Raw genomic sequence first — 72,089 nt, 5'->3', positions numbered from 1 at the left:
ACATATGGTTTCTCTCCAGTGTGAATGCTTCTATGTATACTGAGGACTGAGGATTGAGTAAAGGCCTTACCACACTCCTGACATATATAAGGCTTCTCTCTACTATGAGTTTTCATGTGTCTATTAAGAGATGAGGTGTGAATAAAGGCCTTCCCACATGTCTGACATTTATGAGGTTTCTCTCCACTATGAGTTTTCATATGTCTATTAAGAGATGAGGTGTGAATAAAGGCCTTTCCACATGTGTGACATTTATGAGGTTTCTCTCCTGTATGAATTCTCCTATGCATAAAAAGATGTGATGACTTATCGAAGGCCTTCCCACATGCTTCACATGCAAAAGGTTTCACTCCTGAATTTATATTCATATGGTCATGATGGAGTAACCTTTGACTCACACTTTGTTCTCGGGGATGACTTTTCTGGGGATTCTCTCCACTGTGGTTTTCTAAGGGAACACCACAGTGCTGAGAACACATGGAGGCCCCCCCACATTCCTTACACATAGATGGGTTCTGCTCATGGTGACTGTGGTTGAGGGTATGTTGCTGTGAGGGACTCACTTTAAACAGTGCTCCTCTCCCTAGCAGCTGCCGCACTGGGGGATTTTGTGCCTGTGAACTGAGAATAACACACTCCAAGGAACTTTTTCCAGGAGAGGGCTTCTTCAGATTGAGGTAGCTCTCGCCATTCTGATCACCCTCAGAAGACATACCGCCTGCCTCAGCGTCCGCATGAGGCTGAGGGCAGGATTGCTCACTCAAGACATTGTCATACAGGGCAGGATCAGAGACATTCCACGCGGAGTGGCCGCTTTCCTGCAGAACAACAGAGGATTCTAATTATTGACTTATTCACTGAGTCTTCCTGTCAAAAATCTGAGCGCTCCAGGTGTGGATGTACACATATGCACAACACAAATGCAATTACCGGCATATGAATTGTCTTACTATAGAATAACTTCATGTTACTGTAAGTTGGACGCACAAAATTGATGAATGCAGAGTCAGTAAATTTTGTGACTTTCCCCCTTTAAATTAAAGAAGGAATACAACTGGAAGTAATTCCTTCTATAGAAAACTGACACATCCATTTCAAGAGAAAATGAAATACATCCACATGTGGGTTTGGTTAAAGTTCAGTGTGGAACCTGTGATGCAGGGGTAAAGATTACACTGCATCGCCACACAGCTGAGACAGACCACATCGACATTGCAAAGCTCTCACCACAAGTGATGGCTTTCAGGATCAATGAAGTTTTTTGTTCTTTCTGTTTTGTAGTTTCTATTTATCGTGGGTTGGGTGGGCTGAGGGGCACACCATGCAGTGTCTAGGATCAGTTCTCTGGGTATATGGTGTCTATAAGGTGTGCTGGGTAAGGACCATACATCCCTGTGCAAAGCAAGTATATTTCTCACTGCAACATCTCTAGGGTGTAGAAATTAGCTTTCTAAACAACTACCACTGTCAAGCGTATCAAAACTCAAAGTATTTTTCTACATGGTTGATCTCAGCACCTAGTGAAGCTAAAAGTCCTCTACTCCAAACATCAGGCTTTGGCATTCCTCCTTACCATTCCCAGACTTCCACCTTAACAATCACATACTTGGTCCACTCCTGCTGGCATAATAATATTTATGCTGAATTAGCGAATCTTACCAACTGACTCTTACTTGCTGACCCCATTCCCAAATCAAAGTGCTGTAATGCCAAATCCTGAAGTCGTGGTTTCAGTTCTGAAACTGAACAAAACATGCAATTCAAGCACTGTCCAAAAATATAGCAAAATGATGCCATATACTTAAGAGTACATCTCTGTGGTTTTCAAAGTCCAAAGAGTCCCACACTAAAGAAAAGATTCGGATAGTGGAAAACTGTGAGGATCTTGGCAATTGTACATTAGGTTTTGTTTTTGCTTTTGAGCAGACCTGGTAATGTTCAGGGAACCAGATTATTGAACAAATTATTGAACAGGTCACCTTGGGGCATTGCAGGGCACTCCCTGCTGTACTATCATTCAGATCCGAACTAGCTCTGTTATGGTCTTACTTATTTGAAAGCCAGGGAAGCAAATTACAGGATCATTCTGTGACTGACAGTCCAGGGGAATGAAGAGCAGCGTGAGTGCGGCACAGACCCAAGGATCCAGGAGAGCAAGACCCCGGTCTCAGCAGCGTGTTTGATACATGCTCAGGGCACCCATACACTGCACAGGGCCTGAGCCAGGAAGGGTCCTCAGACACTCACCGGAACACATGCCTCTCATCCCCAACCTCAGGGTTCCTCCTTCCAGCCAGGAGATCACCGCAGGCTTCATCCCAGAGTGCCCTGCCACGACAGAGACAGAGGCATGGGTAAGTGACAGGAACAAGGTGACAGGTAAATCCACATGTTTTCCTGATATAACTTGGCAAATATATGAAAGACATGAACAGAATGTCCATTCCAAAATGACACATATTTGTAGTTATTCGAGAGGTAAGACCCAAGTTTCAATTGAAGAGTGAAATAGGTGGGCCCAGAATATACCACAAATACTCTAGACCTGGCCTTGTGTATGGCCCACAGGTGGTTGATCAGCACAGTATGTTGTTGGTTTTTGTCTTGTTTGGGGTCTCACCTGAAAATTCTCAGGGGTGCATCCTGATTCTCTATTCAGAAATTACTGCTGCTCTTGCTCGGGGATGACATAGGATGCTGGGGATTTAACCCACATGCGCCACTTGTAAGAAAATCACTTTCCTCCCTGTACTGTATCTCTAGGCCAAGCACCACATGGAGTTTCCTGAGTTCCTCATGAACTCATCATGGATTTCAGTAAAACTACGTGCATTAAAAATGTGGAAATGGCCGAGGGTGGCAAGAGACCCTTATTTTTTAAAGTTAAAACATGTATCCAGAAAGAGACCACAGCAGGAGTTTCTCACAGTCAATCTAGTTGCAATAACCAACATCCCCTAGGGTCAGTCATGCCAGCCAGGAGTGATCCCTGAGTGCAGAGTCCATAAGGAAACCCTGAGAGCTGCTGAAGTCTCACAAGAATCATTAGAAGTAAATCCAAGGACTGATATAGGGCAGCGTCTAATGAGTTGAGAGACGAGATATCAAATCCCCTGTAGTGGGAGATAGATAGTACAGCACATAGGACAGAAGCACTGCACACACATGTGGGTTTGATCCCAGGCAGCCCATATGGTCTTGGAGCAAGGCCAGGTGTGGGTCCTGAATACACAGGCAGGAATAATCACCAATCTCTAAGGAGAAAATAAAATGCAAAAACCGTCTGAATTTAGTAACTGGTGCAAAAGTACTGGGGGTGAGGCACCAACATTTTAAGTTGCCAAGAGGTTTCAGTCCATGGTACCCCATGGCCCCTGAGACTCTTAGGAGTCATCCTTTAGCACAGAGCCAGGAGAACTGTGGACTGTGCCCCCAAACAAAGGCAACAGCAAAACCAATTAAACACACAAAAGTTCGTGTAGTACACAAAGTAAATTGATTCACCAATGGATGGAATTATTTAAGGGGACCTGGGTGATAACTGGGCAGAGAGGGATCTTCCCATGGACACAGTTGAAACGGGTTGATCTGAATCACCCCATAGAGTACTGCTACCCCACAAGAGTGATTCCTGAGCGCAAAGCTGAGAGTAAGCCCTGTGTATCCACAGGTGAACCCTAAAAAAAAAAACAGGGAGGGAACAGCTACTGCACGGCTATCCAACATCCCAGCCCGCCACAGAGATACTGTTGGACACACAGCTGCCTCCCAAGCCCAGGGAGCCCACGCGGGTTTGTTCAGACACGGTTGACTCCACACTGCTCTCACCGACAGCCTGAAGATGCTGGTAGGTCTCCAGCATTACATCCCTGTAGAGCTTCTGCTGAGAGGCCGCCAGGCATGACCATTCCTCCGGAGAGAAGTTCACAGCCACGTCATGGAAGGTCACTGCGTCCTGAGTCAGCACACGGAGAGGGTGAGTGTCAGAGTCTATCTTAGCCTCATTCCCACTACTGTGAGGCCAAGTCCCAGGGTCCTTATTGTCGCTGGGCCTCTCCCCTACAAATGAACCAGCCTCCATGCACACGCATGACTGACGGGCCCCAGAAATCGCATAAGGCAACTGGATCTGCTAAAGTGGTAGGACGTTATACAGAAGGTTCTTGGATGTATCTGCCTTTCCTGGTAACCCCAGGACCAAACTCGAGCAGCACTGTTCCAGTGAACACTGTAGAGAGGATCACCTGAACACAGAATTGTACGATCCAAAAGACTATCCCTGGGTGTAGCAAAAACCACTGCACGCTCACCGCTGCACCCCCACAGCTCATGATCACTAGGATTTAGAACTCGACAGTCCATATAGAAAACTACTCAGAGAAGTGCATGGCATGTGTGCCTGTAGGAACTCACTGCTCAGGGCCGCCCCAAATCCCGCACAAAGAAGGTAGAAGTTTCTTGACCCCAACATCTCTACTGGCCTCAGATATCCTTGGCTCTTTCTACTTGTGATCGGCACATGCCCAGACATCCACACATAGCATTATGTGAACATAAGACTTTATGACTGAGAAGGTGAGGCTCTCCAGAGCAGGAGGGACAAAACAGGGGAAAAGCAAGTCCTGGGGCCCAAGTCACTGTAGTTCCCAGTGCGCAAATGTGGCCAGCACACCCCAGGGTGTTCTGATGCCCATCAGTTGTGAATCCATAGCACAGAGTCAAGAGAATGGCTGAGTACAAAAACAAAGCAATAAAAAAAAAGAAACAGCAGGTTGGCATAAAAGGACAGCTGTACCGGGGACAGCGTGTAGGACTGGTGATCCCCACCATCCCATATGGTCCTACAAGCACTGCCAGAGGGTAGCACAAGGAATGATTGCTCTGCCACCCGAAATAAAACAGAAAACCCAGGACAAAATCTTTGGTCCCCCAACATCCCATTGGTAGCCTAGACCTGTCAGGAATAATCATTGAGCACTGAGTTTTGAGTACTCCTCATGCACCGCTGGGTCAGTCCCAAAGCCAAATATGGGGTGGTCCGATTGGAAGTCTCATCTTGGAATCCGTTCAAAAGAAACTCAAAACAGATCGCCCAGGAAGCCCGGGCACTCCTGTACTTCCTCATGCCATTCTGTCCCTCTACTCCTACCTTTGGACGGTTTATCAGAAGCTGCGTCACCATCTTCTCCCGCCACTGCTGTTCTGAGGATCAGCAGGAGGCTCCTTGCAAAGACCTGGAGAAGTCAGAACAGTGAGCACCAGAGAGCAGCACCTCCTCCCACCCTTGAGCTCAGACCAGACACAACCTCACAATCCCACCTCAGGGAGACAATGGCAGAAGCTCCTGTCTCCGCTGGGGATGCAAATTTTGTTGGCATCTGTGCTGCACTCCAGGATAGGAGCTGAGGCACAGGCTACAGTGGAGGAAACGGCAGCCTTCTCTGATCTCCGGATTCCTCCCTGGATTGAACAGGAAAATCCCTACAGGCCCAGCCAGCGGCTGACTCTGAGTCCCGGTGCTCCTAGAGCTGGCAGCAGTGCTGTCCCCTGGGAACTATAGCCTGGATGAGGCTCTGTCATAGGTAAAGCCACAGGGACTTAGAGTGGACAAAACTCTCTTGCAGAAGGGACAAGTACATGCACCTGGGCACTCTGTCCCGGGAACCGAGATCACTTCTGGGTACAGCTGGGTCAGAGTCACAGCCTTGCTCTCTCGTGCTGGACCTGAACCCTTATGGGTCCTGATTTACTCTAACCCTGAAAAAGCACATCTGCGTTAGCCTCAGCCAACACTTGCTCCTGCCGTGCAAGAATATATTAGAAAACCACACAAACAGTCGGTTGTATAGCAAAATAATTCAAATAACCAGGGCATTTACTAAGGACCATAATATGAACTGTCAGGAGTTAAGACCTGAGCACTGTAGATTATGACCAAAAACACGACAAAAAAGGGCAAATTCGACACATAGGTAACAAACAGAATTCATGTGCAAAATAAGAGGGAAGAACATTTAAATAGTCAAATAGCAGGTCCTTAGAACTTTGTTTTTCTGGCATGGTTTTCCATAAATTATTATTCTCTTTTTCTGCGATCACATGTTTTCTGTGTGCATGTGTATGTGTCTGTGCGAGTGTGTGTGCATGTTTTTCTTCTTTGAATCAGAACCAGCATTGCTCAGGGAGTATTCCTATCTCTGCATTCAGGTTTCACTCCCAGCAGGTGTGGGGACCAGTGGGATTCAAGACACAGAATTTGGGTTGGCTGTGTGCAAGGCAATCACCCTACTTGCGGTACTTTTGCTCCACTGCTTCCTATGAAAATTTCTTCCAAAAATACCAGGAGTGAGTCATGAACACAGCTCTCCCTCCCCCACACACAAAAATCTTCTTTCAAAAAATAAACATTAAAATCTGCCAGGTACATCTACATTGCTTTTGCTTTTATCTTTTTCCTCTAGTTGTATAAGTTATCAATACTTGCAATTGTTTGGATAAACAGTAAGAGACAAAGATGCCAACACTTAATTATCTGGGCTCTGAGAGCAAATAAGGCTTTTAACACTTGATGCTAAAACTTAAAACACTTAATGCTCTGAGAACAAACAAGGCTTTTAGTGAAAATCCCAAACTAAGTCCTCAGGCCAGTTCAGCTTTTCCTTTCCCATGGGGGTCCTGTCTCTAACGTTGTAACTGTTTGCATCAAGACCTTGTATATCTGCTTTCTAGAATGTTCCATTTTGAAGCCGGGGGTAGTTTTGCCATTTGCCCCAGGTCCATTCAAGTACCACGGCAGAATGTCCCTTTTGGGGTGTTAAGAACTACAGCAACTGTAAACTGAGTCAAGTAATGATGACCAAGCAATTGTGCCCAGGAGTAGATAACTTCAGAGTCAATCAACTCCCAAATATTAGGAGCATAGCATTGATGGTCTTACTCTGTTTAACCAAACACACTGTTGAATAATAAAAACATAAAAAATCTAAAGGGGAAATAGAAAAGCAGGTACAAATACACAGCACTTCAACTACAAAGCAGTACAAATACGAAGTTGAGAATTAACAGAAAGTCATGGCATATAGGTAATCAAGACTGACTTCGGGAACTGAGACAACGCGAGGGAAAATACAAAGGAAATGTTAAAGATAAACTTTAACTATATTAGGTATGTTAGCAAGGACAGGATAAGCTTCTCTGGGAGGAGCAAGAGGGGCAATTCGCAGATGAAGCCTAAAACACTGTAAGTTAATATCCAGCAGATCACCAAGAGCCTGGCCCCTGTTTCCTTCTTCGATCCTTTCTCACCCTTCACTGCCCAGGGTGGGGAGATCAATCATGGCCACCAAATGCATGCAGCACATGACCAGACATTATTCGTCGATTGCCTCGAGCAGCCCCCAGTAACGTCTCCTTCATCCTAGCCCTGAGTATTTTTTTAAAAAGTGCCATATTCAAGGCTCTTTCAGAGTTAGGAGAATGAGACCCTTCATTGTTACTGGTATTTGGCATATTGGGTACGCTACGGGGAGTTTGCCAGACTCTGCCGTGTGGGCAGATTACATTCGGTAGCCTGCCAGTTTGTCCAAAGTAGGAATGAGATGATAAGATGTCACAAATGCGGCCGCACGCCTCCGGAGGCTGGTTTTTATAGTCTTGGCCATTGATGGGATTACACGGCACCAGGGCGCCAGTTCGTTGGTATGACCCCCGCCTACTGGAATTTGGAGGATCTGGGTGGAGGATGCTCAGCCCCTATCCAAGTAGGCTTGGAGATCTCAGCCCTGGGACTGCGTGCCTTTGTTCCTTTGCCGTTAACTTCATTTGTGCCCAGACATTATTTGAACATAACTCTCAGTACTCAGTGTAACAGCCAGATTTTGCCCTGATCAGGGAGAGATGAAGAGTCGGGGTGCAATTTTCAACTTGATTTTAGGGTACAGAAATTCTACATTAGAAAAAAACAACAACGTGGAGTCAGAGATAGCAAGCTGGGAGGGGCGCTTCCCATGCTGACCCAGATACTCGGTATCACACATGACCCCTAAAGATTAAAAAAATTGCACAGTGCTGCTCCTGAAGTAAACCCCGAGCTTCCACAGATGTGCCCAAAATACAACCAAAAATAGCCCAAAAGTAAATTTTCCCTTGCAAACCGCAACCACCCCTAGATCCACACACACAGGATGGCCCTGGACATCAGGGCTACTAATGAATATTGACCGAGGGCTACAGTGTCATTTGCCATTGGGAAGCTTCCCCCTGCCGCTCAAAAACGAACAGTCCTTTTATAGTTTCGGAGGCACCAGCGGCGATATGGATGAGAAACTTCTGACTCTGCGCTCAGGCACCCATCCTGGTCGAGCTCGGAGATCGATTTTGTGTGGGCCAGGTGCAAAGCAAACGCCGTAACCGCTGTGCTATCTCTCCGGTCCTCTAAGTGAATCTGCAGGTTTTGCAGCAGGGAGGTCTGGGCCAAAGCGTCCAGGACAGGGCCCAGCTCAGGACCGTGCTGGGAGATTCAGGACGGCCCAGCCCCGACGGTCTGCAGTCCCCGCGCTCAGCCCTGCGCCCACCCGCCACCTCCCCACGGCGGAGCTGCAGGGGATCCCCAGAACCACGCACTCACACCGCGACCCCTGCGCCCTGGCACAGCCCCCACTGCACTCACCAAAGCTCTGTGTCCCCCACCAAACCCCGCCGCGCCGCAGGAACCACCTGGATCTTGGAAACGATTGAAAAAGGAGCGAGAAAGCGTCCTCCTAGGTGGCCTTGCCCCACCCCTCGGTGTGGACACAGGGAGGCACGGGGTAGCTAGTGTCCAGCCACAAACCGGCCTTCACAGACCCCTTCAACGCGGGACAGCCACTTCGCCCCCAACCTGCATAACAAGTGGAGGCTGATGCAGTTCTTGCAGGCAAACACCTAAATGCCCAGCGGTGACGTCACTTCCGCTTCTGCAAGCAGCCTTAAAGGGCCAGATACCAGCAGCGCAGAAAACAACTAGGAAAATACAGGTACATGTGTAAGGCTGGCTGGCTGGCTGGCTGGCTGGAATGATAGCACATCGGATCGGGCGTTTGCCTTGCACACAGCTGTCCCAGGTTCAATCATCTGTATTCTATATGGTCTCCCAAGCAGGGCCAGGCATGCTGAAGAGCCAAGAGAAACCCCTGAACACCTCTGGGTGTGACCAAATAGAAAAAAATAAAGTGTACTGTAGTGGAATGGGCTCACATAAAGGAGAGGAGAAGTGGTAGCTTCAGTGTAAAGTCACAAAGTGGGGGTCTGGAGATAGAAGTCACCTAATCCTGTATTGCACCCTTACTCTGAAGCCAGCCCTGGAGATGCAGAGAGGAACTGATCTAGAACAACCCAGAGAGCCAGAGAGACACTGGAACAGGAGAAAAGGCTTCTACCCCTTAACAACACGAGAGCAGTGGACGCATGCCTACATGGAAAACCCCAGGAGGCAGTTTCAGAAACAATATTTCAAACCAACAGTGGCCTGAGGGGTAGTACAGTGGGTTGGGCACTTGCCTTGAACTCAGTCAACCTGAGTTCAGTCCCTGACATCCCCAATAGTGGCCTGGGAACCACCAGGAGTAACCCTTAAGAACTGTCAGGATTGCTCAAAAATGAAAATACATAATTAAGTACACAAAACATAGCATATATATATATATATACACATATATAGAGAGAGATATTCCAACCCCTAGAATGGAGGCACGCATGGGACTAACAGGCAGAAAACCACACTGGTCACTTTGCAGACTGGCTTGGCCTTTGGCACAGTTCTACATGGTGTTTACCATTTGGGTGACTATTCGATTGTTAGGATTTAACTGCTCCTAAAGAAAAATCTCAAAACATTTACCCTCAGTCTTTGTGTAAATCCAATAGAAAGTTGAATACAATGAGTGCTGATACGCTACAGCGAGTAAAGTACTTCCTTGCATGTGGCTGACCTGGACACAAACTATGGACAGCACAGCAGGATGCAGCTCCCAGAACATAACGCAGAAGGGCCTGAAGAATGGAGGTTTGGCTGAATATCCAATGTCAAAAGGGTTCACTGCAGCATCATGGTTGATTTCTGCCATGATGCCCTGCAAACCAGGGTTTCTGAGCCAAGTCAGAGTCACAGCAAAGAATGAAACCATGGTGAGTCTTGACAGTACCCAGCAAAATGCATTTTTGTACCTATTTAATTCTTATTTAATTCCTTCCACCTTGCTTCATCATTAAGAAACATTATTTACCAGTTAACTTACTGGCAAGTCCAAATGCCAGGACACTGCCATAACTATGGTCCAGGTGATAATCAGCAAGTATCTTTCACTTATGGTGCTAGTATCACAGGAAGCTTTCACACATACCAGGATTATTTCCTTCCTTACTGTATGAATCCCCCACCCAGTTGTTGAAACTAAAATTGTTTTACCTAAGATTCATTTTCTGACCCCGGCCATTGTAATTATGGAAGTGATTGATCCAGCATACCTTTAATATTTACTAAAGCTTGAGGGAACATGATGGTCTTCCTCTATTCCATCCCTACAGGATTTTCTCCAGTACTCTCTTTAAAGGCCACAGTTGTGAATAAAGGGCTTCCCACGTTCTTACATATATACAGTTTCTCTCCAGTGTGAATTCTCCTATGCATAAAAAGGCCTGAGGATCCAGGAAAGTCCTTCCCACACTCCTGACAGATATAAGGTTTCACTGCAAAATGACTTTTCACACGCACAGTAAGGGCTGAAGACAAACTGAAGACCTTTCCACATTCCTTACACTTATGAGGGTTCTCTCCACTGTGAATGTTTCTGTTCAGAAAGCTATGCTAATTGCATAAAAATCTTCCTGCAGTCCTGACATATATAAGGCCTCAATCCAGGATAAATTTTTCTACACAAAGCAAAGCTCGAGTATGAGTAAAGATCTTCTCACATACTTACATATGTTTTATTTTTTCGAGTATGAATTTCCCTGTTTAATAAGGAGTTAGGGCGAATTGAAGGCTTTGCCAAAGTATTTACAAACATAAGATTTGTCTCCAGTATGAAAATTTCTGTGCCTCAAAAGGCTTGCGAAATAAGCAAAGGCCTTGCCACACTCCTTACATATATATGGATTCACTGCAGTTTGTGTTTTCTGGTGGACAAAAAAGTTTGAATAGAAAGTGAAGACCCTCCATCAGTAGTGACACAAATAATGTTTCATTTCTTTATATGAACTTTTCTATGCTAAGAAAGACCTGAGTAGGAATGAAAGGCCTTTACACTTACATCACATATACAAGGGTTTCGTCCAAAATGGAAATTGTGAAAACTAAGACTTCAGGAATAAGCAAAGGCCTTTCCTACATTGCTCACATGTATAAGTTATCTCTCCAGTGTGAGTTTTTCTGTGCATAAGCCCTGGTCTAAGCCTTGTGGAATAAGCAAAGATTTCCCACTTCGTACAGGTATATGGTTTCTTTCCAGTGTGACTTTTTCTGTGCATACTAAGATGTAAGATTCATATAAAGGCCACGACACATTCCTTAGATGCATATGTACTCTCCACTATGAAATTTCCTGTGAATAAGGTATGAGGATCCACAGAAGGCCTCCCCACAGTCCTTACACTTAATCAGTTTCTCTCCTGTTTATATGTTCACATAGTCCCAGCAGGGTGAGGCTGGACTAAAAAGTTTATCCTCAGTGCTTACTTTTCTGGGGATTCTGTCCATTATGGGCTTCTAAGGGAACGTGATGGTGCTGAGGACACAGGAAAGGTGTTCTTCCAATCGCCCTCAGAAGACATCTCAGCTGTCTCGGCATCCCCATGGGAATGAGGGAAAAATTGCTCAGTTGAGCCTTTATCACAGTGTGCAGGAAAAGATATTCCACCAGGGCTGGCTGCTTCCATGTAGAAGAGCAAAGAAGGATTCCAATTGTTATTCTATGCCATGAGAGTTTTCATGTAAAAATAAATCAAACTCTGCAGGTAGGTAACTGGTGGGGGAAGGGACAATGAGACTCACGGGGAAGTAATAAATCCAGATTGGGGTGAAACCAGTGACTCCGAAGTCATCCCTGGTCTTAAGAGAGAAACTGGGCTAGGAGAAACCCAGAGAGATGGAGAAAAGGAACAGGAGCAAAGGCTGGTAAGAACATCAGAGAGCACGGTCTGGACAATGTTCTACCCATTGGCAACACGCTAACAGTGGACTCTCAGCTACAAGAAAACCTCAGAAGGGAGTTTTACAAACATTATTTTAAACTGAGCATCGGATTAGTACAGTGGGTTGCATGCAGTCAATCTTGGTACAATGTCCTGAATTCCAAATGGTCCCCTGAGCACCATCTGACTCATAGATGGATGGAATTTTGTTCTTTCCAATCATAACTGTTTTCTTTTTTTCTTTTAATATTAGTAAAGTGACATATGTGGGATCAAGGAATGTGACCAACCTCGTGAGTCAACAAGTAAACGAAATGACCTGCTGGGATGTGGGGAGCTTAGGAGTTGACTCATATTTCCACTTATAAAAATTTTTACAAAGGGGCCCCTTCCATCCTTTCAAACGATGTTCTGTGCAGAGTTAAGCTCATCGAAACTGTTTCCAATTGAGACCAGAGCAACTGTAGATTGGTGTCGGGTGTTGCTTGCACATGGCCAAACTAGGTTCAACCACCAGGATCCTGTGGAGTCTCCCGGAGCACCGACAGAATTAATATCTGAGTGCAGAGCCATGAGAACCCCCTGAGCATCGCCAGATATTAAGGATAATATAGGTTTGCCCTTCCTCCATGGCCACTGGGAGCTTTTATTTGTTGATTGCCCCCAACCTGTCAATTACCTTTGTCTCCTGATCAGACTTTGACTTGTAAATATTGTCTTTCTCTTTTTCTTAATGTCCTTTGCATGGTTAGCTATTTCAGAGCAATTGCTATTTGTATGGTTACAGGAAGACAGTTACAAGACAAGCCTGTGGCTTGGGAGTTGATTGTCTCCAGATAATATTTTGACTTGTAAATATTGTCTTTCTCTTTTTCTTAATGTCCTTTGCATGGTTAGCTATTTCAGAGCAATTGCTTTTTGTATAGGTACAGGAAGATAGTTATAAGACAAGCCTGTGGCTTGGGAGTTGATTGTCTCCAGATAATATTACCTCCTGGACACCTGCTCTCTTGACTTAAGCCTCAGTTGCCCTTACTTCCTCAATCCCCAAAGGTGGGGTCCTGATAAGGGACTGGAAGGACCCAGGGCAAGTGGTGAGCTAGCTACCCTGGCATCGAAATGGGCCTGCACAAAGTACCATAATGCCAAATCCATAGTACCAAATCCATCCACGGTCAGAATTGCAACCGACTTGGGTAAATGTTAGAAACCAACCTTTAGAATTTTTTTGACGAGAAGACTATCAGGCACAGCACAGTAATTGGAATCCTTCTCTGCTTTTCTTCGGGGAGCAACAGCCCAGTTGGAATTCTTCTGGTCATGCACACTGTAACAACATCTCTAGTGAGCAGTTATGCTTTCAGCCCCATGAGGATGCCAAGACAGGTGGGATGTCTTCTGTGGGTTACCAGTAGGAAGTGAGCACCCACGCTGCAAAGAAGCGCTCCCCTGGGACAAGCTTCTCAGAGACTGTTCTGCTCAGTCCATGGACACAAACTGCGCCAGGGGAGAAGCCCTGGACTGTGGGAAAGGAGCACTGTTTATAGTGAGTCCAGATATGTACCAGTTATGTACTCCACAAGATATGAAGACTGGAACAGAACCCAGGTTATCCAAGTGAAAGAAAGCTCTCACACTCTTTGGCTCTCCATACAGCCCACGATCATGCTTGAGTGCTTCCTGAGTGCAGAGCCAGAGAACATCTGCACGTTGCTGGATTTGTGGCCCCCAAACCATGAACAAACCAAATAAAACCAAAACAGCCTCAGTCCCTTATTGAAGGATTAGCTCACCCCAACGTGGGTGTTTCTGAGCTGTATCTTGCTGTATCCATGCTGCGTCTTCCTTGTAGAAGAGGGTTAGGTACCCTCAGAACGTAGGGTGATGAGGTGTGGGTTGCCCATAGCAGGAAATATTTCTCAATGGTTTCATCACAGACATAACAAAGTGGCTTCAGATGTTTTTTAGCTCGGAGTGTCACAGTCAGTGTCCTCCCATTGTTCATCGATTTGCTCAAGGGGGCCCAGTAACATTGTGAGTCTTGTTACTGTGTCTGGCATATCGAATACATCACGGGTAGCTTGCCAGGCTCTGCCGTGTGGGCAAGATAGTCTTGTTAGCTTGCCAAGAGGGTGGAGGAATTGAACCCAGGTGGCCATGTCGGCCGCATGCAAGGCAAACACCCTACCCGCTGTGCTATGGCTTCAGCCTTGCAGTTTTGCCTTGCTCTGTCCACGTCAGGGTCAATCCTCTGCACCCCTCTTGGTCTAGAGGCAAATACGGAGCAGCCCACTCAACCCCCGAGGTGGCTCAGCCATGTATCCCACAAGAAATGAAGGCAGGAATCGAATGCTGGTCACCCATGTGAGAGACTCGCACCCTCAAGGCTCTCCGACCACTGCCCCTTTGATGCTCCGTGCTTGATCTTTAATTACCCCTTACTTAACACAGAAGCAAAAATAAGGGTGGAAAATTCTTAGAGAAATGGGCCTGGAGAGGGACGGAATTGCTCAAAGCTCCATCTCATGGCGTTTCAGCATAACTTCCGCGGTCCACATTTTCCCACGTTTAAGATTTTCAGCCCTTCTCTTTGCTTAAATGTTAAGTATGGGGTCATTAAGGATCGAGAACGCACCTAGGGCCGCTGCAACGGGAGCAGAGCAGATAGGGCTTTTGCCTTGCATCCATAGGACCCTGGTATAGTCATAGATTCCTCCTATGGTTCTTTAGTCATGTCCATAGTGATTACTGAGTGCAGAGGCAGGAGAAGGCCCTGAGTATATCCGGGTGTGTCCACAACCATAAAGGAACAAACAAGGAAGAAAAGTAAAACACAAGAGCTTCAGATCCTTGATGGTGAATTCCATCACCCCAACTTGAGGTTGTCAGAACTATATATTCTTCTATTCCCCACAACGGTGTAGAAGACAGAGTACCCTCATAATGTGGGGTGATGGGATGTAGGTTGCCCATAACAGGAAACATTCAAAGGGCTCGGTCACAGGCATCGCAAGGTGCATTCAGAACCTTTCTTGTAAAGAGAGAAAAGAACAATTAATGTGAGAAAATAACCTTGCCTTGCTCATTAAAGGCTCAGTTCAATCCTTTGCACCCCTACAGGTTTAGAGACAAAGCTAGGGCTACCCACTCGACCCCCAAGGCGATTTAGCTATCCACGCCACAAAGATCTGAAGGCTGGAATCAAGCCCAGATTACTCAAGTGAAAGACAAGCAACCACAGGCTTTCCTTCCTCCTGCTGCACCTGTGAAAGAGGCTTGCTTGATCCTTTATTACCCCATACTGAACACTGAAGCAAAGCCAAGGGTGGAAAATTCTTAGAGAAACGAGCACGTTTTGTTACTTTATGTTCCCCAGACAAAAGCGATCTTTCTATGTCTGTCCCTTTCTTTCAGAGTAACACCCAAGAATAGCCGAAACAAGTGCCAGGAGGTTTACTCCATCGCATGGAGGCCAGCCGCACACGCTATGGAAAAAGGCAGCTCAGATAGAGAAGGGAGCACCAAATAAAGGGTGCTGGGAGGATCCTTCCAGGATGGGAGATACATGCTGAAAGTTAACCATAGACCGAACATGGTTGACAGTCAATGCCTCATTTGCAAACCACAGCCCCCAAAAAGAGAGAGAGAACAAAAAAGAATGCACTGCCACAGAGGCAGGGTGGAATGGGGGGATGGGAATGGGAGGGACTATCTGGGATCAGTGGTGTTGGAGAATGGGCACTGGTGGAGGGACGGGTACTCGATAACTGTATAGCTGAAACCCAAGCACAAAAATTTGTAAGTCTACAACTGTACCTCATGGTGATTCACTAATATAAAAATAACTAACAAAGAAACGATCCCAGAGAGGGACAGAAACGCCCACAGCGCCATCTCATTGTTTATCGCCAGAACTGCTGCAGCCCACCTTTGCCACGCTTTAGATTTCCAGCCCATTTCTTTGCTTCAATGTTAGGTCATTAAGGATCAAGCAAGCCGCTTGGGTCGCTGCAGCGGGAGCAGAGCGGTTAGTGCTCTTGGCTTGCAGTCACAGGCCCCAGTACTTTCTCTGGCTGTCCATACAGCCCCACCGTCATGCCGGAGTGTTTACTGAATGCAACATCAGGAGAACCTCTGCCGTTGCTGGATTTGTGTCCCCCAAACCATGAACAAACCTTCACTTCACTTAATCACTTAACTTCCCGTTAGTCGTCGATTTGCTCGAGCGGGCGCCAGTAACGTCTCCATTTGTCCCTGTCGCGTGCTAGTGTAGCCCAATGAACAAACCTAATACAACCAAAACAGCCCCAGTCCCTTATTGGGGGATTCCCTCACCCCATCGTGGGGGTTTCTGAGCTGTATCTTGCTGTATCCTTGCTGCCTCTTCCTTGTAGTAGAGGTTTGGGCTCCCTCAGAATGTGGGGTGCTGGGGTGTGGGTTGCCCATAACAGGAAATATTTCTCAATGGCTTGGTCACAGACATAGCAAAGTGGCTTCAGAAGGTTTCTAGCTCAGTGAAGAGAACAATAATGAAAATAAATGACTTTGCCTTGCACTTTCGACGTCAGTTCAATCCTCTGCACCCCTCCTGGTCCAGAAACAAAGCAGGAACAACCCACTCGACCCCAAGAAGATTCTTTCTTCGACTCTCCTTACAGCCCCACCAGCAAGTCAGAGTGATAGTCCTGAGTGCAGAGCCAGGAGTAACCCTGACCATTGCTTGTGTTGGGCCTCCAAACCATGAACAATCCAAATAAAATCAAAACAGCCTTAGTCCTGTGATGGCAGATTCCCCCACCCTAACTTGGTGGGTTTTGAGCTGTATCTTGCTGTATCCCTGACCACTTTTCTTTTTCATCCTCAGAAAGTGGGGTGATGGCACATGGGGTTGACTATAATTGGAGACCTTTCCAAAGAGCTGGGCCACAGACAGAGCAAAGAGGGCTCATAACTTTTCTTGTTCAAAGTGAACAGAACAACGACAAAATAAACTCACCCTGCTTGTAACCGACCAGGTTCAATCCCAGGTACTCAATGTGTCCCAGAACCCTGTGGATACACACCAAAACAGCCCCCCCCCAAAAAACCCTCGGAGCCAGAGCTACAGTGTAGCTGGTAGGATGTTTGTGTTGCATACAGCCAACTTTTGTCCAATCTACTGCATCCCATATGGTCCCCCAAGTACCACCAGGAGTAATTTCTTAGTGTACAGCCTGGAGTAAAGCATGAGCATTGCTGGGTATTACCCAAAAAGCAAAAAAAAAAATCCTTGGAAGAAGTGATGTATTTAGATTTTCCTGGGAAGGAGATTGCCCAGTCTTAGGCTCAATATTTCTGTGTTAATTAAAATTCTTCTTAACACACCCTAGCTCCTCTGATGACTGTTACCTTCACCCCAGACATCTGGAGTTGCTGGAGTTGAATCGAGCCTCTGTCACCCTCCTCCACGGAGAACAGAAGACATGGGACTTCTCATGTGTATAAGAACCTCAAAACTCAGGATGGAAGAAGGCACCCTCAGCAATGTGGGGTGCTGTGATACGTGGACATGGGGTATGGACACCTTTAGAACTGAGTTGGTTGGACACATCATACTGCGGGAAGGAAAGTCTCTCCTGTGTCACCCTGTTCGCTCTCGGGTAGCTGGCTCTGGAGCACTGTCCACTGGGAGTGCCTCCACACATAGAGTGAGTGGGGTGAGCCCCAGGCAGCAGGAACACCCAGACATAGATCCCCAGTTTATTCTCTGACGCAAGGCCCAGTCGGACGCAGGCAGGGCCGGAAGATGCTGGAATCTCTCATCCCCTCCAGCCCTTTGCGGGTGTAAGACAGTTGAATCCACCAGTGGCGGGCTCCTCTTGGCACAAGGACCCCTTGAGAATGAAGCAGCACCATTGGGGTGCTCCCCCATTGAGGTCTGGGTTCATACCTCAACCCCCACCCCACCCCACCCCACCTGGTGTACACCTCCTGATTTGACTATATAATTTTGGGGAGCGTGTCGGAAGCAGTGGTGGGGGGTTCCACATCCTCTGGAGTCCGACTTTGGTTCCCACATTCGGGGACCCCCCAACTTGCCCTGCTCCCGCAAATGTCTGGGAAAGCCAATGAGCGGTCTCCCTCGAACAGAAGGGAATCCAATCTAGTCTTTTAACAAGGTCGAAGTCCCGTTGATAAGGAGGTTGCCTAGGCAGGTTGGGAGTGGTGATGATCTTCTTTGAAATTCCTTTCCTGGACTTTTGTTTCTGCAGGAGCTTTTCTGGGTTCTGTTGCTGGCCATAGATGAGGGCATGATCAGGCCTTAGTTCCTGTTTTCTGCAAGTTTGGCCTTCACAACTTCAGAGCTATTCCCAGGAAATTTACTGACTTTGCCTTGGTAGGGGGCACCTTCCCTATCTGCCTGCATGCTTACATCAATTCCCTCCAAACCATTAGGAGGTGCTGGACGTTAGGACTTTAGGAGCCCTCAACCCTGGCCCCAGAGAAGTGACTCCTGAGTGCAAAGGCAGGAATAAATAAGCCCTGAGCACTGCTGACTGTGTCTCCCTCCCCAAAGATGCATATCCTAAGGCTCCCAGTGCTGCCCAGGTAGCTGATTACTCCCTGTGGTACCAGGGGACTATGTGATACTGGAGGTGAGCCCAGATAAGCCACTTACAGTCACAGAAAGCCTTGATGACAGGGATCACTGAAATCGCGCACATCTGTCATTCATAAACCTGATCCCCCTGACATAGCGCTTTCTGTTCAATACACAAAACAAGTACTATTTTGTATGGGTGGGGGTAAGGCACAACCAGAAATGCCCAGGGGTAACTTCTGGCTCCACAGGCAGGATCACTCCAGGTGGGCCTGGGAGGGAAAGGGATCATATCCCGTCATCCCCTGCAGGAAAAATGGCCAGCAGTCCCTAAAATCTGAATTTCAATTTACATTGAATGCATCATTCAATCTCTTCCAGGCCTTGGGTGGGATAGACAAGACCTCCATTATCTCTGGGTTCCTCACAGCTTGCCCTTTGACCATTTTTTTTCATTTTTGTGTCCCACCTGGGTGATGCTCAGGGGTTTCTCCTGAATATGCACTCAGGAATTACTCTGGGAGTGTGGTACTTGGGCGATCCCACGGTAAACACTCTGCTTTAAACTCCTAGTTCATTCTTTATGTTACAGTTCTTAAGTTCAAATTAAACTGGTGACTTCAGTAATATGAGGGAAAGGGAATTGCTGATGATTTCAATTCAGGGAAACACAAAGATCTTCCCATTCTGTACACTCTTAAGAGTTCTTGCCACTGTGTATTTTCATACGCCTAATAATGCCTGAGTTCCTTATGAACCTGAATTAACCTCCTGAGTTACCTTATATAGCAAACCATAATAATAATACTAATGGTTACTATTTCCTATGCCAGTGTCCCAGCACTTGGACTTGATGTGTATGTTAACCTATAAATAATAGATCCTATTTTTCTTTTTTTTTCCCGTCACACACGGAGATGCACAGGGGTTACTCCTGGCTTTGCACTCAGGAATCACTCCTGGCTGTGCTCGGGGGACCATATGGGATGCTGGGAATCGAACCTAGGTTAGCCACATGCAAGGCAAACGCCCTACCCACTGTGATATTGCTCTAGCCCCTGTACATAATGGGTCTTGCTGATGGAATCCAGGTGAAAACTGATTAAATAGGAACTAAGTGAACGGGTACAATAACCACCCCTCAATCACACTTATCAGTGTCACTCTTTTTGTTTTCTTTTTTTTTTTTTTTTGGTCAAACCAAGAGATGCACAGGGGTTACTCCTAGCTCTGGACTCAGGAACTACTCCTGGCTGTTCTTGGTGATCCCTATGGAATGCTGGAAATTGAACCCGGGTTGGCGGCATGCAATGAAAAAGCCCTGCCCGCTGTGTAATAACTCCAGCCCAGTGTCTCAGTTTTGCTTGGACTCTGGTTTGAGGCAGAGACCCCGGTTGGCGGGGTTTATGATAGAGATCAATCAGGATGTTGCAGTGAATCCTTTGGAATGGAAAAAGAGGCAAACCTCCTCACTTAAAACCTTCCTATGTTATGTTTTGAGGAGCCACACCTGCTTTGCTAAGGCCGTACTCTTGGCTCTGAGCTCATCCATACCTGCGAGGGAGGACATAGGTATCCTTATGGGGATCTGGACTTTGAATCCAGATCAGTCTTGTGCAGTCGAGCACCTTCCCACTGTATCAGCTCTGCACTCCTTGTTTTCAGATTTTTATTAGATTTCCCTACGCATTGAGGATAAATATTTCTGAAAACTTTAGGATAATGACCCTGTCGTTCTTCTTTAATAGGGTGGATTAGAGATAGTTGATATGGACTTGACTGTGCACAGAAAGATTTCTGATGGTTCTATGATAGGATGGAACAGCCCCCTTGATCAAAATATTTTACAAATGTTGGGAACCTGGCAGAATGCCCAAACTCCCATCTCAACAGGCAATAACATCAGCTGTGAAGACTAACTATAAAGGGTCGTTACATTCCTGGATTTTACTCTTCTCATTTCAATTATATTAGGAGAAAAGACGACAACACGTTGCGTTTGTAAGTGGTAAAATCTCAACCCTACTAGCCACCAGAATGATTAAAACTGTTTTTGGTCTGTCCAAAAGACGAAGTCTACAAAATGATCTAGTACACTTTGGTGCCCATTAACTCCTATGTGCCTCTGTTCTTAGGGTAGGTCTATACATGGATTTATTTATTGAAATATGTTTTATGTAATTCATGCGATACTTGGCAGTTCTTAGGAGTCTGTGTTGTTTTGGAAGCCAGGAATGGAACTCAGGAAAACCATGCTTAACACAAGCATTAAGCCACAGTAATAACCTCTTTTCCCATACTCTTGGTTGTAAACGTGTTTCTAGAGCAGCGTCCTGGGGTATCCTTGTAGGATCTTATAAAGCATGTTTTCAAGGGATAGAGTGTTCACTGTACAGTGCTCTCTGATGTTCTTCCCAGCCTTTGCTTCTGTCCTGTGTCTCTCCAGCTCTCTGGGTTGCTACTAGGCCAGTTCCTCTGCACCTTCAGGGATGGCTTCAGAGACACTGCACCCATCTTGATTAATGACTTCCCAGAGAAACTCATTGTCCTAGGACTCATTTAACAACCTACTTGTCTGTTTAACTTTGAATCAACCTGCTTTTTTTATGATGGATGTATTGGGGAGCATTGACTCTATGTTTGACCAGTTAAGAGACTCCACCTTAACTCGCTGCCCTCTGTGACCAGCCCCTCCAGGACTTGCCTCTCCTCTTTTTGATTCAAGCTCAACCCCCTTGCATTGATTAACCTGGGCTGCCATAATGGTTAGTCTGGACTTGGAACCTGGCACGTTAAGTCTCCTTGGTGAAATGGATGATGTCACAGACGGGAGTCTTCCATGTGCACCTTTATTCCTAGTGATGTCAAGTGGATCAGGCCTCCTCCGGGCACACGTTAAAAGGACAAGTGATACTTCATTCGAAGGGGGACACAGAAGGCCAATTAGTGGCAGAACACGAGGACCTCTCACCTCCAGTGCCTATAATGTGACCAGCGAGATTGTGCCAGCTCTTGGGGCACTTTTGTGGTTGTTTATTACTCCCCCCATCTATATCCAGTGGGTTCCTGGGGTCTTCCTTGCTCCAGAGGCTTTAGGGGTATATGGAGCATTGCTGGTTGCACTGGGGGGGATTTAGCATGGCACAGGGGTCTCGAGTGTGAGTGCATTATCCTTGGGGCATCTTCACCTCCAGCTCTTCGATGGGGCAACATAGCCCGGGGTGGAGATCAGCATGGGGGCCTGTGGGTCTTGAGGATGGCGCACCTGCTGATGGCAGAAGTCTTGACCATCCCAAACTTCTCAACCAGGGGTTGTGCCGGATCCTGTCCTGCAGCTTTCTGTGTAGACATGTGTATGTCAAACTGCCAGATCACTTTTGAGCGGCCGCTCATCAGCCCCCAATGGTGAGGGACCCTGTTGAAGCCAGTCTTTTTCATTGGCACCTGCCAGGAGGAATCCTGGGGGCCTGGTCCTAGCATGTGGCTGAGGGTTGTAAATGAATAAATAAATGAACGTCGGGACTCAGAGAGATGATCTTGCGGCTGTTTGCAAAGTATTTTTGTGAATTTTATTTGCTTCTTAAATACAAAGACCCTCTGCTCGACATGTTATTTGTTCAGCTCATCTCTCTCCCATCTATCCCAAACCTGGCGACCCCCTGATGTCTGGACCACCTGATCCTATCCCGGAAACGAGGAAAAATGAACCTTCCTGAGCAGGCAAGTACCTGGTCAGGAATATTCGAAGCCTGGCCCTTTAAGGCTCTGGGCGAACTTGCGGGTGATGTCACAAAATCCGCGACCTTTATCCGCCGGCCTTGGCGTTCTGTGCGGAAGTGCCGGCGGGTCTCGTGGATGAGGAAGGTGAGGAGCGGGTGAGGGGGCACCCAGGGGAGGCAGGAGGGTCCCGGGAGGTTGGTTTCACTGTTGCCCGTCCGGGTGGTCGCTCTGAGCGCCTGAACCTCCGCGGTCTCCGCCTTGGGGGCGGCGGGGTCATTCCGTGGTGGTGGCCAGGGGTGGCGGCCCCTCACCCGGGACGCACCGAGCGCTCCCGCCAAGAGGTTTATGAATTGATTTTTGGGGAATCAGGGTCGTTGATACTAAGGAGAATTTATTTAGAAAGATGTGTAAGGGGGGAACGCGGCCGCCCGGGTTCGATCCCGGCCCCCCACAGCGTCCGGTCACGGCCTGGGGTGAGCCCAGAGCCCGGAGTAACCCCTGAGAAAAGCCCCAGACCCCCCAAAATAAGAGGTGGGTGGGTAGAGGAAGCACGTGGTTGAGGAGAAAAACGAATTGGAAGCGCGAAGGTCGTTCTGAAAGTTCCAGAAACAAGGACAATAACTGAACAAGCAAAAGTGAAAATAAAATTTTTAATTTTTTTTTATGTGTTTTAGACCTTTTCCCGGTGGCGCCCAGGACTCCCTCCCTGGGGATTCGAGGACCCTTCTGGGTGTCGGGATGCGGGGCCAGTGCCCTCCCTGCTGACCCATCGCTCGGGCCCCTCACAAAGCAGAAAGTGCCAGAGCTAGAGGGAGCCTCAGTCTCCCCCAGATCTGATGGGGTGTGTGAGGGCAGCTCAGTGTTGTCTTAGTTTCGGGGCGACAACCAGCACCTGGTCAGTCTCAGGGTGGGTGGATCATCCCAAGCAGTGTCCCCAGGACATCCCGTTCCTTGTCCCCTGTCATTCCTTAGGTGGATTGTGGAGTAGGGCTAAAGCATGGGATTCCCTCATCAAAGGGACGTAGCTGCGCATTTTTTTTCCTCGTGGGGGTTGTTGAGCCCCACCTGGCAGTGTTCAGGGGTCACTCATGGGGTTGCTCAGGGTACCCCATATCTGGGTCAGCAGCATGAAGGAAAAAAACACCCTCCCCTCTGTCCTGTCATTCTTGGGGGGTGGCGGGGCTGAATGGGGGGAGGGGCACGGCATATTCTTCATATGCTTGAGGCTCAAAAGCATTTGGCAGAGCCTTTGATTTTCACTGGTTCTTGTGCATTCAGTGGCTTCTGGGAGATGAGGGAGGTGGGGAGCTACTCTTTCCTTTTTATTTATTTTGCATTTGGGGTCACTCCCAGTGAGGCATTATGATTACTCCTGGTTTTAAATCGAGCAAGCACTCCTAGTGGTGCTCGGAAACATAAGGGATGCCCAGAATTAAACCCAGGTTGGCCACCTTCAAAAGTAATGCTCATTTGTCTATGCTGTCACTCAGGCACCAAGGTGTGCAGCTTTAAGCCCACTCAGGTTGCGGTCTGGAGGGGTGCATCAGGGGGGAGCTACAGTGGGTCTTGCAACCAAATGTGCCATCTTAGCAGGAAGTAGCTTGGGCACTTCCAGGGTGTGCCCTAAACCCTCTAATAATGCAATTTAGGATCACTACTGGCCACCACACCTTTATGTGTTTAAGTGAAATAATGATTCAGTCTGTAGGAAGTACAACTGCAAGACTCAGTTACTTCTCCTGCCTTTGCATTCAGGGATCACTCCTGGCTGGGCTCACCTGCTATAATGTGTCTCCAATCTCTTTACACAGAAATTTCCTTTTTTTTATTTTTAGGGTCACAGCCAGCGATGCTAAGGGTTTACTCAGGCTTTGGATTCAGGAGTCACTCCTGGCAGTGCTGGGGGACAATATGGATTTTGGGAATCGAACCCAGGTTGGCCACATGGAAGGCAAACTCCCTACTGCTGTACCATCGTTCCGGTCCCAGAAATGTCTTTATTACTTAATTTATTCTACTGTTTTTGGCCACAGCAACACTCAGTGCTGAGGGGTTACTCTTGGTTCTGAGTTCATGTATCATTTTTAGCAGTGCTGGAGTGGGTGAGCCTATGTCCTGTTGCATATTGACCCCGGCTTAGCTGCTTGAAAGAAAAGCACCCTGTCAACTTAGTAGCTTTGCTAATCCTATGTGATTATATTTCCTCAGAGAAAAGAATTGCTGCCTCACCTGTCCAGATTCCAAGCACCTCCACTGTCCATATCTGCAAGACCAGGGGTGTGCCCTGCTGTTGAAATGAGTACTTGCAGAAAGGGGTTTTCAAGGGATCAGCTGCAATAGGTTCTAAATGTCTCACTCTTAGTGGTGGTGCCGTAGTACAGCCAGGAGGGCATTTGTCTTTCTTGCGGTGACCAGAGCTATAACTGCCACAACATCACTAGGTGATACTGTCCCCTGAGAATCACTAGGTATGACCCCAACCCTCCCACTCCAGAATTTGTCTTGACACATGAGCATTCTTTGAGCATCTTTTTGGGGTTGGAGTGTTTCTCTTGTCTCTCCATCTCTCCCCCACCCCCGCTCCATTTGCTACAAACTTGGAGATAGTCAGAGACTCTCCCCCTCTTGTGTCTGTGTGTCTGAGATGCAGGGGAGCCATGCCATGTCCCCCAAAGGTAAATCAGGTGCTCAGCCCTCTAAGCTTCTCTCCTTGGGTATATCTCACTACTTGGGGAGCAGAGGAGGTGAGATTTGGGGCCACACCTGGTAGTACTTGTGGTCTGTGCCCTGCTCTGTGCTCAGGGGACTAGTGGATACTGGATACCAGGGAAGACCCTCTGAGTTTCCAGGTGGCTGGCATCTTCTTCAGTCTGGTGTGCTCTCTCCTGTTATACCTTCATTGAGGGCTCTTGCATGTGAAATTTCTTGAGGCCTTTCAAGAGATGGCTGTGAAGGGAAAATGAAGGAGTTGGAGGCTCTGGGCAAAATTATGGACTTTAAAATCTCGTTTGGGCTAAACTTAATTTTTATTTTCTTTTTTTCTTTTTTCTTTTTGGGACACAGCGGTAATGCACAGGTGTTATTTCTGGCTTGGCACTCAGGAATCACGCCTGGGAGTGATTGGGGGACTGTATGTGATGCCAGGGACCGAACATATGCCCTGCCAACTGTACTATCACTCTGGCTCCAAGTATAATTTTTCATCCTCTTTTTCTTTTATTAAATCACGTACCCATAGTAGTAAAATCATAGTCTGTAAACCTGGCCTGTAAGCTCTGAGCATTTCTGCATGTCGTCCCAAAACAAAACAGCATACCCAGAGGACTGATTATTCAGAATATATTACTAGATTTCACACCTCTTCTGTTGGCAGTTAACTTCTCTTTGCCTTTTTTGGGTAGAAGGCGGATTGGCTATGCAGGATTTTGCCAAACCCAGCAGTGCTCCGTGAATCACTCCTTGGCAATTCAGGTTGTGAAGTTAAGTCTTTTGCGTTCATAACAAGTGCCTTCCCACTCACTGTCAGCTCTTCCGGGCCGTTGCAAACCTTTGAAATTGCATCCTGTACTTCTGGCTCAGGTTTGCACCAGGAGGCTCCAGGTTCCAGCAACCCTGCCCTGACCTCTATCTACCTGCTGGGCCTCATCCCTGCCCCCTGCCTGTATCTTTCCCACAAGGTTCACATTATTTATATAGAATTTGAATTCCTGCAGTCAGAGATAGGCCAGGAATGCAGGACGGGTCCTTGCAAGCAATCTGCCATGGTACAGTCTCCTGTACAACGCAGTATTCCCCAAGCACCACTCAGGTAAGCTCAAAGTTCTGCCACCTGTAGCAAAATCCAAACCTGCATTCTATAAAACTGGTTGGTGGAGGTTGACTTGTGAACAAATTACATATATAGATATAGATATACACACATACACAGACATATATGTGTGTGTGTGTGTGTGTGTGTGTATGGTCATACCCTGTGGTTGCTGCCAAAAGGTACCAAACGGTACTCAGTGTGGTACCGGGGTATACAGGTCAGCAGTGTACAAGGCCAGTACCCTACCAAACTATAGTTCTGGCACCTAAATTTATTGATTTATTTTTGTTTGGCTACACCCAATGGAGATTAGAGTTTACCCCGTCTCTGTTCTCATGATAATGCTAGGTTTGGGGACCCTGTGAGGTGATAGGGATTGAACCCTGGTCAGCTATGTGCCAGACAAGGAACTCGTGGTCTGTGCTATCTCTGTAGCCATCATAAAAATGCTTTTATGCTAAGTCGAGAAAGTTGTTTTCTTTTTTCTATTTAACTACACAATTCACTTCTTTTTTCTTTTTGGGTCACCCTGGTGATGCACAGCATTTATTCATGGCTCATGCATTCAGGAATTACTCCTGGCGGTGGTTGGGGGACCATTTGGGATGATGGGAATCAAACCTGTGTTGGTCGTTTCCAAGGTAAACACCCTACCCGCTGTGCTATCACTCCAGCCCCCCCACAGTTCACTTTTTTGTGTTTTTGTTTTCAGATCACAGCCAGAAGTGCTCTGGGCTTACTCCTGACTCTACATTCAGGAGTCACTCGAGGGGGGCTTGGGGCACCCTATGAGAAGTGGGGGTTTTAACAGGATTTACATGTTAACAGATGTTCCCGGTCTCTCCTGGCGGTCTCTCCCGGTCTCTCACTGTCCACATTTGGTGCTCTCGTGCCACTTCTCCACCCTGGACAGCTGTTGCTTTGGGCCGATGAAAGTAGAATGAGGACCAGGCTGGTTGTTCATTGGTTGCAGTTTATTCAGTCTTTTGTCTCTCCCAGCTCTATCCAACCCTCTCTCTAACTCGCTTTCCAGTGCTCTCTGTGACTCCTCTCCAATCTCCCCAGCCACTCTTACTCTCAGCTCTCAGCCTTCTCTCTAAGTCGGAACCGTGTCCTCTAACTCTATGTCTCTTCTTTTCTCACTGTATCATTATCATCCTGTTGTTCATCAATTGACTCAAGCAGGCCCCAGTAATGTCTCCTTCTTCCTATCCCTGAGATTTTAAGAAGTGCCACATTTGAGGCTCTTTCAGGGTCAGGAGAAAGAGAACCATGATTGTTACTGGTTTTTGGCATATTGAATACACCATGGGGAGTTTGCCAGACTCTGCGGTGTGGGCAGGATACTTCTGGTAGCCTGCCAGTTTTTCCAGAGTAAGAGTAGATAGTAAGATTCCGTGTGTCCGCGCACTTCCCAGAGCACGGTTTTATAGTCTTTGGGTCTTGGCCATTGATGGGATTACACGGCACCGGGGACAGTTGGTGGGTATAACGCCTACATACTGGAAGATGGGAGATATGCGTGGAGGAGGCCCAGTCCCAATACGAGCAGCTTGGAGATCTAAGCCCCAGGTCCTGCACACTTGGGTTCCTCTGCCGGTTCCTTCATGAGTGAGGCTCGTCCGAACTTTTGGAGAGTGGTATTAAGCATAGCTGTGGCTCGAACCAGAGGTCTTCAGCTGCCGGGTCTCTGCTCGGGATGGGAAGGGAAACTGAACACACCTAGTAAGACAACCAGACGCAGAGTCAGGAGACTGGGCTGTTCTCTTCCAGGAGCAGGGTTTTATAGTCTCTGGGTCTTGGCCATTGATGGGATTACATGGCAACGGGGACAGTTGGTGGGTGTAACACGTACATATGGGAAGATAGGGGATCAGGGTGGTAGAGGATCAATTCTTTTCTCAGTCTCCTTCACTCCCCCTGTCTCCCTGAAGCTGCTCTTTTTCTTCTCTCACCACGACCCCAATCCACGCCTCCCCACGGGAAGCACAATGAAAAATGGTTTTCCAGACTTCCCCATCACCTGCAGCCCACGAAGGAAAAGCAGCCCTCAAGGTGTGTTACTCCTCTCCTTAGACCAGCAACTGAATTGACATATTTCCTATTACTTCCTAATGATTACCATTCTGTATAGACACAGTAATAGACACTTTTAGGCTTGTTGGTTACTCTCCTGGGGATGTCTCACCACAGATTAGACTACAGTGCTCAGGCCAGATCAATCACTCCTAATCTCAGCAGCGTCCAAGTCTAGTTATTACTTTTTGATTCATGACAGAATTTGTCCATGACCAGGCTCTTATACATAAGCATTATGGTACTTTGGCCAGGACCATTTCGATGCCAGGGTAGCTAGCTCACCACTTGCCCTGGGTCCATCTAGTCTCTTATCGGACCCTTCTTTTGGGGATCGAGGAAGTAAGGGCAACTGAGGCTTCAGTCAAGAGAGCAGATGTCCAGGAGGTAATATTATCTGGAGACCATCAAATCTGAAGCTCAGGCTTGTCTTTGTAACTGTCTTCCTGTATCCATATAAAAAGCAGTTGCTCTGAAATAGGTAACCATGCAAAAGACATTAAGGAGAAGAGAAAGACAATCTTTCCAAGTCAAAGTCTTATCAGGAGACAAAGGTAATTGAAAGGTTATGGGCAATCAACAAACATAAATTCTCACCTGCCAGGGAGCAAGGGCAGACCACTATTATCCTACAATACCTGGTGATCCTCAGTGGTTTCTCCTGGCTCTGCACTCAGGTATTATTTCTGAAGGTGCTCCGGGAGACTCTACAGGATCCTGGGGATTGAACCTAGGTTGGTCATGTGAAAGCAACACCCTACCCAGATCTACAGTTGCTCTGATCTCAATTGGAGAGTTTACATGCAGGTAACTGTGCACAGAATGTCGTTTGAAAGGATGGAAGGGGCGCCTTGATGAAATCTTTTATAAGTGGGATTATAGGTCAGGTCCCAAGCTCTCCACATCCCAGCAGACCATTTCATTTACCTGTGATTACTCACACGGTTGCTCACATTCCTGGGTCCCACCCATTTCAATTTACTAAGATTAGAGGTAAAAAAGGAAAAATTTATGACTGGATAGAGCAAAATTCCATCCATCTATTAGTCAGATGGTCCTCAGGGGACCCTTTGGAATTCTGGACATTGTACCAGATTGACTGCATGCAACGCACTGTACTAGCCCGATACTCTCAGTTTGAAGTCATGTTTCTGAAACTGCCTCCTGGAGTTTTCTTTGTAGCTGAGAGTCCAATGCTCGCATGTTGTCAAGCGGTAGAGCGTTGGCCGGACCTTGCACTCTGATGTTCTTACCAGCCTTTGCTCCTGTTCCCTGTCTCCAACTCTCTGGGTTTTTACTAGGCCAGTTCCTCTCTGAATCCCCAGGGTTGGCTTCGGAGTCACTGCTTTCATCCCCATCTCGATTTATTACTTCCACAAGAAACTCATTATCCTATGCCGTACCAGTTACGTACCTGCAGAGCTTGATTTCTTTTATCATGAAAATTCTCATGGCATAGATCTATGATTGGAATCCTTGTCTGTTCTTCTACATGGGATCAGCCAGCGCTGGTGGAATGTCTCTTCCTGCACACTGTGATAAAGGCTCAAGTGAGCAATTTGGCCCTCGTCCCCACAGGGATGCCAAGATAGGTGGGATGTCTTCTGAGGGTGATCAGAAGATCACTCTTCCCATGTCCTCAGCACTATCTCTTTCCCATAGAAGCCCATAATGGACAGAACCCCAAGAAATGTAAGCACTGAGGACAAACTTTTGAGTCCAGCATCACCCCGGTGGGACTATGTGAACATCCACACAGGAGAGAAACCGTTTAAGTATAAGGACTGGGGGAAGGCCTTCAATGGATCCTCATACCTTATAAACAGGAGATTTCATACTGCAGAGTCCGTATGCATGTAAGGAATGTACTGTGGCCTTTCTCTGACTCATACATCTTAGTATGCACAGAAAAAGTCACACTGGAAAGAAACCATATGCATATACAGAGTGAAAAGGTTTCTGCTTATTCCACAAGCCTTAGGACACAGAAAAACTCACACTGGAGAGATAACTAATACTTGTGAGCAGTGTAGGAAGGCCTTTGCTTCTTCCTGAAGTCTTAGTTTTCCCAATTTCTGTTTCGTAGAAAACCCTTATATGTGAGGTAGGTGGAAAGGCCTTTCATTTCCTCTCAGGTCTTTCTGAGCATAGGAAATTTCATATAGGAATGAAACACTATTCGTATCACTATTGTGGGAGGATCTTTACCTACTATTCAAACTTTTGTGTCCATAAGAAAACGCACATTGCAGTGAATATATATACACACACACAAACACACACACACACACACACATATATATATATATATGTATATATATATACATATATATATGTAAGGAGTGTAGCAAGGCCTTTGCTTATTTCACAATCCTTTTGTGACACTGAAATTTTCATACTGGGACAAACCTTGTCTTTGTAAATACTTTGGCAAAGCCTTCACTTCCCCCTAACTTTAAACATAGGAAAATTCATACTCGAGGAAAACATATGTAGGGGTGTGGGAAGATTTTTACTCAATCCTCAAGCTTTGCCGTGTGAGAAAAATTTATCCTGGATTGAGGCCTTAAATATGAAAGGACTGCAGGAAGATTTTGATGCAATTGGCATAGCTTTATGAACCTTGAAAATTCACGGTGGAGAGAGAACTCATAAGTGTAAGGAATGTGGAAAGGTGTTCAGTTTGTCTTCAGCCCTTACTGCGCATGTGAAAAGTCATTTTGTAGTGAAACCTTATATCTGTCAGGAGTGTGGGAAGGACTGTCCTGGATCCTCGGGCCTTATGCATAGGAGAATTGACACAGGAGAGAAGCTATAGATAAATATACATATATATATATATATATATATATATATATGTAAAGGTAAAGGTAAAGGCCCTCCCGTTGATCGTCGATTTGCTCAAGCGGGCCCAGTAACGTCTCCATTGGAGACTTTGTTGTTACTGTGTCTGGCATATCGAATACTCTCGGTAGCTTGCCGGGCTCTCCGAGAGGGGCGGAGGAATCGAACTCGGGTCGGCCATGTTGGCCGCTTGTAAGGCAAACGCCCTACCTGCTGTGCTATCGCTCCAGCCCATAAATAATGGTTCTTAGTGATAAAGCAAGGTGGAAGGAATTAAATAAGTAAATAGGTACTAACATTGCATTTTGCTGGGTACTGTCAAGACTCACCATGGTTTCATTCTTTGCTGTGAGTCTGACTTGGCTCAGAAGCCCTGGTTTGCAGAGGATCATGGCAGAGATCAACCAGGATGCTGTGACGAGCCCTTTTGAGGTTGGATAGACAGCCAAACCTCCATTCTTCAGGATCTTCTGTGTTCTGTTCTGGTCGTCACATCCCGCTGTGCTGTCCATAATTTGTGTCCAGGTCAGGCACATGCAAGGAAGCACTTCACTCCCTGTAGCATATCTGCACTCATTGTATTCAGTTTTCCATTGGATTTACACAAATATTGAGGGTAAATGTGTTGAGACTCACACTTTGGAAGCAGTAAAATTCTAACAATCTATTATACACCAAAATGGGACCACATAGAATGCAGATGATTGAACCTGGGCCAGCTGCGTAGAAGGCAAACACCCTGTCCACTGTGCTTTAGCTCCAGCCAAGGAGCCTTACAGATTTACTTGCAATTTCCTAGTTGTTCTCTGTGAAGCTCGTGTCTGGCCCTTTAAGGCTGCTTGCACAAGCAGAAGTAACTTAACAGCAGGGCATTTATGTGTTTGCATGCAAGCCGCTGGATCCGGTGTCCATTTGTTACACAGGTGAAGGGAGAAGAGGCTGTTCCACGTGGAAGGGGTCTGTGAAGGCCGGTTTCGTGGCAGGACACTAGTGGCCTCCTGTGAGCGCCCCGCCCTGCGCCTCCAGGTCTCTGCACTGAGGGGCGGGGCCAAGCCAGCTCTAAGGACACTTTTAAGCTCCATTTTCAACCGATATCCCGGTGGTTCCTGCGGCGCGGCAGGGTTTGGTGGGGGACGTGGAGCTTTGGTGAGTGCAGTGGGGGCTGTGCCGGGGCTCAGGGGTCGCGGGTGTGAGTGCGTGGTTCTGGGGATCCCCTGCAGCTCCTCCATGGGGCAGTGGCCGTTGGGCGCGGGGGCTGCAGAGTGAAGGGGCTGGGCCGGCCTGACCCTCCCAGCACGGGACTGCCCTGGGCCCTGTCTTGGATGCTTTGGCCGGGACCTCCCTGCTGCAAAACCTACCGATTCTCTTAGAGATAGCACAGCAGTTAGGGCATTTGCTTTGCATCTGGCCCACCCAAGTTTAATCTCGGAGGTCCACTAGGATGGGTGCCTGATCGCAGAGTCAAGTTTCTCGTCCATATCGCCAGTGGTGCCTCCAAAACTATAAAAGAACTGTTCATTTTTCAGGGGCAGGGGGGCAGCTTCCTAATGGCTAATGACACTGTAGCCCTCGGTCCTATTCACTAGTAGCCTTGATTTCCAGACCGTCCCTTGGGCATGGTTCTAGGGGTGGTTGCGGTTTGCAAATGAAAATTTACTTTGGGGCTATTTTTGCTTGTATTTTGGGCACATATGTGGAATCTCAGGGCTTACTTCAGGAGCAGCACTCTGGATTTTTTTTAAGTTTTTTTTTGGGGTCATGTGAGATGCCGAATATCGATCAGGGTCAGCATGGGAAGAGCCCCTCCCAGCTTTCTGTCTCTGTCTCCACATTGTTGTTTTTTTCTAACGTAGAATGTCTGTATCCTAAAATCAACTTGAAAATTGCACCCGACTCTTCCTCTCTCCCTGATCAGGCAAACCTCGGTATTGCACTGAGTACTGAGAGTTGTGTTCAAATAATGTCTGGACGTGCACTGCGTGCCTTTGGTGACTATGATTGGTCTCCCCACCCTGGCCAGTGAAGGGTGACAGAGAATCGAAGAAGGAAACAGGGGCCAGGCTCTTGGTGATATGCTGGATATCAAGCCAAAGTGTTTTAGGCTTCATCTGTGAATTGCCCCTTTTCCTCCTCCCAGAGAAGCTTATCATGTTCTTGCTAACATCCCTAATTTAGTTAAAGTTTATCTTTAACATTTCCTTTGTATTTTCCCTCCTGTTGTCTCAGTTCCACAGGTCAGTCTTGATTACTTATAAACCATAACTTTCTGGTAATTCTCAACTTTATATTTGTACTGCTTTGTAGTTGAAGTGCTTTGTATTTGTACCTGCTTTCCTGTTTCCCCTATAGCTTTTTTACATTTTTACTCTACAGCACTGTTCTTTGGTTAAACACAGAAAGACCATCAATGCTTATACTCCTAATATTTGGGAGTTGATGGACTCTCAAGTCATCTTCTCCAGGGCATAATTGCTTGGTAATTATTACTTGACCCGGGCTTCAGTTGCTGTACTTTCTAACACTCCAAAAGGGAGGTTCTGCTGTGGGACTTGGATGGACCTGGGGCAAGTGGGAAAACTGCCCTGGCTTCAAAATGGAACATTCTAGAAAGCACGTACGCATGGTCTTGATGCAAACTGTTACAACATTAGAGACAGGACCCCCATGGGGAAGGACTAGCTGAACTGGCCTGAAGACTTAGTCTGGGATTTACAGTAAAAGCCTTGTTTGCTCTCAGAGCCCAGAGAAGTAAGTGTTATAAGCCTTATTTGCTCTGGGGGCTGGAGAGATAGCACAGTGGTTAGGGTGTTTACCTTCCACACGGCCAACCTGGGTTCGATTCCCAGCGTACCATATGGTCCCCTGAGCAACACCAGGAGTAACTTCTGAGTACAGAGCCAGGAGTAACCCCTTAAATCACCGGGTGTGACCCAAAAAAGACAAAAAAAGCCTTATTTACTGTCAAAGCCCAGAGAACTAAGTGTTAGAATCTTTCTCTCTTACTGTGTTTATCCAAACTACAAATGTTGATAACTTATGCAACTAGAGGAAAAGATAAAAGCACCGTAGATATCCCTTGGAGACAGAGTGTCTCCTTGGTTGAATGAGAATTTCTTCTGCCAAATATCTGCGTAAATGATCAGTCACTCCTATGTTATGGTGCTTCCCTGTCCCTTTTCAATGCCAGGGTAGCTCACAGTTCTCCTGGTTCCATCCAGTCTCTTGCTTTTGGGGTGCTAAGAACAAAGGACAGTTGAGGCTTAAGTCTCATGAACATGACAATCCCAAAGACTATATACTATCTGCAGTCAATTAACTCTGAAGTTACAAAAGCATAATATTGCCTTCCTTTGTCTATACAAAGCTGAGGGCTGGGGACATGGCCATCCCAATCCTCCCAGCACAATCCTCCCAACCTGGGACTGCACTGGTCCTTGTCCAGGAGCAAAAAGGGATATTTGTCTAAAGTAAACTGCAGAGGATATAAAGGAAAGAGAAAGTCAACATTTCACTTCCAAATACAAAATCCAGAGATCTCTGAAGAATCTGACTTTACAATTCACAGGTTGTGGTTCTGGGAAATGGGTGATTAACGCATAGGGGAAGCAGAGCACAGGGAAGTTAAATATGAATACTAAGGAAATTGGGATAATTGGAATGGGTGTTACTTAGTAAGCCTCAGCTCCTTGTAGCAGAGGAGAAATGATGAAGCAATGTTAAACCTAAATTGTTTAGAACTAGAATCCAACCAAGGTAAAGGGTTTTGTTTTTTTTTTTTAAGAAAAAAGTTTTGGTTTTCCAGGAGTCAGGACATTTGCTCAGGGATCACCTTGGGTGTGCTAGGAGCACATTTACTTAGGGTCGGAGCCATAGTACAGTGAGTAAGGACTTAACCATCCAAACAATCGACCCAGGTTCTATCCCCTGCATCCCATATGGTCTATACCGGAGTGATTCCTGCGTGTAGAGCTAGGAGTAAGCCCTGAATCTGCCGGTTGTGGCCCCGAAACAAAAATCACACAAAGTCACACTTATATATACACATATACATGCATGAACAATGGTGAAAGAACAATAGGGATTCAGGAGAAACTGAGTTTCTGTAGCAGGGATAGATCAAAAATAGGGAATTTTTTTTTCTTTTTTGGATCATAGCTGGCAATGCACAGGGATTACTCATGGCTTTGCACTCAGGAGTTACTACTGGCAATGCTCAGGGGACCATATGGGACGCTGGGAATCGAACCTGGGTTGGTCGGTGCAAGGCAAACACACTACCTGCTGTGCTGTCTCTCCAGCCACAATAATAGGGGATTTTTAGGTACCTGAAATTTGACTCTTTTAGTGTTTCACTCTCGAGTTTGTCTTTGTACATCATTTTTCCCCCTCTTCGGTAGAATTTGACTTTTCTCTTGTTATGTTTTTCACCACAGCCTACAGTGTTCAGGGTTTACTCTTGTCTCTGAGCTCAGGGATCATTTGACAAGAGTCAGGGTAACATTCTGTGTTTAGATATCATTGGTTCGATGTTCGTTGACAATGCAGGATCAGGGGACTTCTCCTTACCCCTAGGCCCCCGGCTTGTGACCGACCAGTCCAGCATTTGCCTCTCCACTCCTTTATGTGAGTCCATCCCCCTTGCAGCACAGATTCACTTGGGTGGCAAAAAGATTCTTAGTGCCTAGACTCTGGCTCTTTAAGGTACCTAATAGGAACAGAAGTGATGTCAGAAGTGATGTCATAAATGTCGGTTCGTTTTCCGTTCCTGACTCAGACACTGGGGCTGTTGCTCACTTGGCAAAGGACAAGTAAATTTGCGCCCCATCCTGGAAGGGGGTCTCTGAAGAAGGATTTAGTTGCAGGACTCGAGCAATCCCCTGTGAACACCCCGCGCCTTCCCGTTTCCACACTCTGAGCCGAGGGGCCGAGCCAACTTGGGGGAATTTTGCGCTGGTTTTTCACTTATTCGCCAACATCCAGGTGGATCGTGAGGTGTGATGGAGGTTTTGGGGGGAGGCAGAGCTTTGTGGGTGCAGTGGGGGCTGTCTCAGGGTTCAGGAGTGACAGTTGTGAGTTCGTGATTCTGGGGTGCCTCTTTGGCCACGATCCTCTGCGGCTCAGGATGGGGCAACAGTGGGTGAATGTGGGACTCAGCCAGGGGCTTGACCGTCCCAACCCTCCCAGCACTCCCATGTTTGAACCATCAGCCCTACGCTCGCTTCTGTAGAATCTCCAGATTCGAGGGGCAGAGCTTCAGCCCCTCCACCTAATGGCAGGAGACCTGTTGCTGGTCATCTTCATTGTCTGCCGTGAGAGCCCTGGTCAGGCTGGGGATCGGGAAGGGTACTTGCTGGTGGCTGCGATTTGCCAATGAAAATGTATTTGGGGGGCTATTTTTGGTTCTTTAGATTTTGGGGGGGAGAGGGTACATACACAGAGATGCTCATGACTTACTCGAGTCTCTAAGCTCAGGTATTATCCCTGGAGCTACTGGGGACCATATGGGATGCAGAGGATTGATGGGTTCATCTAGTCAAGCACCCAACTCATATTATTACCTTCTGACCACAATACCGCTGTATCTTTTTCTGGTTCATGAATTTCAGCTCCCTCACATCAAGCTGCAAAGCAACCCCAACCCTTCATCTCACCCTGAGCAGATGACACCTGCCATTGTGGATAATACTGAGGTCCCAGGACAGAGTGCCCAGGGGCATATCCTTGTCCACCCTGCAAGAGAGTGTCGAAGGTTTGTCCACTCTAAGTCACATGGTGGAGCCACATGCCAGGCTACGGTTCCCACAGGGCAGCACTGCTTCCAGCCTATTTGGGAGCTCCTGGGCTGAGAGTCGGCCCCTCGCAGGGCCTATAGGGACTTTCCTTTGGGAGCCATAGAGGAATCCGGGGATCAGAGAAGGCTGCTTTTTCCTCCCCTGTAGCTTGGGCCCAGCTTCCTCTCCTTAAGTGCAGCACAGATGCCAAGAAAAATTTGCATCCCCAGCAGAGACAGGAACTTCTGCCATTGTCTCCCAGAGGTGGAATTGTGAGGCTGTGCGGGAGGGTGTGGCTGGTCTGAGCTCAGGAGTGGGAGGGGGTACTCCTCTCTGGTACTCACTGTTCTGACTTTCCAGGTCTTTGCACGGAGCCTCCTGCTGATCCTCAGAACAACAGTGACAGGAAAAGATGGTGATGCGGCTTCTGGTAAACCGTCCCCAGGTAGGAGTAGACAGAGTGAAATGAGTTAGTAAAAGGAGTGCCCAGGCTTCCTGGGCCTTCTGTTTTGAGTTTCTTTTGGACGGATTCCAAGATGAGACTTCGATCGGACCATCCCATTCTGCTGTTTGAAGCTGCTTTTGTGTATGTTTGTTTAGTTTTATTTAGCTTTGGGGCTGACCCAGTGGTGCATGAGGAGTACTCAAAGCTCAAAGCTCAATGCTGATTCCTGACAGGTCTAGGTGACCAGTGGGATGCTGGAGGTCCAAAGACTTCATCTTGGGTTTTCTGTTTTATTTGGGGTGGCAGAGCAAGGATTCTCGCTATCACTCCTTGCGCTGCGCTCTGGCATTGCCCCTGGCAGTGCTTGTGGGACCATATGGGATGTTGGGGATCGCCAGTCCTACATGCTGTCCCGGGAACAGCTGTCCTGTTACGCCAATCTGCTGCTTCGGTTTCTTTTGCATTGTTTTTGTCATGAGCTGTCCTCTTGACTCTGGGCTCTGGATTCAAAGCTTACTGGCCTCAGAGCACCCTGGGGTGTGCTGGCCCCGTTTTCGCCCTGGCAACTACTGTGACTTGGGCCCCGAGACTTGCTTTTATCCTGTTTTGTCCTTCCTGCATTGGAGAGACTACCTGCTCGGTCATATAGTCTTACGTTCACATAATCTTGTGTGTGGATTTCTGGGCATGCACCAATCCCAAGGAGAAAGAGCCAAGGATCTCTGAGGCCAGTAGAGATGTTGGGGTCCAGAAACTTCTACCTTATTTGAGTGGGATTTGGGTTGGTCCTGAGTATTGAGTTCCTACGGGCACATATGCCATGCACTGCTCTGAGTAGTTGTCTATATGGACTGCCAAGTTCTCAATCCTACTGGTCATGAGCTCTGGGGGTGCAGCGGTGAGCGTGCAGTGGTTTTTGCTACACTCAGCGATAGTCTTTTGGAAAGTACAAGTCTGTGTTCAAGTGATCCTCTCTACAGTGCTCACTGCACCAGTGGTGCTCGAATTGGCCCTGGGGTTACCAGGAAATTTAGATACATCCAAGAACCTTCTGTATAACGTCCTCCCACTTTAGCAGATCCAGCTGCCTTATGTGATTTCTGGGGCCCGTCAGTCATGCGTGTGCATGGAGGCTGGTTCATTCGGAGCGGAGAGGCCCAGCGACAATATAGGACCCTGGCTCCTGGCCTCACAGTAGTGGCAATGAGGCTAAGATAGAATCTGACTCCCACCCTCTCCGTGTGCTGACTCAGGACGCAGTGACCTTCCATGACGTGGCTGTGCATTTCACCCCGGAGGAATGGTCATTCCTGGCGGCCTCTCAGAAGAAGCTCTACAGGGACGTGATGCTGGAGACCTACCAGCATCTACAGGCTGTCGGTGAGAGCAGTGTGGAGACAACCGTGTCTGAACAGACCCGGGTGGGCTCCCTGGGGTTGGGAGGCAGCTGTGTGTTCAACAGTAGCTCTGTGACGGGCTGGGATGTTGGACAGCCGTGCAGTAGCTGTTCGCTCCCTCGTTTGTTTATTTATTTATTTATTTATTTATTTATTTTAGGCTTTACTTGTGGATACTCAGCGCTTACTGTCAGCCTTGTCCTCAGGAATTAGTCTTGTAGGATCGCCAGATCCTATGGGGTGATTCCTATCAACCTGATTCGACTGTGTCCATGGGATGAACCCTATCTGCCCAGTTATCGCTCAGGTCCCTTTAAATAGTTCCATCCATTGGTGCATCAATTTACTTTGTGTACTACACGAAATTTTGTGTGCTTAATTGGTTTGATGTTGCCTTTGTTTGGGGGCACAGCCCACAGTTCTCCTGGCTCTGTGCTAAAGGATGACTCCTAAGAGTCTCAGGGGCCATGGGGTACCGTGGACTGAAACCTCACCCCCAGTACTTTTGCACCAGTCACTCAAGTCAGACGGTTTTTGCATTTTCTTTTTTCCTTAGGGATTAGGGATTATTCCTGCCTGTGTATTCAGGATCCACACCTGGCCTTGCTCCAAGATCTTATGTGCTGCCTGGGATCAAACCCACATGTGTGTGCAGCACTTCTGTCCTATGTGCTGTACTATCTTTCCCACCACAGGGGATTTGATATCTCGTCTGAAATCATTAGACGCTGCCCTATTTCAGTGCTTGGATTTACTTCTAATGGTTCTTGTGAGACTTCAGCAGGACTTAGGGTTTGTTCCTGGACTCTGCACTCAGGGATCACTCCTGGCTGGCATGAGGGACCCTAGGTGATATCGGGTATTGCAACTGGATTTTCTGTGAGAATCTCCTGCTGTGCTCTCTTTCTGATACATTTTTCAGCTTAAAAAAATAAGGGTCTCTTGCCACCCTTGGCCATTTCCAGATTTATTATGCACTTAGTGTTACTGAAATCCGTGACGAGTTCATGAGGGGCTCAGGAAACTCCATATGCTGCTGGGCCTAGAGGGAGAGTACAGGGAGGAAAGTGATTTTCTAGCAAGGGGCGCACGTGGGTTAAATCCCCGGCATCCCATGTCATCCCCGAGCTCCAGCAGCGGTGATTTCTTGACAGAGAGTCCGGAGTCTCCCCGGAGCATTGCCAGGGGAGACCCCAAACAAGACAAAAACCAACAACATACCATGCTGATCAACCCCCTGTCAGCCATCCACAATTCCCGGTCTAGAGTATTTGTGGAATTTTCTTGGGTCTTACCTCTCGAATAATTAGAAATATGTGGCATTATGGAAATGGGCATTCTGTTCATGCCTTTCAGATATTTGCGCAGTTATATTAGGAAAACATGGGGATTTACCTGTCACCTTTTCCATGTCATTTACCCATGCCTCTGTCTCTGTCGGGGCAGGGCACTCTTGGAGGAAGCCTGCGGTGATCTCCTGGCTGGAAGGAGGAGCCCTGAGGTCGGGGAGTAGAGGCGTGTGTGCGGGTGAGTGTCTGAGGACTCTTCCTGGCTCAAGCCCTGTGCAGTGTATGGGTGCCCTGAGCATGTATAAAACACGCTGCTGAGAACGGGACCGTGGTCTCCTGGATCCTTGGGTCTGTGCCATACTCACGCTGCTCTTCATTCCCCTGGACTGTCAGTCACAGAATGATCCTGTAATTTGCTTCCATGACTTTCGAATAAGTAAGACCATAACAGAGCTAATTTGGATCTGAACGATAGTACAGCAGGGAGTGCCTTGCAGTGCCCGATGGTGACCTGTTCAATAATTTGTTAAATAACCTGGTTCCCCGAACAATACCAGGTCTGCTCAAAAACAAAACCTTGTGTAGAATTGCCAAGATCCTCAGTTTTCCACTATTCAAATATTTTGTTTAGTGTGGGACTCTTTGGACTTTGAGAACCACAGAGATGTACTCTTAAATACATGGCATCATTTTGCTACATTTTTTTGACAAGTGCTTGAATTGCATGTTTTGTTCAGTTTCAGAACGGAAATCGCGACTTCAGGATTTGGCATTACAGCACTTTGATTTGGGAATGGGGTCAGCAAGTACGAGTGAGTTGGTAAGATTCGCTAATTGAGAATAAATATTATTATGCCAGCAGGAGCGGACCAAGTATGTGATTGTTAAGGTGGAAGCCTGAGAATGGCAGGGAGGAATTCCAAAGCCTGATGCTTGGAGTAGAGGACCCTTAGCTATGTTAGGTGCTGAAATCAAGCATGTATAAAAATACTGTTAGTTTTGATTTGCTTGACAGTGGTAGTTGTTTAGAAAGCTAATTTGTGCGCCCTAGAGATGGTGTAGAGAGAAATATACTTGCTTTGCACAGGAATGGATGGTCCTTACCCAGCACGCCTTATAGATACCATAGACCCACGGAACTGATCCTAGATACTGCATGGTGTGACCCTCCATCCACAGAACCCCCAATAAATAGAAACTACAAAACAGAAAGAAAAGAAAACTTCATTGATCCTGAAAGCCATCCCTTGTGGTGAGAGCTTTGCAATGGCCACATGGTCTGTCTCAGCTGTGTGATGATGCGGAGTTGTCTTCACCCCTGCATCACAGATTCCACACTAAACTTTAACAAAACCCACATGAGGTTGTACTTCACTTTCTCTTGAAATGGATGCGTCCGTTTTCTATAGAAGGAATAGTTTCCAGTTGTATTCCTTCATTAATTTAAAGGGGATGATGTCACAGAATTTACTGACTCTGCATCCATCAATTTTGTGCATCCAACTTACAGTAACATGTAGTTATTCTATATTAAAACTATTCATATGTCAGTAATTGAATTTGTGCAGTGCATATGTGTGAAACCACATCTGAAGGGCTCAGTTTTTGGACAGGAAGTCTCAGTGAATAAGTCAATAATTAGAATCCTCTGTTGTTCTACAGGAAAGCTGCCACCCCAAGTGGAATGTCTCTGATCCTGCACTGTACAATAATGTCTCGTGTGAGCAATCCTGCCCTCAGCCCCATGAGGATGCCGAGACAGGCGGGATGTCTTCTGAGGGTGATCAGAATGGCGAGGTCTACCTCACTCTGAAGAAGCCCTCTCCTGGAAAAAGTTCCTTGGAGTGTGTTATTCTCTGTTCAGAGGCACAAAATCCCCCAGTGCGGCAGCTGCTAGGGAGAGGAGCACTGTTTAAAGTGAGTCCCTCACAGCAACATACCGTCAACGACAGTCACCGTGAGCAGAACCGATCTACGTGTAAGGAATGTGCGGGAGACTCCACATGTTCTCAGCACTGTGGTATTCCCTTAGAAAACCACAGTCGACAGAATCTCCAGAAACGTCAGCCCCAAGAACAAAGTGTGAGTCAGGGGTTGCTCCATCATGACCATATGAATATAAATTCAGGAGCAAAACCTTTTACATGTGAAGCATGTGGGAAGGCCTTCGATCAATCATCACATCTTATTATGCATAGGAGAATTCATACAGGAGAGAAACCTCATGAATGTCAGACATGTGAGAAGGCCTTTATTCACACCTCTAATCTTAATAGACATAGGAAAACTCATAGTGGAGAGAAGCCTTATATATGTCAGGAGTGTGGTAATGCCTTTACTCGATCCTCAAGCCTCAGTATACATAGAAGTATTCACACTAGAGATAAACCATATATATGTAAGGAATGTGGAAAGGCCTTTACTCAATCCTCAGGCTTCAGTATACATAGGAGAATTCACACTGGAGAGAAACCGTATGTATGTAAGGAATGTGGGAAGGCCTTTACTAGAGCCTCAAAACTTACTGTACATAGAAGAATTCACACTGGAGAGAAACCGTATATATGTAAGGAATGTGGGAAGGCCTTTACTAGAGCCTTAAAACTTACTGTACATAGAAGAATTCACACTGGAGAGAAACCACATCTATGTAAGGAATGTGGAAAGACCTTTGCTTGGGCCTCCACACTTAATGCACATAGGAGAATTCACACTGGTGAGAAACCGTATATATGTAAGGAATGTGGCAAGGCCTTTGCTGTAGCCTCAAAACTTAGTGTACATAGGAAAATCCACACTGGAGTGAAACCATTTATATGTAAGGAATGTGGGAATTCCTTTGCTGCAGCCTCAAGCCTTAGTGTACATAGCAGAATTCACACTGGAGAGAAACCGTATATATGTAAGGAATGTGGGAAGGCCTTTTCTACATCCTCAAAACTTACCCTACATAGGAGAATTCACACTGGAGAGAAACCGCATATATGTAAGGAATGTGGGAAGTCCTTTGCTGAATCCTCAAACTTTAGTGTACATAGGAGAATTCACACTGGAGAGAAACCATATGTATGTAAGGAATGTGGAAAGGCCTTTGCTGGAGCCTCAAGACTTCGTGAACATAGGAAAATTCACACTGGAGAGAAACCATATATATGTAAGGAATGTGGAAAGGCCTTTGCTGGAGCCTCAAGACTTACTGCACATATGAAAATTCATCTCAAAGGGAAACCTCATCAGTGTCAGACATGCGGGAAGGCATTCACACGGTTCTCTACCCTTACTCTACACATGAGAATTCATAATGGAGAGAAGTCTTAGATATGTCTGGAGTGTGGAAAGTCCTTTATTTCATCCTCACAATTGACTGTACATAGAATTCACAGTGGAGAGAAACTGTATATAGGTAAGGAATGTGGGGCGTCCTTTGCTGAAGCCCCAAGCCTTAGGGTACTTAGGAGAATTCACTGGAGAGAAATTGTATATGTAAGAAATGTGGGATGGCCTCTGTATGTCCTCAATACTTAATGTACATAGGAGAATACACACTGGAGAGAAACCATATACACGTAAGATATGTGGAAAGGCCTTTTGAGAAGCCTCAGATTAAGTGTACATAGGAGCATTCACGCCGGAGAAAAACCTTTTATATGCGAGGAATGTGGGAAGGCCTTCTGCCATTGTGAATCCTTGCTAAGTACAGGAATATTCGCAGTGGAGGGAAACCTTATCAATGTCAGTCTTTTGGGAAGTCCTTCATTTGGTGCTGTTCTCTTACTCAGTATGTGAGAGTTCATACTGGAGACAAACTGCATATATGATAGGAATGTGGGAAGGGCTTCATGTACCCCTCACACCTTAATAAACATATAAATGTTCATGTTGGATGGTTTGATCCCTTAATACAGTCTCTAAGGACAGAACAGGACAAGTCAGTCAAGCAAATTTCCTTTGGACACGATGGTCAAGGGTGTTAAAAAAAAGTACAGTTAAGAGGGAAGTAAGCCTGCCTGCTTGGGACAGGCTTCTTATGTCATTGAAAGGTACCTGCTGATTTTCACCGTGGCTGCACCTATGCCAATATTCTAGTGCTTAGAATTGCTTGTGTGTTAACTTGGAAATAATGGGTCCTGGTGATGAAAATAAGGAGGAAGGTGACTGAATGAACAGGTACAGAAACAGCCCCTGCTCAGAGCTGTCATGGCTCTCTACTCTTTTGTTGTTTGCTATGCTTCTGGCTTGGCCCAGAGGGCCTGGTTAGCGGAAATTATGGCAGGAATCAACTAAGATGCAGCATTGAATAGTTTGAAAATGAAAAAAACAGGAAAACCTTCATTCTTCATTCTTTCCTGTGTTAGAATTTGGAGTGCTTGAGCGCCCTGAAAATCCCGGTGCGAACTTGAGTGCCATGTCCCGCCAGCTTGTAGTGCGCTTTCACGCTTGTTTCTTACTTGATCTGGATATCCAGGCTTTAGAGGATGTGGAGCTTTTGAGGTGTGCATTGGACACTGTTCTGTGGCACAGATGTAATGGGTGAGGGTGCGTTATCCTGAGGGCCCCTGCAGCCACGATCGCATCCAGGTCCAAGATTGCACTGGGGGTGGGCACGTGGACTTCAGGCTTTGGTTTGAGGAGTCTGCAGAGAGTGGGGGTCTTGGCCATATCATTCTTCCCTACTCGAGAGTCCGAAGGACCCTGTTTGGAGCCTTTGGACTGGACATAACACTTATCGAAACTCCAGATATGTTCCCGGGCAGCCCTCAAAGGAAAGGTAGACTTTTGCGGTTGGTCATTTTCATTGGCTTCTGTTCTGGGGTTGGGACTTTGGGTAGTGTCTGGACAAGTGAGAGATATTTTGCCTCTGAAAATTTACTCTTTGATTTTTTTTTTGCTTTTTGGGTCACAGTGTTGCACATGGGGTTACTCCTGGCTTATTCACTAAGGAATTACTCCTGGTAAAGCTCAGGGGGCCATATTGTTGCTGGGATTCAAACCCGGGTTGGATACGTGCAAGTCAAACGGACTAGCCGCTCTGCTATCACTTCAGGCCCTCTTATATTAATTTTAATAAGTTTTTTTAATAAGTTTTTTTATTCAGGGAAGTTGGAAGGGACTCTTTGAAGCTCAAGGTTTACTTCTGATTCTGCAGCTCAGGAATTATTCTGTGGTGCTGCTGGGTTCCTATGGTATAGGGAGGTTTGACCTGGATCAGCAAGGCAAGAATCCTACTATCTTCACAGTGAGTCCAACCCCATTATTGGTTTTTTTTTTTTTACATATATAGAATTTCTACTTCCTGGGAGTATGGTGCTGCCAGCAGGTCAATCGAGTGCATCAGCAGCCTGATGGCAACATCAGACTTTCAGATACCTCAAAATTGCTGCACTGCCTTTGGCCAGACTCCAAAAACTTTGGGCAAAGTCTTCAAAGAAAGTAAATGGCCAAAAGTTAGGTATGTGTAAGACACACCAACAAACCATTTCCGGCTCAGCTATATAATTGGAGGCAAAGTCTCTCTGGTTCCTGATGAAACTGCTTAAAGGTTATGATCCCAGAGACTCAGAGACAAATCTCAGAACCCAGCAGCTTTTGGCAGAGATGTGCCGGTTCCCGCAATGAGCTACCAGCAATGAACCACCACAAGGGGGAAAGAGTGTGTATCTCCGCCTGATCCCACTTGGTGGCTCGGTGGCCACCATCTTCCATTGGACAGACAGGTTTGGGCCTGCAATGACAAGACATGCAGGGCCTAATGGGATAGGGGTGGACTCTGCCCTTTCCTCCCCACCTCAATGAGACCCCGAGTCGCTGCCCATGTATGGATTCTCTGGCTCTTGATCACTCGGCCATGATCCCAGAGTCTCAGAAACAAATCCTGGAACCCAGAGGCTTTCAGCAGAAATGTGTCTGGTCCCAGGAGTAGGTTACCAAAGCTGGGTATTTCAGGTCAGAATAGGTTTTGTGCCTGGCGGCTCAGTGGCCTCAGTCTCTTATGGCTTCTGGACGGTTAGGTTTGGGACTGCTGTGAGGAGAAATGCAGGGCCTAACTGGATGGTGGTGGAGCCGGCCCTTTTTTCCCCACCCCAACAAAACCCCGAGTTGTCTGGTGCCCACGATTGACCTCGGTGGCTCGTGATCAAGGTGCGTAATGGCCATGATCCCAGAGATTCAGAGACAAGTCTCGAAACCCAGCGCCTTTTAGTAGAAATGTGTCTGGACCCTGCAGTAGGTTACTGTCCCCGGTTCACCACAGGGGTAATTGGTGCTGTCCCCCCAACTGCTCCCACTTGGCGGGTCGGTGGCCTCCATCCTCCAAAGGCCTTTGTAAAGTCAGGTTTGGGCCCACACTCACAAATAAACATGGGGCCTCTCAGGATGGGGTGGAGCCGGCCAATTCCTCCCCACCCTAACAAGAACCTATGTTATTACCACGAACCGCCTCTCTGGCTCGTGATAATGCTGTTTAATGGCCATAATCCCAGAGACTCAGGAACAAATCTTGGAACCCAGCAGGTTTTGGCAGAAATCCCTCCAGATTTAGTTGTTAAAATTTCAGAATTCCAAAATCATGTTATTTATAACCAGCAATCGATAAAGAATTATCTTCTGTTGTGTTTTTGCCAGATTTGAGTGCTAGGGTAAAATCCCACATAATAATGGTGAGTCTCATGTCAAAATATTGATGTAATCAAAGTAGAGTTAAGAATGTGGAAATTATCTGCCCCACAGTTAGGGGGAGGTTGTAGAATGGCGGTATACTTGGGTTTTTAGTGGTGGAAAATGGGCACGGTGAAGGGATGGCTGTTTCATTGTATGACCGAGACTTAAACCTGAAAGCTTTGTGAGTGCTCTCCCGTTTTTTTTTTCCCGTTTCCGTGCATTTGTATAGAAATGGCCAGAGAAATAGTAGAGAAAGTAGGATGCTTGCCTTGCATGTGGCCAACCCAGGAGTCCTCCATTCCAAAATATCTTTGAGTTGCTCATTGGATATTGAGTGTCCCCTTGTCATCCCTAGAACATGTGATGTGGGGGTGTGTCATGGGGTAGGGATGTCTTCTCCCCGGAACTGTTCATTATGGAGGGATCCTGTGCTTTGCTTTCTTGACTTTGTTGTCTTTCTTCCTCATCTGTCAGGTATGTCGAGTAGTCCATGTGTTTCAAGGCCCTTGTGTTAGAGGCTTTATAACTAGCCTGACTGTACACCTAAAGGGTCAGGTGCCCTTTCTGGGCCCCGGTTAGTCAATCTGACACCATGCATATCTTTGCCTTTGTATCATTACCATGGTTTTTTGAATATGAGAAGAAATTTAGTTTTCTTTTTTGGGGGGGCCTGGGGATGCTCAGCAGTTATTCCTGGTGGTTCTCGTAAGTTATTTTTGGCAGTGTTCAAGGATTAACTCCTGTCACTCTCATGCAAGGCAAATGCCTACCTGCTATAAGCTTGTGTGTGAACCAAAAACTGTTTTATTGTGTGTAAGTTAAATTGTGACTGTGAGCCCATAGTGAAGCTAATTAAGACCAGAACAGCAGTGCATCACGGAGGGTGCTCGCCTTACAGATGCCGCCTACCTTCGATGTCCAGCATCCCCTATGGTATCCCATGCATCACTGGGTCTGATTAAAAACAAAACCCAAAAGGCTTTTTTGGGGATTGCCGAGCTCCTCCCAACAACACTTCCCACAGATTTTCCCTTTCTGTAGGCTTGCTAGGACTGAGAGAACTATGGAGATGTCCTCCACCTGCTTGGTCATTCAACTGCATTCCATTCAACATTGGACTAATTCTCATTGTGCATTTTGTTTGATTTCAGAACTCAAATCACAGGTTCTGGATGTGGCAATACAGCAATTTGCTTTGGGTACAGGGGAATTGCATACAAGTGTGCTGTAGGATTCTCTTGTTAAAACTAAATAGTGTGCCATTGTAGTGCTCAGTCACCGAGCATGCGACGTGAAAGGTGGTGTCTGGCTCCATCCCCACAACCACATCTATGGTCTCAATATCACAGGAAATATATCGGAGCCTAATGCTGGGACTAGAGGGTCTTTAACCTCAGTGGGTGCCGAAATCTGAAAATTTATTTTATTGTATTATTTTTTAAAGATCTCATTAAAGTACCAGGATTTTCAAAGTCATTGATAGTTGTACTTAGGCGTACAATAATTGAGCACCAATCCCTGCATCAGCTTCTCTCCACCCATGATCCCGTATTCCCTCCCCACCCCAGTCCCCACTCTACCCCCACCTGTCATCTGGACAAGCACATGACTAGGTTTCAGTGCTTATGTCTTAGATTTTTTGTTTTCAGTTCTGTTGCATCTGTGTTTTGGGTAAATGGCTACACCCCTCACTCATGTCACTGGCATAAATGAATCCCTGATCCCTGTAAACTTCTGGTTCTCCTCCGCCTCAAATTTCTTTCCTTCTTTGTCCTTCTTTGCCCTTCTTTCTTTTTCCTTCTTTGACTTCTCTCTAAAAACTGGAATGGGGGATGATTTAATCAGCCCCTTTACAGTACATTTCCATATCCAGTGTTCGGTATTCCACAGATGAGTGACAGCATCCTGTTTCTGTTTCTTTTTCTGGCTAACTTCACTCAAGACAGTATCTTCCAGTTCCTACCGTGTTGCTGCATAAAAGCAGTAATTCTAAAACCTAAAGTATATATATATTTATTTATTAAGTTTTTTCTATTGGGGTTACATTCAGCGATGCTCAGGGGTTAATCCTAGCTCTCCGCTCAGGAACTATTCCTACTGGTACTTGGGGGACCGTATGGGATGCCTGGGATTGAACCTGGGCCGGCTGTGTGCAATGAAAATGCTTATCTTTCTACTATGAATCCAACCCAACCAAAATTCTTTTTATTCTAGGGTAAATACTGTGACTTTACATTTGATAGACAACAATGACAAGTGGTGACTGTTGAAAAGAGCTTGATGGTTCAGCACTAGTAGTTTTGCATTAGGAAAGGCACTTGTTTGGCACCAGGAAGAAAACTTTGTTTCCATCCCAGCACCCCACATGCCCCCACGAGTCGCAGCAGCAGGAATTCCTGAGCAATGCTGGTGTGACCCTCTCCCCACCTAGTAAATAGAACAAGATAACAAAAAACTCATTGATCATGGAGAGGAATCTGATTCAGGTGAGATGTTTTCAAAGGTCTTCTGTCTCGGCTGTGTGGGGATGCATCATTGCCTTCGCACGTGTATCCCGGGTGCCGAACTGAGCTAGAACCAAGCCCAGTCTCAGACCCCTTTTACTTTCACTCTACACTGCTGCTTCAATTTTCTGTAGAGGGAGTTATTTCCACTTACTGTGTCTGTTCTTTGAGTTGGAAAAAAATTACACAGCTATGTGACCTGTCGTCGGTCTATTTTGCTTGTCCATCTTGCTGAAACGTTATGTTGTTGCCTGGAAAATCCATCCACGTGTCAGAATTGCAAGCAAGTTGGGTAAATGATAGAAACCAAGCTGCAGGTCTAGAAATTTTTTGATGAGAAGACTATCAGGCACAGAAAAGTCATTGGAATCCTTCTCTGCTGTGCTTCGGGTAGCAACCAGCCCAGGTATAATTCTTCTGGTCATGCACACTGTGAAAAAATCTCGAGTGAGCTGTTATGCCCTCAGCCCCATGAGGATGCCAAGACAGGTGGGAAGTCTTCTGTGGGTTACCAGTAGGAAGTAAGCGCCCACCCTGCAACGAAGCTCTCCCCTGGGCCAAGCTACTCAGAGACTGTTCTGCTCAGTCCATGGTTCAAGACTGCCCCAGGTGAGAATCCCCTGGACTGTGGGAGAGGAGCACTGTTTATAGTGAGTACAGATATGTACCCCACAAGATCTGAATGCTGGAATCGAACCCAGGTTACCCAAGTGAATGAAAGCACTCGCAGTTTTTGGCTCTCCATACAGCCCCAACATCATGCCGAAGTGCTTCCTGAGTGCAGAACCAGGAGAACCTCTTCATATTGCTGGATTTGTGGCCTCCAAACCATGAACAAACCAAATAAAACCATAACAGCCTCCATCCCTTCTTGGAGGATTCCCTTACCCCAACGAGGGGTTTCTGAGATGTATCTTGCTGTATCCATGCTGCCTCTTCCTTGTAGTAGAGGTTTGGGCTCCCTCAGAATGTGGGGTGCTGGCGTGTGGGTTGCCCATAACAGGAAATATTTCTCAAAGGCTTGGTCACAGACATAGCAAAGTAGCTACAGAAGGTTTCTAGCTCAGTGAAGAGAACAAAAAATAAAAATGAATGACTTTGCCTTGCACTTTCCACGTCAGGTTCAATCCTCTGCACCCCTTCTGGTCCAGAGACAAAGCGTGAGCAACCCACTCAACTCCCAAGAAGATTCAGATATGTACCCCACAAGATCTGAAGGCTGGCATCGAACCCAGGTTACTCTAGTAAAACAAAGCACACACGTGGTTCTTGTACAGCAACACCTGTGGTAGCGGCTTGTTTGATCCTTAATTATGCCATACTTATCCCTGAAGCAAACCCAAGGGTGGAAAATTCTTAAGAGGAACAGGCCTGGGTAGGGACGGAAATGCCCACAGTTCCACTTCGTGGCGCTTCGCAGAACTGCTGCGGGTCGACGTTCCCCACGCTTAAGATTTTCAGCCCTTTTCTTTGCTTCAGTGTTAGATATAGGGTCATTAATCAGGTAAGCCGCTTGGGTTGCCGCAGCGGTAGCATGGCGGCTATTGCTCTTGGTTTGCAGACACAGGTCCCTGGTTCTTTCTTTGGCTCTCCGTACAGCCCACCATCATTTTGGAGTGATTCTTGAGTGCAGAGCCAGGAATAACCCTGAGCATGGCTGGTGTTGGGCCCCCAAACCATGAACAATACAAATCAAACCAAAACAGCCTCAGTCCCATGATGGCAGATTCCCCCACCCTAACTGCTGGGTTCTGAGCTGTATCTTGCTGTATCCCTGACCCCTTTTCAGTGTAGAAGAGGGTTGCAGCATTCTCATAACGTGGAGTGATGGCACGTGGGGTTGACTATAACTGGATACCTTTCCAAAGAGCTGGGCCACAGACAGAGCAAAGAGGGCTCATAACTTTTCTTGTTCGAAATGAACTGAACAACTTGGAACTGAACAACCTTGGAAGAAGTGATGCATTTAGATTTTCCAGGGAAGGAGATTGCCCAGTCTTACGTTCAATATATCTGTGTTAATTAAAATTCTTCTTAACACACCCTAGTTCCTCAGATGGCTGTTACCTTCACCCCAGACATCTGTAGATGCTGGAGTTGAATCTGGCCTCTGCTACCCTCCTCCACAGAGAACAGAAGGCATGGGAATTCTCATGTGTGTAGGAACCTCAAAACTTAGGTCAGAAGAAGGCATCCTCAGCAATGTGGGGTGCTGGGATATGTGGACGTGGGGTCTGGAGATTTTTAGAACTGAGTTGGTTGGACACTTCTTACTGCGGGAAGCAAGCCTCTCCTGTGTCACCCTGTTCGCTCTCGGGTAGCTGGCTCTGGAGCACTGCCCACTGGGTGTGCCTCCACACATAGAGTGAGTGGGACGAGCCCCAGGTAGCAGGGATACTGGGACACAGATCCCCAGTTTATTCTCTGACCCAAGGCCCAGAGAAGGCAGGGCCTGAAGATGCTGGACTCTCTCATCCCCTCCAGCCCTTTGTGGGCGCAAGAGAGTTGAATCCAGCAGAGGCGACCTCCTCTTGTCACACGGACCCCTTGAGAATGAAGCAGCACCATTGAGGTCTGGGGTCATCCCCCAACCCCCACCCCACTCCACCTGGTCCTCACCTCCTGATCTCACTATATGATTTGGGGGAGGGGGTAAGAAGCAGTGGTGGGCGGCCCCACATCCGTCTGAAGTCCGACTTTGGTTCCAACACTCGGGGACCACCCACTTGCCCTGCTCCCACAAATGTCTGGGGAATCCAATGAGCAGTCTTCCACGAACAGAAGGGAATCGAATCTAGGCTTTTACCTAGGTGAAAATCCCGTTGCTAAGGAGTTTGTCTACGCAGGTTAGGAGTGGTGAAGATCTTCTTTGAAATTCCTTTTCTGGCCTTTCGTTTCAGCAGGAGCTTCTCTGGGTCTGTTGCTGGCCATAGGTGAGGTCGTGATCAGGCCTTAATTCCTGTTTTTTTGCAAGGTTGGCCTTGACAACTTCAGAGCTATTCACAGGAAATTTACTGCCTTTGCCTTGGGAGGGGGGGCCTTCCCTATCTGCCTGCATGCCTACATCAATTCCCTCCAAACCATTAGGATGTGCTGGAATTTAGGATGTTAGGAGCCCTCAACCCTGGCCCCAGAGGAGTGACTCCTGAGTGCAAAGGCAGGAATAAATAAGCCCTGAGCACTGCTGACTGTGTCTCCCTCCCCAAAGATGAAAATCCTAAGACTCCTAGTGCTGCCCAGGTAGCTGATTACTAACTGTGGTACCAGGGGACCATGTGATACTGGAGGTGAGCCCAGAAAAAACACCTAGAGTCACAGAAAGCCTTGGTCCCAGGAATCACTGAAATCGCTCACATCAGTCATTCATAAACCTGATCCCCCTGACATAGCGCTTTCTGTTTAATACACAAAACAAGTACTATTTTGTAGGGGTGGGGGTAAGGCACAACCACAAATACCCAAGAGTTACTTCTGGCTCCACAGGCAGGATCACTCCAGGTGGGCCTGGGAGTGAAAGGGATCATATCCCATCATCCCCTGCAAGACAAACACCCAGCAGTTCCTAAAATCTGAATTCCAGTTTACCTTGAATGCATGATTCAATCTCCCCCAAGCCTTGGGTGGGATAAACAAGGCCTCCATTATCTCTGGGTTCCTCACAGCTTGCCTTTTGACCATTTTTCCCCATTTTTGTTTCCCACCTGGGTCATGCTCAGGGGTTTCTCCTGAATATGTACTCAGGAATTACTCTGGGAGTGTGGTGCTTGGGGGATCCCATGGCAAACACTGTGCTTTAACCTTTTGATGTCTTAAATATACACTACTAGTTCATTCTTTTTGTTACAGTTCTCAAGTTCAAATTAAACTGGTGACTTCAGTACTATGAGGGAAAGGGAATTGCTGATGTTTGCAATTCAGGGAAACACAAAGATCTTCCCATTCTGTACACTCTTAAGAGTTCTTGCCACTGTGTATTTTCATACGCCTACTAATGCCTGAGTTCCTGGTGAAGCTGAATTAACCTCCTGAGGTACCGTATATAGCAAACCATAATAGTAATAGTAATGATTACTGTTTCCTATGCCAGTCTCCCACAGTTGGGCTTGATGGGTATGTTAACCTGTAAATAATGGGTACTTTTTTTCTTATTTTTCTTTTTGGGTCACACCCGGAGATGCTCAGGGGTCATTCCTGGCTTTGCACTCAGGAATCACTTGTGGCTGTGCTTGGGCGACCATACGAAATGCTGGGTATCGAACCTGGGTCGGCCGCATGCAAGGCAAACGCCCTACCCGCTGTGCTATTGCTCTAGCCCCTGTAAATAATGGGTCTTGATGATGGAATCCAGATGAAAACTGATTAAATAGGAACTAAGTAAATGGGTACAAAAACCACCCCTCGATCACAGCTGTCAGTGTCACTCTTTTTGTTTTCTTTTGATTTTTGGTCAAACCCAGAGATGCACAGGGGTTACTCCTGGCTCTGAACTCAGGGATTACTCCTGGCTGTTCTTGGGGGACCCTATGGAATGCTGGAAATTGAACCCGTGTTGACTGCATGCAATGTGAACGCCCTACCCGCTGTGCCCTACCCGCGCTCCTGTCCAGTGTCTCTCCTGCTCTCTGGGTTGCTGCTAGGCTAGTTCCTCTATATCTTCAGGGCTGGCTTCAGAGTCACTGCACCCATTTTGATGAATGACTTCCCAGAGAAAGTCACTGTCCCATGACCCATTCACAATCTACTTGAGTGTTTTACTTTGAATCAATCTGCTTTTGTTTTTATGATGGACATGTGTGTGGGAACATTGGTTCCATGTTTGACAAGAATAGGACCAAGGGACTCTGCCTTAACTCACTGCCCTGAACTCTGTGACCAGCCCCTCCAGCACTCTCCTCTCCTTTATCTGAGCTCATTTCTCTTGCACTGAATCACCTGGTCTGGCACTTTTCTGTCTGCGCTTGGAACCTGGCACTTTAAGGCTCCTTGGTGAAATGGATGATGTCACAGATGGGAGTCTTCCATATGCACCTTTATTTCCTAATGATGTCCAGTGGATCAGGCCTCCACCGGGCACACGTTTAAAGGACAAAGTGATACTTCAGTCGAAGGGGGTCTCTGAAGGCCAGTTAGTGGCAAGATATGAGGATCTCTCACCTCCAGTGCCTGTGATGTGACCGACGGGATCGTGCCAGCTTTTGGGACACTTTCGTGGTTGTTTTTCACTCCCCCTTATCCATATCCAGTGGGTTCCTGGGGTCTGCCTTTAGGAGACTTTAGGAGGATATGGAGATTTGTAGGTATTCTGCGGGATTTTAGCACGGCACAGGGGTCTTGGGTTTGAGTGCATTATCCTTGGGGGGCATCTTCACTTCTAGCTCTGTGATGGGGCAGCATTGCCAGGATGCAGAGCTGATTATGGGGGCTGTGGGTCTTGAGGATGTCGGACCTCCTGATGGCAGAAGTATTGATCATCCCAACCTTCTCAACCAGGGCTTGTACCAGGCCCTGTCCTGCAAGTTTCGGTGTAGACATGTGTGTGTAAAACTGCCAGATCTCTTTGAGGGGCAGATCCTCAGCCCCCACTGGTGAGAGACCTTGTTGAAGCCCATCTTTCTCATTGGCACCTGCCAGAAAGAATCCTGGGGACCTATTTCTAGCATGTGGCTGAGGGTTGTAAATGAATAAATAAATGAACGTCGGGACTCAGAGAGATGGTCTTGGCGGCTGTTTGCAAAGTATTTTTAAAAATTTTATTTCCTTTATTAATACAAAGACTCTCTGCTCGACATGTTATCTGTTCAGCTCATCTCTCTCCCATCTATTCCAAACCTGGCGACCTCCTGATGTCTGGATCACCTGATCCTATCATGGAAATGAGGAAAAATGAACCTTTCTGAGCAGGGAATTGCCTGGTCAGGAATATTTGAAGCCTGGCCCTTTAAGGCTCTGGGCGAACGTGCGGGTGACTTCTCAAAATCCGCGACCTTTATCTGCCAGGCTTGGCGTTCTGTGTGGAAGTGCTGACGTGTGGTGTGGTTGCGGAAGGTGAGGAGTGGGTGAGGGGCCCCCCGGGGGGGGCAGGGGGGTCCGGGAAGTTCGGACCACCACCACCACCCGCCCGGGTGGTCGCTCTGAGCGCCTGAACCCCCACGGTCTCCGCCTTGTGGGCGGCGGGGTCGCTCCGTGGCGGTGGCCCGGGGTGGCAGCCCCTCACTCGGGACGCACCGAGAGCTCCTGCCGAAAGGTTTATCTTGTTTATAAACTGATTTTGGTGGAATGAAGGTTGTTTTTACTGAGTAGAACTTATTTAGGAAGATGCATGAGGGGGGAACGTGGCTGCCCGGGTTCGATCCCGGCCCCCCCACAGTGTCCCGGGACCAGCCTGGAGTGAGCCCAGAGCCCGGAGTAACCCCTGAAAATAGCCATGCGCCCAAAAATAAAAGTTGGGTGGGCAGAGGAAGCACGTAGTCAAGGAGAAAAACGAATTTGAAGTGCAAAGGTCCTTTTGAAAGCTTCAGAAAAGAGGACAATAACCGAACAAGCAAAAGTGGGAAAAAAGGGTTTTTTTCATGTGTTTTACACCCGGTGGCGCTCAGGACTCCCTCCCTGGGGATCCGAGTACCCTTTGGGGTGTTGGGATACGGGGCCAGCGCCCTCCCTGCTGACCCATTGCTCTGGCCCCTCACAAAGCAGAAAGTGCCAGAGCTAGAGGGAGCTTCAGTCTCCCCCAGATCTGATGGGGCAGGTGAGGGCAGCTCAGCGTTATCTTAGTTTCAGGGTGAGGACCACCTGGTCAGTCACAGGGGTGGGTGGATCATCCCAGCAGTGTCCCCAGGACATCCCGTCACTGGCCCCCTGTCATTCCTCAGGCTTATTGTGGAGTCGGTAAAGCATGGGATTCCCTCATCAAAGGGACCAGGGGGCGCATTCTTTTTCCTCGTGGCGGGTGTTGAGCCCCACCTGGCAGTGTTCAGGGGTCACTCCTAGGGTTGCTCAGGGTACCCCATATCTGGGTCAGCAGCATGAAAGAAAAAAAAAACCCTCCCCTCTGTCCTGTCATTCTTGGGGGGTGTCGGGGCTGGATGGGAGTGTGGAGCTGGTCATATTCTTCATGTGCTTGGGGCTCAAAAGCATTTGGCAGAGCCTTTGATTTTCACAGGTTATTGTGCATTCAGTGGGTTCTGGGAGTTCAGGGAGATCAGGAGCTTCTCTTTCCTTTTTATTTATTTGTTTTGCATTTGGGGTCACACCCAGCGGGGCATTATGGTTACTCCTGGCTCTAAATACAGCAAGCACTCCTAGTGGTGCTAGGAATCATAAAGGATGCCCAAAATTAAACCCAGGTTTGCCACCTTCAAAAGAAATGCCCATTTGTCTATGCTGTCACTCAGGCCCCAAGGTGTGGAGCTTAAAGCCAACTCAGGTTGCGGTCAGGAGGGGTGCATCAGGGTGGTGCTACAGTGGGTCTTGCAACCAAATATGCCATCATAGCAGGAAGTAGCTTGGGCACTTCCAGAGTGTGCCCTAAACCCTCTAATAATGCAATTTAGGATCACTATTGGCCACCACACATTTATTCGTTTAAATGAAATAATGATTCAGTTTGTAGTTAGTACAACTGGAAGACTCAGTTACTTCTCCTGCCTTTTCATTCAGGGATCACTCCTGGCTGGACTCAGGGCACCGTAGGGGATGCCAGGATTCAAACTTGGTTTGGCCGAGTGCAAGACAAGCACCTCACCTGCTATACTGTGTCTCCAATCTCTTTACCCCGAAATTTCCTTTTTTTTGGATTTTTAAGTCACACCCAAGATTATCAGGGTTTACTCAGGCCTTGCATTCAAGAATCACTCCTGGCATTGCTGGGGGACCATGTGGGATTTCAGGAATCGAACTCAGGATGACCTCATGGAAGGCAAACTCCCTAGCTGCTGTACCATCGTTCTGGCCCCAGAAATGTCTTAATTACTTAATTTATTGTACTTTTTTTGGCCACAGCAGCACTCAGTGCTCAGGGGTTACTCTTGGTTCTGAGTTCATGTATCATTTTTAGCAGTGCTGGAGTGGGTAAGCCTATGTCCTGTTGCATATTGACCCCGGCTTAGCTGCTTGAAAGAAAAGCACCCTATCAACTTATTATCTTTGCTAACCCTATGTGATTATATTTCCTCAGAAAAAAGAATTTCTGCCTCACCTGCCCAGATTCCAAGCATCTCCACTGTCCATCTCTCCAAGACCAGAGGTGCGTCCTGCTGTTGAAATGAGTACTTGCAGAAAGGGGTTTTTCGGGGACCAGCTGCAGTAGGTTCTAAATGTCTCACTCTTAGGGGCTGGTGCAGTAGTGCAGCCAGGGGGGTGTTTGTCTTTCTTGCGGTTTCCAGAGTTATCCCTGCCACAACATAACTAGGTGATATTTTCCCCTGAGCATCACTAGGTATGACTCCAACCCTCCCACTCCAGAATTTGTCTTGACACATGAGCATTCTTTGAGCATCTTTTTGGGGTTGGAGTGATTTTTCTGTCTTTCCCTCCCCCCACTCCATTTGCTACAAACATGGAGATAGTCAGAGACTCTCCCCCTCTTGTGTCTGTGTGTCTGAGTTGCAGGGGGAGCCATGGCAGGTCCCCCAAAGGTAAATGAGGTGCTCAGCCCTCTGAGCTCCTCTCCTTGGGTGTATCTCACTACTTGGGGAGCAGATGAGGTGAGATTTGGGGCCACACCTGGTAATACTTGAGGTCTGTGCCCTGCTCTGTGCTCAGGAGACTAGTGGACACTGAATACCAGGGAAGGCCCTCTGGGCTTCCAGGTTACTGGCATCTGCTTCAGTCTGGTGTGCTCTCTCCTGTTTATACCTTCATTGAAGGTTCATACACATGAAAGTTCTTGAGCCCTTTCAACAGATGGCTGTTAGGGGAAAATGAAGGAGTTGGAGTCTCTGAGCAAAATTATGGACTTTAAAATCTTGTTTGGGCTAAATTTAATTTTTCTTTCCTTTTTTTCCTTTATTCTTTTTTGGACACAGCGGTAATGCTCAGGTATTATTTCTGGCTTGGCACTCAGGAATCACTCCTGGCAGTGCATGGGGGACTATATGTGATGCCAGGGACCAAACATCTTGTTTGGGCTAAATTTAATTTTTCTTTTCTTTTTTTTCTTTTTTCTTTTTTGGACACAGCGGTAATGCTCAGGTGTTATTTCTGGCTTGGCACTCAGGAATCACTCCTGGCAGTGCTTGGGGGACTATATGTGATGCCAGGGACCAAACATATGCCCTGCCAACTGTACTATTACTCTGGCTCTAAGTGTAATTTTTCATCCTCTTTTTCTTTTATAAAATCACATACCCATAGGAGTAAAATCATAGTCTGAAAACCTGGCCTGCAAGCTCTGAGCACTTCTGGATGTGGTCCCAAAACAAAATAACAGACCCAGAATACTGACCGTTCAGTATATATTACTAGATTTCACACCTCTTCTGTTGGCAGATAACTCCTCATTGCCTTTATTGGGGCAGGAGGGGGATTGGATATGCGGAATTTTGCCAAACCCAGCAGTGCTCCAGGATCACTCCTTGGCAATTCAGGTTGTGAAGTTAAGTCCTTTACATTCATGACAAGTGCCCTCCCACTCAGTGTCAGCTCATATGGTCATACCCTGTGGTTGCTGCCAAAAGGTACCAAACAGTACTCAGTGTGGTGCCGGGGTATACAGGTCAGCCGTGTACAAGGCCAGTACCCTACCAGACTATAGTTCTGGCACCTAAATTCAATCACTTAATCACTTAACTTCCCGTTATTCGTCGATTTGCTCGAGCGGGCCCCAGTAACGTCTCCATTTGTCCCTGTCGCGTGCTAGTGTAGCCCAATAGCATCTGTTCGCTCCGGGAATATGAAGGGCCTCAAACCGATCATTCATGATCTTGACGAAGAAGTCTGACCATCTGGAAGGTGGGCGGCCACGCGGTCTTTTGACATCCCGTGGAATCCAATCGGTAACAGCTCTAGTCCAGCGGTCATCTTTAAATCTCATTACGTGACCAGCCCATCTGATTTTCGACACCTTGGCAAATGAGACAGCGTCCCTGATTCTTGATCGTCGAAGGATGTCAGAACTCCGGATTCTTTCTCTCATTTGAGTGAAACGTGATATTCCAAGCATAGCTCTTTCTATTCTTCTTTGGGAGACCTGAATGGCGTTCTCATCTTGTTTGCGTAGGGCCCAGGTCTCTGAGGCATATGTTAATGCAGGAAGAACAGTGGAATCAAAGAGATGTGCCTGGAGCCGGAGGTTCTTCGTCCTCTTAGATATTTCTTCGACGTTCTTGAAGGCATTCCAAGCCGCTCTCTTCCTCCTGCGCAGCTCGGGTGCCAGGTCATTTGTCATGTTGACCTCTCGACCTAGGTACACATAGCTGTTGCATTCAGAGATGGTCGTTCCATTGAGAGCGAATGGGGCGTCAGGAACGAGGCTGTTTCTCATAAACATTGTCTTCGTAAGATACAGCTGTAGTCCTACCTTTCCACACTCACGGTCAAAGTCGGCCAGCATTTGTGCCGCTTGGCTGATGTTTGGTGTTATTAAAACAGTGTCATCAGCAAAGTGGAGGTGGTGTAGTTGCTGACCATCTATCTTCACTCCCATTCCTTCCCATTCCAGTCGTCGCATGATGTTCTCGAGGGTGGCACTGAAGAGTTTCGGTGAAATGGTATCACCCTGCCGCACCCCTCTCTTGACATCAACGATCACTTCTTTGTAGAATGGTGAGATCCTGGTAGTGAATCCGCAATACAGCTCACGGAGGATCCTGATGTATTGGGCTTGAATGCCCTGATTGGCTAGGGCTTCAATGACCGCTTCCGTCTCAACAAAATCAAAGGCCTTCTTTAAATCAATGAACGTTAAACAGAGCGGCATCTTGAACTCCCGAGAAACCTCAATGAGCTTGGTTATTGTGTGGACATGGTCGATGGTGCTGAATCCTTTGCGGAACCCGGCCTGCTCGCATGGTTGTCCTTCATCTAGTGTTCTGCCAATCCTATTTAGGATGACTCGAGTGAACAACTTGTAGATGACAGACAATAGGCAGATCGGGCGATAGTTGCCAATGTCATGGATGTCTCCCTTCTTGAACAGTAGTAAGGTCCTGCTCGTTTTCCATTGGGACGGAAACTTGCATTCAGACAGGTAGCGAGTGAAGAGCCGAGCCAGTGTATTGATGAGTACTGATGGCAGGTTCTTCAGGTGTTCAGGTCTGACCTTGTCTGGGCCGGGTGCTGTTTGTTTCTTTACCGATGAAATGGCGTGTCGGATTTCAGAAGGGAGAACGTTGGGAATGACATATCCATCCTGTGGAATTTGGTATGTCGGCAAGTGGACATGGCTATCGAAGAGATTTGAGTAGAAGTCATGGATAATCTTCTCCATTGCCATTCTGGAGGATGTGATGGATCTATCAGGACGTCGGAGGGCAGTCATCTTGGTCTTATAGTTGGTGAAGGACAGGCGGGCGTTACGAATACTTTTCCCGGCTTCTGCCGCATCTACCAGTACTTCTGCTCTTCTCTCTTTGAGGTCTTCCTTGATCGCATCTCTGCACTGCTTTGCGAGCTCAGACGTTAGCTTGCGGTTGCCTGAGGCATGCGCCAAACCACGCTGGCGAATTAGCTCAAGAGTTTTCGAAGATAGGCGATTTTTTGTGGCTATCTCTCTCTTGGCGTTCCTTGCACATTCATGGAGGTGCTGAACCAGTCGATCGTATTCCTCGTCAATGTTGTCAACAATGGCATCTTCCCATGTTGCCGCAATAGTACCAAAGAGTTCCCAGTTGGTGCTCATTCTCGGAGTTCTCTTTTTGAACTTTGCAGCCCTTTCTCCCCACTCTGTGAAGTAGAATTTTGCATGAAGGAGACGGTGGTCCGATCCCATTCGAAATTTTGGGACAACAGCGACATCAGTCAGGCAAAACCGTCGATTGAATATGATGTGGTCTATTTCGTTGTGGAATCGTCCACCGGGAGACTCCCATGTCCATCGTTTAGATTCTGCCTTCTGGGACTGTGAGTTACCATGAATGGTCTTGGTCGACATGATGAACTCAGACAGTCTCTCACCCTGTTCGTTACATTCTAGGCCATGGGTCCCGATGTGAAGTTCTTCAGCTGATCTTCTCGGTCCTATCTTGGCATTAAAATCACCCACAATGATCTTGTAGAAGGTGTGGTCTTCTTCATAGAACTTCTCTAGATCCATGTAGAACTTCTCGATTTCTCTTTCATCATAATGAGATATTGGTGCATAGACAACGAAGATAGAAACTGCAGGCAGTGAGTCACATCTATTCAAATGTAAACGTCCGATTCGGGTTGTTAGGCATTCGAATGAATCAATGCTCTTGGCCAAGTTTGTGTTGACAAGGACACCGACGCCTCCAACACCTCTTTTATCGCATGTTCCGAGGAACAATTCTTCTCCAGTGTCGAAAACGGCATGGTGAGATTCATGCCTTCTTGTCTCGGTCAGACCAATGATGTCGTACTTGATCATTCGCGCTTGTACCATCAGGTCCTCGATGGATGCATCTGATGCTAGCATACGTGCATTGAAAGTACAGACGATCATTTTTGTCTTCCTTCGTTGTGGCAGCCTATGTCGGCCTTGAGATTTTGTCGGCCTCTCCTTTCTCATCCTTCTCAGTGCTGCCATGTCGGTGAAGCCTTCAGGGTCAGGTGAATGAGACCAGTTATAGTTACTGGTTTTGGCATATCGAATACACAGCGGATAGCTTGCCAGCGGATAGCTTGGACACTACTTCCACTACCCAGCTGTCGCCACACTCCAGGATGCTTTCCGGACCCGCGTGGCAGCTCCGGCCGAGCCCCATGCACAACTGAAGACCCACAGAACAAGATAAGCGGAACTCTCTGAGACCTTGGACTCCAGGCTCGGCGGACCCAGTGACAGAGCTTCTCTGCTTGCTCCCACCACCACAGGTGACAAAGGGATTCTAATCAGGAGCCCCACCCTACCCTGCCCTGTCTGCTTCCATCAACCACTCAGGGATCGAATTGCGCACAGGAGACCCACCCTACCCAGATAAATACCCCACTGGCAGACTTCCACTCTCGACACTACTTCCACTACCCAGCTGTCGCCACACTCCAGGATGTTTTCCGGACCTGCGCGGCCGCTAGCGGCCACGCGACACATCATAAGACACTAAATACCCATCTTCCGGAATTGCCGTACCATATTTGATAGGGTTCAAATATGGTAACACCTTCAGGGGTGATTAGAGGTCGCCCCAAAAGCCTCTATCCGTCTTGGAAAGACTGGCAAGCTACTGAGAGTATTCCGCCCGCACGGAAGAGCACCTAAATTTATTGATTTATTTTTGGTTGGCTACACCCAATGGAGATAAGAGTTTACCCCAGCTCTGTTCTCATTGATAATGCTAGGTTTGGGGACTGTGTGACGTGATAGGTATTGAACCCTGGTCAGCTATGTGCCAGACAAGCAACTCGTGCTCTGTGCTATCTCTGTAGCCATCATAAAAATGCTTCTTTGCTAAGTCGAGAAAGTTGTGTTCTTTTTTCTGATGAACTACACAATTCACTTTTTTTTGCTTTTTGGGTCACCCCCAGTGATGCACAGGGGTTATTCTTGGCTCATGCATTCAGGAATTACTCCTGGCGGTTCTTGGGGGACCATTTTGGATGCTGGGAATAAAACCTGCATTGGTCGTGTCCAAGGTAAAAACCCTACCCACTGTGCTATCACTCCAGCCCCCCAAAGTTCACTTTTTGTGTTTTTGTGTTCGGATCACAGACAGAAGAGCTCTGGGCTTACTTCTGACTCTGCACACAGGAGTCACTCCAGGAGGGCCTGGGGGACCCTATAAGAAGTGGGGGTTTGAACAGGATTTACATGTTAACAGATGTTCCTGGTCTCTCCTGGCGGCTCTCTCTCACTGTCCACATTTGGTGCTCTCGAGCCACTTCTCCACCCTGGACAGCTGTTGCTTTGGACCGATGAAAGTAGAATCAGGACCAGACTGGTTGCTTAGTTCCCATTTTTTCAGTCCCTTGTCTCTCCCAGCTCTACCCAACCCTCGCTCTAACTCGCTCTCCAATGCTCTCTGTGACTCCTCTCCAATCTCCCCAGCCACTCTTACTCTCAGCTCTTAGCCTTTTCTCTAAGTCACAGCCATGTCCTCTAACTCTGTGTCTCTTCTTCTTGCACTGTATCATTGTCATCCTGTTGTTCATCGATTGATTCAAGCAGGCCCCATTAATGTCTCCTTCGTCCTATCCCTGAGATTTTAAGAAGTGCCACATTTGAGGCACTTTCAGGGTCAGGAGAATGAGAACCATCATTGTTACTGTTTTTTGGCATAATGAATACATTACGGGGAGTTGGCCAGACTCTGCGATGTGGGCAGGATACTTCTGGTTGCCTTCCAGTTTTTCCAGAGTAAGACTAGAAAATAAGATTTCGTGTGGCCGCGCTCTCCCCAGAGCACCGTTGTATAGTCTTTGGGTCTTGGCCATTGATGGGATTACACGGCACTGGGGACAGTTGGTGGTGTAACACATACATACTGGAAGATGAGTGATCTGGGTGGAAGAGGCCCAGTCCCAATACGAGCAGCTTGGAGATCTAAGCCCCAAGTCCTGCACACCTGGGTTCCTCTGTCAGTTCCTTCGTGCGTGAGGCTCATCCGAATGTGTGGAGAGTGGTCTTAAGCATGGCTGTGGCGCGAACCAGATGTATTCCCCGGGTCTCTGCTTGGGGCGGGGAGCGAAACTCAACACACCCTCATCCAAGGGGCCCCAGTAAGACCGCCAGACATGGAGTCAGGAGACTGCGCTGTTCTCTTCCAGGAGCAGGGTATTATAGTCTCTTGGTCTTGGCCATTGATGGGATTACACGGAACCAGGGACAGTTGGTGTGTGTAACGCCTACATACTGGAAGATAGGAGATCTGGGTGGAGGAGGACCATCCCTTTTCTTAGTCTCCTTCATTCTCCCTGTCTCCTTGAAGCTGCTCTTTTTCTTCTCTCACCATGACCCCAATCCATGCCTCCCCACGGGAAGCGACATGAAAAATGGTTTTCCAGACTTCCCCATCACCTGCAGCCCACAAAGGAAAAGCAGACCTTAGGGTGTGTTACTCCTCTCCTCAGACCAGCAACTTAATTGACATATTTAATTTTACTTCCTAATGATTACCATTCTTTTTTTTTAAATTTTTAAAAATTTTTATTAGTGAAACACCGTGAGGTACAGTTGTAGATTTACAAAAATCTAAAATGTAAAAAATTTTAAAAAAAATTTTTAATTAGTGAAACACCATGAGGTACAGTTGTAGATTTACAATTTTTTTGTGCTTGTGTTTGATTATACAATGATCAGATACCCATCCCTCCACCAGTGCCCATTTTCCACCACCATGGATAATATCCCCCCCACCCCCATCCCCCCATCTCCCCCTGCCTCTGTGGCAGGGCAATCCCCTGTGTTCTCTCTCTCCTTTTGGGTGTTGTGGTCTGCAAAAGGGGCATTGAGTGGCAAACATGTTCAGTCCATAGTCCACTTTCGACATGCATCTCCCCTCCTGGGAGGGTCCTCCAAACACCCTTTATTTGGTGTTCCCTTCTCTGTCTGAGCTGCCCTTTCCTCTAGAATGCCCGACTGGCCACTAAGCTATGGAGTAATCCTCCTGGTGCTGATCTCAGCTATTCTTGGGTATTAATCTCATATTTTGTTACTTTATATCCCCCATTACCATTCTGTATCGACACAGTAATATACACTTCTAGTCCCTCATCGGACCCCTCTTCTGGGGACCGAGGGATTAAGGGCAACTGAGGCTTCAGTAGATGAGTAGATGTCCAGGATGTAATATTATCTGGAGACCATCAACTCTCAAGCTCAGGCTTGTCTTTGTAACTGTCTTCCTGTGTCCATACAAAAAGCAATTGCTCTGAAATAGCTAATCATGCAAAGGACATTAAGAAAAAGAGAAAGACAACATTTCTCAAAAGTCAAAGTCTGATCAGGAGACAAAGGTAATTGAAAGGTTATGGGCAATCAACAGACATAAGCTCTTACCCGCCGGGGAGAAAGGGCAGACCACTATTATCCTACAATACCTACAATACAGGGATTCTGAGACAGGTGGGATGTCTTCTGAGGGTGATCAGAAGATCACTCTTCCCATTTCCTTAGCACCATCATTTTCCCATAAAAGCCCATATTGGATAGATTCCCCAGAAATGTAAGCAATGAAGACAAACTTTTGAGTCCAGCATCACCCCGGTGGGACTATGTCAACATCCACAAAGGAGAGAAACCGTTTAAGTGTAAGGACTGGGGAAGGCCTTCAATGGATCCTCATACCTTATACACAGGAGATTTCATACTGGAGAGTCTGCATGTAAGGAATGTGCTGTGTCCTTTCTCTGACTCATACATCTTAGTATGCACAGAAAAAGTCACACTGGAAAGAAACCATATGCATATACGAAGTGGAAAGTTTTTGCTTATTCCACAAGCCTTCTTACACGGAAAAACTCACACTGGAGAGATGATTTGTACTTGTGAGCAATGTAGGAAGGCCTTTGCTTCTTCCTGAAGTCTTAGTTTTCATAATTTCTGTTTTGTAGAAAACCCTTATATGTGAGGTAGGTGGAAAGGCCTTTCCTTTCTTCTCAGATCTTGCTGAGCATAGGAAAGTCGATACAGGGGAATGAAACACTGTTCGTGTCACTACTGTGGGAGGGTCTTTACTTACTATTCAAATTTTTTTGTCCGTAAGAAAACACACATTGTAGTGAATTCATATATATATATAATATATTATGTATAATATTATATATATGTAAGGAGTGTGGCAAGGCCTTTGCTTATTTCACAATCCTTTTGTGACACTGAAATTTTCATACTGGAAACAAACCTTATATTTCTAAAGACTTTGGCAAAGTCTTCACTTTCCCCTAACTCCTTATTAAACATAGGAAAATTCATACTCGAAGAAAACATATTTAGGAGTGTGGGAAGACTTTTGCTCAATATTCAAGCTTTGCTGTGTGAGAAAAATTTATCCTGGATTCAGGCCTTCTATATGAAAGGACTTCAGGAAGATTTTGATGCAATTGGCATAGCTTTCTGATCCTTGAAAATTCACAGTGGAGAGAACCCTCATAAGTGTAAGGAATGTGGAAAGGTCTTCAGTTTGTCTTCAGCCCTTACTGCGCATGTGAAAAGTCATTTTGCAGTGAAACCTTGTATCTGTCAGGAGTGTGGGAAGGACTTTCCTGGATGCTCAGGCCTTATTATTCATAGGACAATTCACACTGGAGAGAAGCTATATATAAATATACATATTTTTATATATGTAAGAATATATATATTTATGTAAGAACATGGAAAGCGCATTATTCGCACATGCGGCTGTTGGAGTACATGGAGCTTAGGTTTATCAGATTGTACCCATCACAGTGCTCCCGAGTCACTCCCATTACTTTGTCTGTCTGTAACCTCTTCTATGCTCTCTTCCCCAACCAATTTGTAAGGTCTCATCCTGCTTAGACACTGAAGCTGTACTGTAAGTTCATATTGTCTTTCTCCTCTCCTTATGTCTTTTGAGCAGTTTACTTTAATGCAATGTCCTTTTGTATAGATACAGGAAGACAATTAATTAATATTATGCTTTATAACTTAGGAATTAATTGGCTTTGGATATTATTCACTCCTGGGCATCTGCCTTCTCAACTTAAGTCTCAGCTGCCCTCACTTCCTAGCACCCCAAGGGCAGGGTCCCGACGTGGGACTGGATGGAACCAGAGGAAGCAGGTAAGTTATGTGCTACCCTGGCATCACTATGGGCCAGGCCAAGGTGCCACGATTCTTAACTATAAGTTAAGAGGTTGATTATAGGCAAATGATGTCATGATCCAAAAGTAACGACGAGACTAGGGCCCTGCTGCTAGGAATAGGAAAGATATCTTGCCTGAGCACTGCAGTATGAGATTGAGATGGCCCTAGGAGAGCAATTCTATAAGCTCAAAGTATTTCTCACTGTGTCCATACAAAATGATTAATATTATGTATGCTTATATGTCGGTTGGACAAGGAGAGGAGAAACACGTCCTAGAAGCAGTTTTCCTATGTGTCCTGGCTAGCTTGGATGAGACTGAACCTTTCTCCCTCCAAAGTGCCTTCAGTAAATGATTTCAGTATATTGAGGTAGTTTCTCTTATCTCACAGGAACCTAGCTGGCCTTAGGTATACAGATCCCACGTGCTAAGCCAGGCCTGATCTTTGGGATGTAGATGCCTGGCTCCAGGCTGGCTGATTTTGGGGATGTAGATTCCAAGCTCTAGCAGACTGGTCTTTGTTGTGCTAATCTAAATGCTTGTAGCTTGTAAAAATGTGAGGCCAGGATTACTGGCCTGCCAATGTAAAGAAACAATGTATGGTTTGCCTCAGTGTTCTTTCTGTAACTCCTTTTGATGGCATTACTATATTGCGCCCTTTAGAGGTACTATGATCTATAGAAGGGAGATTTCAGGGCTCTCTGGGGGGACACGAGCATCAGAGAACCTGGGAAGATGGGGCTGAGGACAGAAGCTGAGAGAACAAAGGCGCACATGCTTGAGGATTCCTGAGGCCTCCATGACATACATCTCTTCCATGTAATAAACTGCTGCTAAGACCAACCAGCCTGGTCCCCGTTTCCTTCATTTGCCTGACCATCGCCATCGACCACCGTGGAGTGGGGAAACGGCCTGACCATTTGTGTGTTTACACATGCGACTTTAAAGAGAATCCTGGAGACAATCTGTCGGTAAGGAATATAGGAATGCCTTCATGTTCCCTCAAACTTTATTAAATATAAAAGTTATGCTGGATCAATCACTTCCATAATAACAATAGCCGGCGTGAGAACAGGGCCCTGAGGAGAAAGCGTTTTAGTTTGAACAAGTGGGTGGGGATTGATACAAAAGTACAGTAAGTAAGGAAATAATCCTGTTATGTGTGAAAGCTTCCTGTGCTAATAGTACCACAACCGAAATGTACTTGCTGATTATCCCCTGCACCTTGGTTATGACAATGTCCTGGCATGTGGACTTCCCAGGATGTTAACTGGTAAATAATGGTTCTTAGTGATAAAGCAAGGTAGAAGGAATTAAATAAGAAGTAAATAGGTACAAGCATTGCATTTTGCTGGGTATTGTCAAGACTCACCATGGTTTCATTCTTTGCTGTGACTCTGACTTGGCTCAGAAGCCCTGGTTTGCAGAGGATCATGGCAGAGATCAACCAGGATGCTGTGGTGAGCCCTTTTGAGGTTGGATATACAGCCAAAGCTCCATTCATCAGGCCCTTCTGTGTTCTTTTCTGGGAGTCACATCCCGCTGTGCTGTCCATAATTTGTGTCCAGGTCAGCCACATGCAAGGAAGCACATCACTTCCTGTAGCATATCTGCACTCATTGTATTCAGTTTTCCATTGGATTTACACAAACATTGAGGGTAAATGTTTTGAGATTCATACTTTGGAAGCAGTAAAATCCTAACAATCTATTATACACCAAAATGGGACCACATAGAATCCAGATGATTGAACCTGGGTCAGCTGCGTAGAAGGCAAACACCCTATCCACTGTGCTTTCACTCCAGCCAACCAGCCTAACAGATTTACCTGCATTTTCCTAGTTGTTCTCTGTGCATCTGGTTTCTGGCCCTTTAAGGCTGCTTGCAGAAGTGGAAGTGACGTCACAGCAGGGCATTTACGTGTTTGCGTGCAAGATGCTGGATCTGGCGTCCATTTGTTATGTAGGTGAAGGGAGAAGAGGCTGTCCCACGTGGAAGGGGTCTGTGAAGGCCAGTTCCGTGGCAGGACACTAGCAGCCTCCCGTGAGCGCCCCGCCCTACACCTCCTGGTGTCTGCAGTGAGGGGCGGGGCCAAGCCAGCTCTAAGGACACTTTTAAGCGCCTTTTTCAACCTATATCCCAGTGGTTCCTGTGGCACGGCAGGGTTTGGTGGGGGACGCGGAGCTTTGGTGAGTGCAGTGGGTGCTGTGCCGGGGTGCAGGGGTTGCGGGTATAAGTGCGTGGTTCTGGGGATCACCTGCAACTTCGCTGTGGGTCAGTGGCAGGTGGGCGCGGGGCTGAGCGCGGGGGCTGCAGAGCGTCTGGGCTGGGCCGTCCTGACCCTCCCAGCACGGGACTGCGCTGGGCCCTGTCCTGGACGCTTTGGCCCGGATCTCCCTGCTGCAAAACCTGCAGATTCTCTTAGAGGACCGGAGAGATACCACAGCGGTTAGGGCGTTTGCTTTGCATCTGGCCCACCCAAGATTGACCTCCAAGCTCGACCAGGACGGGTGCCTCAGCGCAGAGTCAGAAGTTTCTCGTCCATATCGCAGGTGGTGCCTCGAAAACTATGAAAGGACTGTTCATTTTTGAGGGGAAGGGGGGAAGCTCTCCAATGGCAAATGACACTGTAGCCCTCGGTCCCTATTCACTAGTAGCCTTGATTTCCAGATGATCACGTGGGCGTGGTTCTAGGTGTGGTTGGGGTTTGCAAATGAAAATTTACTTTGTGGCTATTTCTGCTTGTATTTTGGGTATATATGTCGAATATCAGGGCTTACTTCAGGAGCAGTACTCTGGAATTTTTTAAAGTTTTTTATATGTTATGTGAGATGCGAATATCGATCTGGGTCAGCATGGGAAGCACCCCTCCAGCTTACTATCTCTGACTCCACATTGTTGTTTTTTCTAACGTAGAATTTCTGTATCCTAAAATCAACTTGAAAATTGCACCTGACTCTTCCTCTCTCCCTGATCAGGCAAAACTCGGTATTACACTGAGTAATGAGAATTGTGTTCAAATAACGTCTGGGCATGTGCTGCGTGGCCTTGGTGGCTGTGATTGGTCTCCCCACCCTGGCCGGTGAAGGGTGACAGAGGATCGAAGAAGGAAACAGGGGCCAGGCTGTTAGTGATCTGCTGAATTTTAACCCAAAGTGTTTTAGACTTCATCTATGAATTGCCCCTTTTTCTCCTCCCAGAGAAGCTTATCATGTCCTTGCTAACATCCCTAATTTAGTTAAAGATTATCTTAAACATTTCCTTTGTATTTTCCCTCACGTTGTCTCAGTTCCCCAGGTCAGTCTTGATAACTTATAAACCATGACTTTCTGGTAATTCTCAACTTTGTATTTGTACTTGTTTGCAGTTGAAGGGCTGTGTATTTGTACCTGATTTTCTATTTCCCCTATAGATTATTTCTGTTTTTAATATACAGAATGTTTTTTGGTTAAACAGAATGTTTTTTGGTTAACAGACAATCAATGTTATGCTCCTAATATTTGGCAGTTGATTGACTCTGAAGTTATTTACTTCTGGGCATAATTGCTTGGTGATTATTACTTGACTCGGGCTTCAGTTGCTGTAGTTCCTAACAACACAACAGGGAGGTTCTGCCGTGGGACTTGGATGGACCTGGGGCAAGTGGCAAAACTACCCCAGCTTCGAAATGGCACATTCTAGAAAGCACGTGTGCATGGTCTTGATGCAAACTGTTACAACGTTAGAGACAGGATCCCCATGGGGAAAGACAAGGTGAACTGGCCTGAAGACTTAGTCTGGGATTTATAATAAAAGCCTTGCTTGGTCTCAGAGCCCAGAGAAATAAGTGTTAAAAACCTCATTTGCTCTGGGGGCTGGAGAGATAGCACAATGGGTAGGGTGTTTGCCATGCAGGCAGGTTCGATTCCCAGCATCCCATATGGTACCCTGAGCAACGCCAGGAGTAACTCCTGAGTGCAGAGCAAGGAGTAACCCCTTCTATCACCGGGTGTGACCAAAAAAAGAAAAAATAGCTTAATTTGCTGTCAAAGCCCAGAGAACTAAGTGTTGGGATCTTTGCCTTTTACTGTGTTTATCCAAACAACTAAAAGTGTTGATAACTTATACAACTAGAGGAAAAGATAAAAGCAATGTAGATTTCCCTGGGAGACAGAGTGTATCATTGGGTGAATCTCCACATGAGAATTTCCTCTTCCAAATGTTTATCTGCATAAATGATTAGCCACTCCTATGTTATGGTGCTTACCTGTCCCTTTTTGATGCCAGGGTAGCTCACAGCTATCCTGGGTCCATCCAGTCTCTTGCTTTTAGGGTGATAAGAACAAAGGGCAGCTGAGGCTTAAGTCTCATAAACATGACAATGCCCAAGAGTATATAGTATCTGCAGTCAATTAACTCTAAAGTTACAAAAGCATAATATTGCTTTCCTTTGTCTATACAAAACTGAGGGCTGGGGGCATGGCCATCCTAATCCTCCCATCACAATCCTCCAAACCTGGGACTGCACTGGTCCTTGTCCAGGAGCAAAACAGGATATTTGTCTAAAGTAAACTGCGGAGGACATGAAGAAAAGAGAAAATCACAATTTCACTTCCAAATACAAAATCCAGAGATCTCTGAAGAATCTGACTTTACAATTCACAGGTTGTGGTTCTGGGAAATGGGTGATCAATGCATAGGGGAAGCAGAGCACAGGGAAGTTAAAGATGAATACTAAGGAAATGGGAATGATTGGGATGGGTGTTACTCAGTAAGCCTCAGCTCCTTGTAGCAGAGGAGAAATGATGAACCAATGTTAAACCTAAATTGTTTACAACTAGAATCCAACCAGGGTAAAGGGTTTTGTTTTTTTAAGCAAGAAGGTTTTGGTTTTCCAGGAGTCAGGACATTTGCTCAGGAATCCCACTGAGTGTGCTAAGAGCACATTTACTTAGGGCTGGAGCCATAGTA

This window comes from Sorex fumeus, unplaced genomic scaffold (assembly GCF_029834395.1).
Source record: "Sorex fumeus unplaced genomic scaffold, SorFum_2.1 ptg000019l, whole genome shotgun sequence".
In the NCBI taxonomy this organism is placed as follows: domain Eukaryota; kingdom Metazoa; phylum Chordata; class Mammalia; order Eulipotyphla; family Soricidae; genus Sorex; species Sorex fumeus.
The sequence above is the reverse complement of the archived record's forward strand: the minus strand, read 5'-3'. Positions refer to the sequence as shown.